Source organism: Taudactylus pleione, unplaced genomic scaffold, assembly GCF_031769625.1.
Source record: "Taudactylus pleione unplaced genomic scaffold, aTauple2 ptg000154l, whole genome shotgun sequence".
Taxonomy (NCBI): Eukaryota; Metazoa; Chordata; class Amphibia; order Anura; family Myobatrachidae; genus Taudactylus; species Taudactylus pleione.
Genome location: NW_028284556.1, coordinates 549,998 through 622,086, shown reverse-complemented (window position 1 = coordinate 622,086; position 72,089 = coordinate 549,998). Strand labels below are relative to the sequence as shown.

The 72,089-nt window shown below is 40.0% G+C and overlaps 7 pseudogenes; 6 read left to right on the top strand and 1 right to left on the bottom strand.

The window, feature by feature from the left end:
- Nucleotides 1–19,558: 19,558 nt before the first annotated feature.
- LOC148521840 (5S ribosomal RNA) lies at nt 19,559–19,677 on the bottom strand (annotated as a pseudogene).
- A 5,211-nt stretch (nt 19,678–24,888) lies between these two features.
- On the top strand, nt 24,889–25,007 carry LOC148521839 (5S ribosomal RNA; annotated as a pseudogene).
- A 5,345-nt stretch (nt 25,008–30,352) lies between these two features.
- LOC148521838 (5S ribosomal RNA) lies at nt 30,353–30,471 on the top strand (annotated as a pseudogene).
- Nucleotides 30,472–35,812: 5,341 nt separating this feature from the next.
- On the top strand, nt 35,813–35,931 carry LOC148521837 (5S ribosomal RNA; annotated as a pseudogene).
- Nucleotides 35,932–41,274: 5,343 nt separating this feature from the next.
- Nucleotides 41,275–41,393, top strand: LOC148521836 (5S ribosomal RNA; annotated as a pseudogene).
- Nucleotides 41,394–46,736: 5,343 nt separating this feature from the next.
- On the top strand, nt 46,737–46,855 carry LOC148521835 (5S ribosomal RNA; annotated as a pseudogene).
- A 5,350-nt stretch (nt 46,856–52,205) lies between these two features.
- On the top strand, nt 52,206–52,324 carry LOC148521834 (5S ribosomal RNA; annotated as a pseudogene).
- Nucleotides 52,325–72,089: the final 19,765 nt, after the last annotated feature.

Below are 72,089 nucleotides of genomic sequence, written 5' to 3'. Positions count from 1 at the left end.
GCACTGTATAAGTGGCACTACTGTGGGCACTGCATAAGCTGAACTGTATAAGGGTGCATTACTGGGGGCACTGTATAAGGGGCACTATTGGGAGCACTGTATAGAGGCACTACTATAGGGGGCACTGCTACTGGGGACATTGTATATGGGGCACTATTACAGTGGTCTTTGCAAGAGGGGCACTACTACTTGGGGCATTAAGGTGCATATGGAATGGAATGTTCCCAGAGTGATGTGAAATGGTGGTGTGTCAGGTTGCCACGCCCCCATTTTCCAATGACCATTCCCCTTGTGGCATGTGGCCATGCCCACTTTTTGGTGCACACCTTTGTCACGCTCACCTACTTGTGGGGGGGCTCTGTTTTTTAACTTGCCCTGGGCTCCAAATACCCTACTTATGCCACTGGTGCTCACATACAACTTTATGTCTGTTGCTGTTGCCAACCCCTCTTCTTTTGCGACCTGTCACTTTCATTCTGTCTCAGATGCTGTCCCCCCTTTTTATGTACAATTTACTTCTATTCCTATCTCTACTATGCCATCTAGTGCCCTTTCAACTTTTTCCCCTTCTGTTTTTTCAACATGACCTGCATCTTATCCACTGCAATCTTTGATTCTCAGAATACTAGATAGGTAGAAAAGGAGTGCTATCTAAAACTTCCTTTGTTTCTTTTGTTTCAATCTATTTCAGGTTATCTATTTCATCTGTATAATTCTATCTTTCTTCTGCTTTGGGTGCCTCTTTATTTCCATTATCATTAGCAATCACAGTTGAGTTTCCCTTCATCATATCCCTTTGTCTATTCTTCTGTCACTTCACATCCTGTCCTTTCCCCCCGTTTTGTTTATTGGGACTCTATATGTTTAAATACGGGTATGGAGTGAGGCTTCACTCTTCCCCTCCCCCCTCCAACCTCCTTGTCAATTGTTACATTGCTTTCTGTCACATCAGTTTTTCTGAGGGTTCTCTCAATTCCTGCTGCGAAGGCTGTGGCTCCACCCACTATATCAGATTCTTCTCAACCCTCTACTGTTTCTAAATGACTATTATCTTCACCTGTGCTTCCTGTCATTTCCACATCTTTGCTGGCTATTTTGTCTTCCTCTGTCTTGTCTTCTGTTGCAGGTTTGGTATCTCCTTGGATTGATCCTGGCTGTACCCATTCAACGGCTGCTCGGGATACAACGACTGGTCAATCATCAATGGCACTCTGGTTACAGGTCTGTCCACTGCTGTCATGGAGTCCAATCCCCCTGGATCTGGTGAGAATCCTACTCCTTTTTCCTCTTTATCTTTTTCCTCTTACCCTATTGTTTCTAGTGGCTGTTCTGATGATGACATGGACCGATAAAAATTAATGCACTTGCTTTCTAGGAGGCTTAAGGGTAAGGGTAAGAGGTAGCTCCTGCTGTTTCTGCAGGTTCTGAATCTGCAGAAATAGTGTGAATACAGCAATATTTAGAAGGGTGAGGAGGCAGATGCAGGAGCGCATTCATAAAGGCAGTTTTGTAGACATATTTGACATACAATGAAGATGGTAGGAGAGGTTTAGAGGCTGCTAGGAAGTCAGGAGATATTGGCAAAGATGCCTTTCTGTCAGACACTAACTGGCTTTCAGGCATGCAGGTATTTGCAGCGTGCTACCTGAAGTCCAGGCAGAGGAACCTATGAATGTGGTTAAATACATTCACTTAATTTATAGTACATATGTGATTCTCAAGAGAGATATTATGATAAAAGTGTCAAGTCTCTGGCTTCGTGAGTCGTACTGACCCCAGGGCTGGTGCTAAGTAAGGCATCTTACCTGCAATTATATGCATTAGAATGCTGGTTGAGCGTTATCCACTCAGGTAGGAAGTGTCATTTTTACTGAATTGATTTAAGTTTGCTTTTCAATTGCCAGTTTGAGGACCCGTTACCATGAATTAAAAAAAGGAATATTACATTGGCATGTGATTTCACTGATATACTGTAGCCAAAGTAGTTCGGATTTGCTTGACCCATCCCAGTGCAGGGTTGAGTATAAGTCATTTGGTGAGGCTTTGAATTTACTGCATAGTTTTGTTTAAGGGGCACTGATGGCCAAGGTCGACATCGAGTCAGCTTTTCGCCTTCTCCTTCTTCAGCCAGAATCGTTTAGGTTTATGGCTGTTTGTATTCAGAGTAATTATTATGTGGACACATGTTTGCCGATCAGCTGTGCCATTTCTTTTGCATGGTCTGAGCTTTTTAGCTCATTCTTGCATTGGTGAATTTTGGTAGGTACTTGGTATCAGGGGATGGCACACTACATTGCTGACTTTACTATTATTGTTGCTCCCAGAGGTGGCTCACTGGGTGCTGGTGTCCTGTTTTCAGTCCAGGCATTATATTTTAGTTTGGGTGTAACGGTGACTAATGGCCTGCTTGTTTAATTTAGGCACTGAAAGTGATACTATTTCAGGATGCTGCTGTTTGCCATTAGATAAGGTTCAAAAACTTTCCCAGATCATCTCTGATGGTTTAGAGGTTAAAGAGGCTTGGTTGAATACTATCCATTCAATAATGTTTTTTTTTTAATTTTTCATGTCAAGTAGTTCCCATGGGTATTGTCTTTTGCCGTAAGCTTGAGAGTGATGGCTGGAGTATTTACAGTAAGCTTCATCATATAGTCAGATTGTCTGCAGAAATAAAAGACATGTGTGTGTGGTATATGGTTCTTGGAGTTCGCATTTCATCAATCCCAACAATTCCTAGCACCATTCTGCAACTTTTTACAGATGCGGCGGTGTCAGTAGGTTTTGGGTCTCACTTGGGCACAGGTGATGTCCTGCATCCTGTCCTCAGGCCTGGCATGTGAAGGGTCTTACAGCTAATCTGCTACTATTGGAATTGTTTCCAATTATTGTAGCAGTTGAACTTTGGGAACCTTTGTTGGAAGATCATAATATTCAGTTCTGGTGTGACAACTTGGCACTTGTTCAGGCAGTTAATAATCAAAGGGTGGTCTGTTCCTTTTTGTTACGGCTCTTGCGTCAGTTAGTTTTCCTTTGTTTGCAATTTAATATTTCATTCCAAACTAGACATGTCCTGGTTGTTGACAATGGTGTGGCAGATGCTTTGTCACACTGTGACTAAGCTTGTTTTCATGCGCTTGCTCCTTATGAGGCATTGCAAGGTTCACCCTGTCCTTATGTCTGACAGATTATGAGACTGACATGGTGGGACTTGCTAGGAAAGCCATTGCCCCATCGACCACAAGGACCTTAAGAGGAGTGCCAACTCTTCCTGAATAGTAATGAATCAGCTGGTGAGGACCTGCATCAGCTAGTTTCAAAGTTTATTTGGGGTCATTTCATTACCAGGCGGATCGTTATAAATCATCGATGTCGTCAGCTCTTTCTGGAATAGCCTATTTTTTAAAACTTCATGAGGTGCTTAATCCGACTAAGTTATTTTTGTTATCCAAACCTTTACAGGGATGGGCTAGGGAGTCTCCGCATTATGCTGATCCACGACGGCCTATAGGAGTTGCTTCACTCACTTGTTGACATAGTGGCTTTGGTTGCATTGGACGAGTTTGGGGTGTCTTTTTATGTAGGTTGGCTTATACGTACAATGGCATTTTCTGGGGCCGTTCGCATAAGTGAACTTGTTGCTTCAAATAAGGGGTCATTGTCCTTGGGGTTGCTTTCTTGGAATGTTTTGTTTAAAAATTCTTGGCTGATTTGTAAGATATATCTTTCAAAGATGGACCAGCTGAGACACGGGCGGCTTTGAAAACCTTGACATCTTAATTAATTTGCCCAGTCCAATTGTATTCTAGGGATCTGGTTGTTCGTCTAGTTTTTGGTGCATGCTGACGCGCGACTCCTCACAAAGTTTCAGTTTTGTGCACTTTTTAAGCATTGTTTAATCGCATTCAGCCTGTCACCTGCGGATTACGGGACTAATTCATTTAGAATATGTACAGCGAGTTGCGCAGCAGCTGTCAGTTGTTCTGCAGATTCCATTTGTTCTTTAGAGCGATGTAAGTGTAGTGTTCCCTCTAGCTCCGGCGGGAGGCAGGGCGCCGGAGCTAGAGAGGGCATGCCCGTGCGCGCGCCGAAGGTGCGCGCGCGACCGAGAAGGGGGCGTGGTCATCGGAAAAGGGGGCGTGTCTATAAGACGCGTCCCCTTTTTGTCACTCTTGGGGGCGTGCCCGGCACTCACGGACACGCCGGGCAGCCCCCAAGCCCTGCAGACAGGGAGAATAGATGCCGGGCGCATGCGCCCGGCGTCTATTCTCCGGCGGTGACCGGGTCACCGCATGTTTCTCCACCCGCGGGACACTGCGCCCCGTGGGTGAGAACGGCTCCCGCAGGCTGTGAGGGCAGGGCGCTTTTTGCCCTCCTCCTGGAGGGCAGGGTGCTTTTTGCCCTCCAGAAGAAGGAGGGCAGGGCGCCGCGCCCCGCTAAAACAGCCTAGCGGGAATGCTAGAAGTTATTTCATATGAGTCTTACATTTGTGTCTTACTTCCTTAGATTTTACCCAACCCTGCTTAGTAGGTTGCTAAGTTTTATCCTGTTTTTTCTTTAAAAAAAAAAAAAAAGAAAAAAGACAAATAAAAGAGGTTTTTAGGCAATCTCATTATTTCTTTGTAAGGTTTTCTCTCTTCTGTGTTACTTTGTGTGTTCCTCTTAAAGAAGTCTGATTGTTCATGTATGCAGTTTTTTATTTCCTTTACAGATGGGAATCTGCATCACAAGTGGATGGAGCGTCATGCTTTTGTAAAAGGTTTATTCCATGTCATATTCAGGTAGACAAGTGGACAGGTGTGTGTGGATTTTTGCCCTCTACTCCTCCAGAGTAGAGGGCAAAAAGAGAGGCTATGAAACACAAAGCCCAGAGAGAGAGGGAAGAAGCCTGTAAATTCCCTTGCAAGAGTGGACCCTTATCACTACATCCATGGGCAGGGGAAGCTAAATTTGAAGCCAAGAATTGTAGAGGTTATTATAAATGATCTAAGCACCAGAGCAGATAATCTCAAATTAATAGGCGTGCCAACAGAATTGGAATATCTCTCTCTCTCTCTGTCTGTCTCTCTCTCTCTCTCATAAAGCAGCGCCATTCTGAGGTTTCGTAAATCAATCAAACTTATTTTATGCATTTGCAGTGACTAACGCCACTTCACTGACACTGGGAGGTGAGTCTGTGTCAGTGAAGTGGCGTTATTCACTGCAAATTCTGCTTGTGCCCCTTGGCTGCAGTGGATCCTGGATAGCAATCTGCACCAGGCATCTGTTCATCTGGATTGCAGCTTCACTAGCATTCCCACCAGGAGGAGCTCGCATACGCTGAAACATCCATACACAATGAGGGATTCCAAAAGGGTGCAAGGCATTTCCAGGAGGAGGACACATTACATGCTATTGAGTTAGCGTTATCTGGTATGCAGCCTCTATATATAATTATTGCGCTATTTATAAGAACATAGTACACTATATATACCTTTTCTCTCATGAGCTTGCATAAGCTCTTTATAAGGTGTTCCAGTTGATGACATCCCCTTCAAACCTATCCACTTTGAATCACCCATCCCTGGAGTTCAGATAAGCCTAAAAGATTATATCTTTGGTACGCACACTTATTTCTATGAGCACTCGTTACCACTGGATTTTAAATACAACACTATTAGGCGCATGTCTTCTTAAACCTCTGTTTCATATATTATATATATATATATATATATATATATATATATAGTCGCTGAATGACCCGGCACTCACATAAACAGAAATACCTTTGCTTGGTGCCCCCACAAGGCAAAGCAACTAACTATAAATCCAGGGCTAGATCCAAAATAATGAATCAGAACACACCTAGTCCTGAGTGCAGCACCTTTTGAGATATATATATATATATATATATAACCTATATGACGACATGGAGCATTAGGTGTTGTGTCACCAGTTCCTTCTATGTAGCTGAACAAGCCCTGAGAATGCCACAGTAACTCTGTTGGATATTACTTATATTCTAGAGACACCCATGCACTATACAAATATACAAATAGAGTGCTGGCCAACCACCGTGCTGTGTGATTTACATCATCACGATGGGACCAATCAAGTCCGATCGTCTACGTGTCCCCCATCACCATAACAACACTATAAACAAGAATCATATTATAACAACTATAAATATGAATGCACTTTATTATATATTAACATAATAGGTATTGAACTATAAATTATCACTTAAGCTAGTAAACAACAATATACATTAAATGGAAATAGTAACATACTATGTCAAGCAATAAAGCATGGTTACAACACTGCAGTATATAGTTGTCAAGGGACCTTGGCTAACCTAAATCACAGAAATTATGGTAGTAATAAGAAGAAGAATACTAATGATATAAAGATAGGGCTGAGTACATTAGGGGCTAATGTCCCCAATCTATGTGTCCACTTGGTTTCACCCTGCATCAATTTTAATGGTCGATTGCCACCTCGAATAGAGCTGGGTGTATGGTCTATCATGCGATATAGCAATGAAGCTAGGGGGATGTGAATTTTTGCAAAAATCCTTAGCTACCGGCTGGTCACTGGAGCCACTGCCGGACTGATGCCCATCTCCTTGAAGGCACGCTTGGTTTTATCGTTATATGATAAACCACGTGGACATATAATTTGGTAGACTACATATTTAGTATTTCATGTGAGGTGATGGCTAATTTTGTAAGCTTTGCCTGTAAGGGGATGATAGAATGTATCTCCTGATAGTAAATATCTACAGGTCGTGCGTGTGCACTTAATGCATCCCTTTTTCATGCTTAAAAAGTTAGTATTACTATTGCCTCTTTTACTAATATCGTTTTTCGCCAATTTATCCCTTCGGTTACGATTGCGTGTATATATATATATAATGGGAGGTGCTACCTGATGAGACTACTTGCAGGCACAGAAACAGACAAATCTCAGGTGCACAACTCCAAATTATTGATAATATATAAATGCAATAACATTTTGCAATCAATAGAGGTTTTTTGCACTTTCACTGTATCTTACTTACTTGCCAAAAAAATACCAAGAGGGCTACATGTAAAAAACGGCCCTACCATCGGTAAAAATGATCCATCTTTTTGCAAAAAATGGGCCGCAATATTAAATAAGTGTTCCATGGACTTTATGCTCTTGATAATTGAGCAATCAACTAAGGAAATGAACAATATAAAAGATAAAATCACAGCATTAGAGGTAACATATAAACCCATGCTAGAGTCCAACCCTAGTACTAAGTGGTGTGAGAAATTGTCGAACCAATTACAAATCTATAAGCGCGATCTAATAAGATTAAAAAAAGATAAGCGCATTAAGGTCGATTTGGATTATGATGAAAATAACACTGTGTACCAATGGACAATCTGGCTCACAAAAGACCATTTTTCCAAAGGGGATGCAGAAGACAATACAATGACAATCTAATGAGTTTATATCATCAGCGAGTGATTCCAAAAGAGATATAAGTAAACACCCCAAGAATAAAATGCTCCCTTTAGGAGTGACCACTTGGGCAAAAGATCCAACAGGAGAATTATACATTACAACAGATGTAGCAAACAGTGGCAGAGGAAGGGGACGTGGCGCAAAGCCCCACCGACAATGCAAGATCTAGTTATAAACCTGTCATCATACGAACTATCTCCTGTTAAGGTGTTATCAAAAGGGCTATCGTTTGTGCCCTCTAGCCCACTTAAACCATTAAACTGGCAAATCGAACAACATCGTCTATCTCGCCAATTAAAATTGAAGGAGTATTTTTCTAAGAACATCCCAACAACACATCTTCTAACATACCCCACAATTAATGGAAATTCAACCAAAATCGCCGTTTGAATCACAATCTTCGAATCCTCGATACGGATATTTACACGCATGCTTGACCAGGATATTCATAATGCTCTGAAAAAGCTTCAGATTCAGAGACACAATCTGAATGTAGAAGAGAGACAAGCATTGACAAACTTATCTAAGAATGACAACTTAATATTTTATCCGGCGGACAAGGGAGGAGCCCTCATGATTCAGGATCTGACTAATTATAAACAGGAAATTACACAACAGTTATTTGATAATTTGACATCGTTTATGAGATAAAGACCTTACTCTAATATATAAAAAAGAATTGCAGAATGTACTCTTAACAGCTGTACAAGAGAGTAGAATTTCAAAAAAATTAGTGGAAGCACTTGTCCCTGAATACTCAGTAGTATCTGTGTTATATACCACCCCTTAAGTGCACAAATCACTAATTAGCCCCCAGGGCACCCCATTATAGCCGCCGTCAAATCTTTATTCCAGCCTATTGCTATTTACCAAGATACTTTGTTTTAGCCTTGTATCCAGGCACATCCAACAATTTTATTGATTACTAAAAAAATTGTTTACCTAATTTGGAAGGTGATATATGTTTGTGCAGCATTGATGTAAACAGTCTTTACACTATCATCCCCCATGATATGGGCATGACAGCGGCAAGACGTTTTACTTACGGGTCATCGATTGTATATGAGTTCAGATTTGGATCTTTGTATGGAATTGCTACATATGATATTAACCAAAAATTATTTTATATATGGTGGGAGGTTTTTTTTACAATGTGTTGGCTGTGTGATGGGGTACAGTATGGCCCCATTGTACACCAACATGTTTATGTTTGAGGTGGAGCATGATGTATTTTGTATGACAGTAATATTGCTGAGAAGATCATCCTATATTACCGCTGCATACGTAGATGATCTTTTAGTATTGTGGAAAGGAAGTAAAGAGTCCATTATGTCAGTTATTGATAAACATAATTCTTGGACACATCCTGTTAAATTTACATATAATATTGACAAAGAATCAATTATGTTCTTGGACGTTAAGATCAGCCTGATATATGGTAAATAGAAACCTCGGTCTTTATCAAACCAACAGACTGTAACAATCTATTACATATAACTAGCTTCCACCGTACACCACTTAAAAGGGGTTTACCTTACTCCAAAATGCTTTGCATAAAACGCATTACATATGACACCATTATAGCTGAACTGAAAATTGATGACCTTATTGATAAATTCCTGATAAGAGGCTATAAGTTGAGTTTATTACCTTAGGCAAAAGCTAAAGTTATGAGTTTAGATAGAGATTCTCTTTTTGGTAGGAAGATACAGACACACAAGAAACCAATGATCCCATGGGTAACTGAGTACAGCCGGGCAAGTAGCAAAATTAATAAAACAGCCACAAAATGATGGCCGATCATACAGACTGATAAGGAGTTAAACCTTCAGGATTCAAGATTGATGCCATGCTATACACACAATCGTAACCTAAGGGATATATTGGTGAAAAACGATATTAGTAAAAGAGGCAATAGTAATACTCATTTATTAAGCATGAAAAAGGGATGCATTAAGTGCACATGCACGACCTGTAGATATCTACTATCAGGAGATACAGTCTATCACCCCCTTACAAGCAAAGCTTACAAAATTAGACATCGCCTCACATGCAATACTAAATATGTAGTCTACCAAATTATATGCTCATGTGGCTTATCATATATCAGTAAAACCAAGCGTGCCTTCAAGGAGAGGATGGCTGCACATCGGCCCGCAATAAGAACGGCCATTAGCAGTGGCCCTAGTGACCAGCCGGTAGCTAGACATTTTTGCCAAAATTCACATCCCCTAGCTTCATTGCGCTATCGCATGATAGACCATATACTCATCTCTATTTGAGGTGGCAATCAACCATTAAAATTGATGCAACATGAAACCGAGTGGATACATAGATTGGGGACATTAGCCCCTAGGGGACTTAACGAACACCTGGGTCTTAATAGTTTTTTGTAAATATAGTCAGCCCTATCTTTATATCATTAGTATTTTTCATCTTATTACTACCATCATTTCTGTGATTTAGGTTAGCCAAAGTCCCTTGACAACCATATACTGCAGTGTTGTAACCGAGCTTTAGTGCTTGACATAGTATGTGACTATATTGTTATTTACTTGCTTAAGTGATAATTTCTAGTTAAATTCCAATTATGTTAATATATAACAAATTGCATTCATATTTATAGATATTATAATAATATGATTCTTGTTTATAGTGTTTTTATGGTGATGGGGGCACGTAGATGACGCTCTTATCGGACTGGATGACGTCAATCACACAGCACCGCCAACCAGATGGGAGGTCCCGTGTCTGGTATACGGTGTCCACATGGTTCTTATATAAGGTAAGATATTGTTGTACTTATTAGAACTGATAAAAGTGCCATATCAATAAAAAGGGCACTGAAACATTGTCACCTACGCTGATGACTCTGTGATTGTTTTGAGCCAGGAGTGCCGCATCAACCGGTGAAGTATATATATCAGAGAAAATCCTGCACTCTCATTATCCAATGACATCTACGGGTGCTTCCAAGGACCTATGTGGCCCCTAAATAGTCCAAGACATCTGCTCAGGGAAGGATGCACTCTCCACTTAAAATCATCAAACGAATTTATTCATAATGAAACATCATCATTGCAAAGGTGGATTAATGGTCATGGTCGACATTTCGGTTCCAAACTGAACCTTTCTCAAGACCTCTTTCACTTGTAGTTATAACAAACATTAGTAGCAAAATGTCATAACATGATCTGTGAAACAAAAGACAAAATGACATGTCTAACAGGCTCCTAAATAACATCTGATGTGAAGCCAAACAATCAACTCTAATAACCCATCGGAAAAACCACCCAGCACCAGACAAGGGACGTAGGCACCTCGTGTCACAAATGTACTACTTCTGATACTCTGTAAACCACAATATGTGCAAGAATCACACTAAACTGAATACCTCAATATCAATCATGTAGGCTTGGAATACCCTAGTGAGTATAGGGCTGCCAATAACGCACAACACTGCAGACAAAAATGACAGCTATTAAATTAATGGTGGCATTAAAATGCAACAGCATATTGGGTGAACATAGCTGGTAATAAATACCTCAATGCCACTAGTTTCAAGGCTCCACTGACCTAATGGGGAACAAGCAGCAGAGACAGGGCACCACAGAGCCTAAGAAAAAATATCATGGTTAATGCGGTTAACTCTGCCGCGTTGCACCGCAGTGCTCACAAGAGCCTGCTTACCTCAAGATGTCCTGTGTCTGGCACTGAAGGTGAAGGCTGGTAGCGAGACTGGGTGTAGTCTCGTGTAGCCGCTGGTACACACTGCATGCATGCTGTCCGGCTCAGCTCTGCTAAAAAGCCGCCGAGCCTGAAGCACACATCCTAGAGGTGGCCACTTCCGCGTGTCAGCTTGACACGCAAGCTACGGGATGTTACTAGGGGATAATAGAGGTATGATTCAGCCTGATGTGTACATACTCTAAGGTGGCCGTGGGTATTGGGAATAGGAGCTAAATGCGGACATAGACAGCCGCTGGATGAACTGCATCCATGCTACAGCTTGACAAGCAGGCTGGATGGAACTTTAAAAAAACTAGTTAATGTATAACCATCAAGTTATATAGGAGCCTGCTGAGACTAACAAAACCACAACCTTTTTAAATCAATTTTACAATGTATCAAATTTCCTTAAGACATAACAATGTAAACATAAGGCTAATAGGTATATAAGAAGGTATGCACCATTTAGTACACACCAATAGACATGTAGTAAAATTCTCCTTACACAGACAACAGTCAGGTCCCTGGTTGATGTACAGAGTATAAATGAAAATGTTAATAAGCTCATATGGCAATTTGAGAATTTGGAGTGCTAAGGGGTAATCTTTACATAACAAAAAAATGGCACAAAAGTATAGGACCATTAGAGAAAAATGCCAGGTGGATTATATTCATTTAGGCCTCTTGGGGTCACCATATCAAGTTCATGTATCCAAAAACATTCTTGTTTTTTAGTAATAAGAGCCTGTCATTACCCTGTTTGGGGGGAATCCAGTCAATTAGTTTGCACCTGAGCGATGCCATTTGATGGGATTTTTCTAAGAAGTGCTTAGCTACCAGTTTATCACTCTTGCCAGTCTGGATAGCTGCCCTAATAGAGGCTCTATGGCTAGCCATCCTATCCCAAAATCTTCGGGCTGTGAGGCCAACATAATAGAGGCCGCACGGGCAGATGAGAATGTATATCAGATGATCAATTGCACAGTGTAGTCGGTACTTGATTTTAATCTTGTGGCCAGAGTGCGGGTGTGGAAACATAGGACCAACTACCATAGAGGTGCAAGTTATACAACCACCACAGGAGTAACTTCCTGGTCTCTTCAACATTATTTCTGATATGTCACTTGCTTTGCCCGGATAAAGGGTAGGCCTCATCAACATATGCCTCAGATTGGGTCCTCTCCTGTATGCCATCATGGGTGGTGCCATATTCTGAAATGGCAATGTCTTATCACTTTTTAAGATTGGCAAAACATTTTTGAGAGATTTTTGTGTTGTGTTGGCTTTGGCATCAAACGTGGGGGTGTATATCAGGCAAGGATCTTTCTGGGTATTTGCTATCCCACCTATGGGCTCAGCCAAGTAAAGATCTTTAGCTTTCGGCAGACACCTAGACAGGGTTGATTGTTGATAGCCCCAGTCCAGAAATCTTGTTTGCATTTCGCTCAACTGGGATTCCCTCTTTTCTACTATAGAATTAATGTGCATAACTCATAAGAAATGTGACAGTGGCAAATTTTCTTTAATTGCTGTGGGATGGTGACTAGTGGGCAACAACGCCAAGTTCCTGTCAGTGGATTTCCTATATAGGGAAGTCGATAATTTCCGGTTAGCAAAACTGATGGAAACATCCAAGAAATTAATCATACTTTCATTCATTTCAAACGTGAAATTAATTGGTAGATCTAATGCAATTAAGTGGGCTTCCATCTGCTCAAAGGCTTCCGCTGTGTCTTGCCAGATGAGGAAGATGTCATCAATAAAACAGCGATAGAACTTGATCTTATCGCCATATTTATAAATGATGTGTTCTTTTTCGTACTTTGCCATGAACAGGTTGGGATATGATGGGGCTAGATTCGAGCCCATAGCTGTTCTGGAAATTTGCAAATAGTATCTGTACTTATAATGAAAATTATTTTTACACAATACCAGTTTGGCAAGCTCCACTAGAAATTCTGTGGTAATGCATTTTGTTGACCTTGTCATTAACGCTTCCCTCAATTACTCTATTCCTTCCTGATAGTTGCTAATATGATGTTGTCCAAAACTCCAATATCTCTTATACACTGTAGTAAATGTCCAGTGTCTCTGAGTTAAGTGGGATTGTTACACACTAATGGTTGTAGTTTGCTATCTACAAAGATGGCCAACGGTTGTAGAACAGATCCTTGAGCAGAAATAATTGGTCTGCCTGGTGGTTTCACGAGTGTTTTGTGAATCTTTGGCAGTTTGTATAAGATGGGACATTGTGGTTTGTCAACAGCAAGGAACTGCAGTTCATCATCTATCCACCTCGGTGCATGGGCATGACTAAGGACCTTGTCGATTTGAGACTTAATATCATCAACTGACCTAGAGGCCAAACTCATGTATACATTACTGTTATCTAACTGTGATATCATTTCTGCATCATAATATACCCAATCCTGCACTTCTACTGCTCCTCCCTTGTCTGCAGTTCAAAATACAAGATTAGGATTTTCTATCAAAGATTGCAGGGCATTTCTCTCAATTGAGGTTAGATTGTTATATACCCGAGGGGAAATGTTAGAAGCCACTTCATTATTAATCAACCTCAGATAGGTCTTCAGACTGGCATTGCTGGAGGGAGGGTAAAATGTTGATGGTATTTTAAATCTTTTGATGCTTGATGTGGTCCCCTTGTTCGAAAAAAATTATTTTAATCTCAATGTTCTTCCAAATTTTTACATATCAATCATGCTCTTGTAGCTGCTGTGTCTATATGTGGTCACAAAGGATAAACCTTTCGCTAACACCATCAATTTAGGCTCATCAAGGGGTATACTGGACAAATTGAATACCACATCTACATCCGTCTTCCTCTGCGTCTCCTCCTTGTGACCACCCCACCTCGGATGTGGTCTCCGGTTCTTTCTTCATTGGCATCTGGGGGATTGTACTCTTGGTTTGGTCCTGAGTCTAAAAAATGACTGCCAGATTCTTGCATATCATGATGGGCATCAGTATTAGATGTAGACAATGAAGAACCTAATTCAGTATGAAATTGGGGACTCCGTCTGCACCTAAATAATCTAGCCTGTAGTTTAGACCTTGACTGGAGGTTGTCACCTAACAACCATCGATAGAATGTGTGATGTTGATAATCAGATGTGACTATACTTAGCTTCTTTCTTTTCAAGGAAGTTAAATCCCTTCTATAGGCGTCCACCTGTGTCTGCAATCTTTCCAGCCAATTTGTGCCCTTATCTTCCCTTAGTGAGAGTAATGTAACGATATTTTCTTGCTCTATTTCAAATGTAACTTTCTGCAATTCACTTCCCACTTCCTCGATTACAAGGACCATTAAATCGAGAGAACATTTGTTTAAGATTGCACACCACCGGCTGCAGATCACAATGTTGTTCTCCCTAATGTTGGAACATTATGTATCCTGAAGCCTCGTGGGATCTGTTTGTGGAGGTGATATTCAGATAAAAATTGCCCATGAAATAGGAGATCAATTTCTCTCCTCTGTAATCTTAACAATCTATAAAACAGATCTGCAGAGGTTTCAGCTGGTAATGTGTTGAAATCAAGTTTCTCAAACAACACTTTACTAATGTCATCATCGGTAAATGAAATCGCACCACTTTCAGCTTGGGACAGAAGTCCTTCAACAAATAGGGCTGTGCCACCATAGGCCATTCTAAAGAGTTTTACCAAATGCTTGTGATACCAATTTTAATGGGAACACAGTCTATCACTGGTTCAATAACTGTACCTATATACCTTGAAAACATATACATTCACGGAAAAAACATATAAGTCACCCAGAGTCAGGGCGTTAGGTTACACAAAACAGGTAGTGAGTGATTAGTTTTACAAGCAAAATGAATTCATTGTTTACACAGAAAATAACATAAAAAAAAATATTAATATAAATATGGGTGTCAGGGAAAGTATGTATCCATGAACAATCAATACAACTCAAAATATCAGAGAAAATTCTGCACTCTCATTATCCAACGATATCTACAGTGCTTCAAAGAACCTATGTGGCCCCTAAATAGTCATAGACATCCGCTCAGGGAAGGATGCACTCTCCACTTAAAATCATCAAACGAATTTATTTATAATAAACAATCATCATTGCAAAGGTGGAATAATGGTCATGGTCGATGTTTCAGTTCCAAACTGAACCTTTCTCAAGACCTCTTTCACTTGTAGTTATAACAAACATTAGTAGCAAAATGTCATAACATGATCTGTGAAACAAAACAAGACAAAATGACATGTCTAACAGGCCCTTAAATAACATATGATGTGAAGCCATATAATCAACTCTAATAACCCATCGGAAAAACCACCCAGCACCAGACAAGGGACGTAGGCACCTCGTGTCACAAATGTACTACTTCTGATACTCTATAAACCACAATATGTGCAAGAATCACACCAAACTGAATACCTCAATATCAATCATGTAGGCTTGGAATACCCTAGTGAGTATAGGGCTGCCAATAACGCACAACACTGCAGACAAAAATGACAGCTATTAAATTAATGGTGGCATTAAAATGCAACAGCATATTAGGTGAACATAGCTGGTAATAAATACCTCAATGCCACTAGTTTCAAGGCTCCACTGGCCTAATGGGGAACAAGCAGCGGAGACAGGGCACTACAGAGCCTAAGAAAAAATATAATGGTTAATGCAGTTAACTCTGCCGCGTTGCACTGCAGTGCTCACAAGAGCGTACTTACCTCAAGATGTCCTGTGTCTGGCGCTGAAGGTGAAGGGTGGTAGCGAGACTGCATGTAGTCTCGTGTAGCCGCCGGTACATGCTGCATGCATGCTGTCCGGCTCAGCTCTGCTAAAAAGTCGCCGGAAGCGCACATCTCAGAGGTGACCATTTCCACATGTCAACTTGACACGCAAGCTACGGGAGATTACTAGGGGATAATAGAGGTATGATTCAGTCTGACGTGTACATACTCTAAGGTGGCCGTGGGCATTGGGAATAGGAGTTAAATGCGGACATAGACAGCCGCTGGATGAACTGCATCCATGCTACAGCTTGACAAGCAGGCTGGATGGAACTTTAAAAAAACTAGTTAATGTATAACCATCAAGTTATATAGGAGCCTGCTGAGACTAACAAAACCACAACCTGTTTAAATCAAGTTTACAATGTATCAAATATCCTTAAGACATAACAATGTAAACATAAGGCTAATAGGTATATATAAAGGTATGTACCATTTAGTACACACCAATAGACATGTACTAAATTTTTCCTTACACAGACAACAATTAGGTCCCTGGTTGATGTACAGAGCATATATGAAAATGTTTACATAACAAAAAAATGGCACAAAAGTATAGTACCATTAGAGAAAAATGCCAGGTGTATTATATTTGTTTAGGCCTCTTGGGGTCACCGTATCAAGTTCATGTATCCAAAAATGCTCTTGTTTTTTTAGTAATAAGAGCCTATCATTACCCTGTTTGGGAGGAATCCATTCAATTAGTTTGCACTTGAGCAATGTCATTTGATGGGATTTTTCGAAGAAGTGGGATTGTTACACACTAACGGTTGTAGTTCACTATCTACAAAGATCACCTTTTTTTCCCTTTTCGTGTGATGCCCTGGGGATGGTCCTTGGCTGGAATTTTTTTGGGTACCTTGCTTCTCGGACGTGAACCCTTTAATGTTAGGGACGCCAGTATAGAGGAGCCTTGACGATGCCTGGCGCTTATTCATATATCTGCAAATATATGTAACTAATACCTCTGAATCTCTATTATCATGCAGGATTTAAGTATTTTTTGGTGATTTTGCTACAGTTTGCTGGAGGGCAATTCCCTTTTTTTCTGGGTTCAGTGTAAACACCGCCCTTTACAAGCACTTGTGCTATGTCATTAAGCTGATATGAGCAACCACCATACTTTTTGTCATGTTCACCTAATATGCTGTTGCATTTTAATGCCACCATTAATTTAATAGCTGTCATTTTTGTCTGCAGTGTTGTGCGTTATTGGCAGCCCTATACTAGGGTATTTCAAGCCTACATGATTGATATTGAGGTATTCAGTTTGATTACATTTTTGCACATATTGTGGTGTATAGAGTATCAGAAGTAGTATATTTGTGACACGAGGTGCCTACATCCCTTGTCTGGTGCTGGGTGGTTTCCCGATGGGTTATTATTAGAGTTGATTATTTGACTTCACATCAGATGTTATTTAGGAGCCTGTTAGAAATGTAATTTTGTCTTCTTTTGTTTCACAGATCATTATTATGACATTTTGCTACTAATGTTTGTTATAACTACAAGTGAAAGAGGTCTTGAGAACGTCGACCATGACCATCATTCCACCTTTGCAATGATGATGTTTTATTATGAATAAATTCGTCTGATGATTTTAAATGGAGAGTGCATCCTTCCCTGAGCAGATGTCTTGGACTATATATATATATATATATAAATCAATAGAAGAAAACAGCGCCAAATTTGTCCACTCTGTTTAACGTGAAATACCTTTCACAAGTGTGTGTTTTTTGTTTTTTTATATTGGTAAATCTAATAGAAATATAATAGAAATATTATACATATATATATATATATATATATATATACTATTTGTATATGTAGCACTCCCTTGATAAGTATAAGGTGTCTGCTTGGTCAACAAAAAATGGTGGCCATGGCTAGGCAACCTTGGTACAGGAAACAATATGACAATATAGCTGACCACAAGCGCCTCCTAGTGCATATACAGTGAACCAATTAAACCTGTGCAAATCTCGCAACCTGTGCAAAAACAATTTTTTGTGTTTATATCCTTGTCCTTATCCAGGACCGTGACATACAAGTGACTTTGTGCAATAAATACAACCGTGTAATATATATGAATAAATATATTTAAAACTGCATAAATAATGTGCATAAATTTTTTTTAATTAAATAAAACAATTCATAGACAACACACAATGACATAAATACACAGAAATAATGGATAAAAAGCTAGTACTAAAAGATAATAAATAGCGATTTTTAGTGAAAAATAAATATATATTTTCTAAAATAAATCGGATTTATAGCTTATCTTTTCCAGCAGTATTTTGGGAAGAGTTCATAAAGTGCAAGGTCAGGGTCCCAACGCGTTTCGTCCTCTGGACTTCATCAAGGGGAAGTGTATGCATAGAGACAGAGCAGGGTTTATATACCGTAAGTACAGGAAGCACATGTCCTCATTTCGTGACATCATTTCCTGTTACCTATTTCAGGTCAAAAAGCCATATAATGTCCAGATTTTAACAATAAAATTTGTATTATGGCACTCATTATAAACAATATAAAACATAGAAAGCAAATAAATTATGTGAGTCAATGTTTTTCTGCTTCATGATTATAGTTCTGTCCAAGTGGAACGCATGTGAGGCACACCCCATCATTTCCGGTCATGTGGTCCGCGGGCTGGTATTGGTTTAACATAATGCCAGTCTAGGTGGAACGCAGGGAGAACACAGGATGAGCGCACCGCGTCACTTCCTGTTCCATGTAGTATTGGTTAAGTGACTACCAGTCCCCATATTACATCACCACTAAATAGCTATTAAGATGTTATTTTTCCATCTCCAGGTCCCCACCGGAGGATGTGTCGCTCGCTTGTAATTGTATTAGTAGACCATGAGGTCGTTTTAGATGAAGGCGGCAGCCATTTTTGTAGTTTTTTTACATTAAAGCGGCGGCCATTTTTGTAGTTCTTTTACATGAAGCCGGCGGCCATTTTTGTAGTTCTTTTACCACTTGTAGCAGTCGTCTTTATGGTTTTGAGTGCTATGTCAAACACTAATCGGGGTCAATCGGAAAACAGAGGTTTGCCATTCTTAACATAAGATGTTCAATGTTTTTCCTTGACTGTTTGTATTCCATCACTGTTCTTCCAATATTTATGGATCGTTATAATACTTCGGATAGGGACGGCGGCCATCTTGGTAGTTCTTTCATAACCTGTGGCAGCCATCTTTGTAGTTCCTAGATGCTATGACCAGTGCCATTCAATAAAGAACTGGGAGGAATTAGCATTCTTATTCTGGGATGCTAAACGTCTTTATTGACCATTAACACGTATCCTGAAAAAGAGGAGAAAATTAAGGCAGACACAAATATGATGAGCTATTTAATCAGAGACTCCATTCCCTGATTGTCAATGCAGAAAGTGAACTATACAAAAAGACAATAGTCTATGGATACCAACTAAATAATAGGTTTATATTCATAAAAATTACATGTTAGATGGAAAGGTGACTGATGCAGGTGCAAAATTGTAAAACAAGACTCGGAGCCATATCATATTCTATATGCCATTTTATTCCCATTCACAATTTTACTACAACACCTGGTCTTCCTAGGAGGTCCCCCATCCAAGTACTGACCAGGCCCAATCATGCTTCGCTTCCAAGATCAGACGAGATTGGGCATTGACATGTTGGTATGGTTGTAGGTATGTGTTCACTTATGCATAGATTTATGGACTTTGCTCCACGAGGACCTGTAATCAATCGCATTTCAGCTTCATCACCCTCCATATCATAAATAAGAACATGTTTTAATAATAATACTGTAGTCCAAACTTTTGCTTCCTTTTTTTTATCTATAAAGTTGTCTTTAATCGCCTTGGTACATGATAACGTATATTATACCGCTATCATTGTGTCTTAAGTCATATAAAAGGAGCTATTTCATAGTTATCGTTAAACCCCATGGGAAATAAAGTGTTTAATTCGAAGATCCAGAACATTTCACGTTGAGCAAGTTTCTTGCCCAGATCTCCCCCTCTCTCTCCCATGGTTACATGTTCTATTGCTTTAAAGGACAATTCTTCTGGGTTGGATCCATGGTGTGTATTAAAATGTCTTGAGACCATGTTATTTTCCACTTTATTCTTGATATTCCTCACATGTTCCTGTATCCTTAACTTGAGGGGCCTCTTTGTTTTTCCCACATATTTAGTACCACATGAACACTCTAACAGGTAGATCACTGATGTAGAATTACAATTCATGAATTCCTTTATTTTATATTCCTTCGAATTATCATGATTCTTAAAGATCTTCCTTTGTGGATTCAAATATTTACAGATATTACATCGACCACATTTGTAACATCCAACACATTTTGGTAATGTTCTAATGGGTTCTGTTGTGTCACTTCTCAGGAGACTTGGTGCTAACGAGTCTTTAAGGCTTTTGGCTTTCCTGAACACAGTGGGTGGCTTTGGTGGAATCACATCCTTTAAAATAGGGTCCAACAGCAAGATGTTCCAATGTTTTGAAAGTGTCGCCCTTATCTTTTTTTCCTGTCCACTATAGGTGGTGATGAAGGGGATTATTTTATTTTCTTCTTTCACCTTCTGTTTATATATTAGTAATTCGGACCTCACCAGATTTGTAGTTTTTTGAATTGCTCTCCCAATTATTTCTTCCGGGTATTCTTTATTTTGAAATCTTTCTTGGTAGATTTGGATCTGTTGATCACACATAGTTGGATTACTACAATTACGTTTGATCCTGTGGATCTCTTATAAAAAATTATATTATTTTTAAAAGGATTGTTATTATATACATACTCCTCTTCCCAACATCCCATGAATAAATTTGCAAAGTTGGGTGCAAAACGTCGTCCCCATTGCTGTTCCACATATTTGTCTGTAAAATTGGTCCAAAAATCTAAAATAATTATGTTCCAAGATAAAAGCCATTAAATCACATAAAAATTCTCTATGTGTTGGGTTCATTGAAGGGTCTTGATTAAGAAAGTATCTACAAGCGTTAATTCCTTTGTGGTGTTCAATACAAGTGTACAATGATTGAACATCTATGGTAACCCAGGAGTAGCTTTCTTTCCATGCTAGGTTTTCCACTGCTTGTAAAACATGTGTCGTGTCTTTTAAGTACGACTCTAAGTTTTGTACATACTTCTTTAGGAAGATATCAACATACTCAGAAATGTGTGAAGTGAGTGATTCAATTCCAGCAATTATTGGTCTTCCTGGAGGCTCTACCATTGATTTATGTGCTTTAGGTAGAAAATAAAAAGTGGGGGTTATGGGACTAGTATTCATAAGGTATTGGAATTCGTTTTTAACTAAAATCTCATTGTGTAATCCAAATACCAATAGTGTTCTTAGTTCATCAATATATTCATTAAGGGGATCTTGTTCAAGTAAGATATATGAGTCCTTGTCCCCCAAAAGTCAGTTTGCTTCTTTCAAATAATAAGATCGATCCATAAGTACTAGTCCCCCCCCTTGTCAGTAGGTTTCAAAACAATATTTGTGTTCTTTTTCAGATTTCTTAGTGCCTCTTTTTCACTGTTCTTAAGATTCTGCTTCTTTGTTGGCACAAATTCTTCATCGCAAAGTTCCTTTTTCACCATTTCATAAAATATGTTGATGTGACTTCCTTTGGACTCAATCGGATAGTATTTTGACTTCCCCTTCAGGCCAGATTTAGATTTTTGCATCTCAAAGTTATTTACAATTGCATTTTCCTTCTTTAAGTAATGTCTTTTTAGTGTGAGGTTCCTAATAAATTTATTTAAATCAATAAAGGTTTCAAATTTATTCATATTGCTTGTTGGAGCAAAGTTAAGTCCTTTGCTGAGCAGAGAAATTTCAGGTGGTGTAAGCTGATGTTGGGATAAGTTGAAAATTCCATGTGCTGTTGGATCTAATGGTGTAGTTTTCTTCTTTTGTATGTTCTTCCGTTTGCCCCCTCGTGTTCCTCTTCTTCTCCGATTCTTCTTTTCATTGGTGATGCCAATTTGGTTGTTTCTCTGAAAAAGGGCCTTCTCGTGTGTTGCGGAGTGGGATGAGTTCCTGGGGATAAAAAATCAGTGTCGCTAATGGAATCCAGCCTTTGTAATGTGTTGAATCTGTTGTTTGTCTGTATTCCTCTGTTGTATGGTGATTCATCCTCATCTTTATGTGCCGATGGTTTCTTTTTCTGATATGTACTACGTAGCCATCTATTCTCCTCCTTATTGTATGTTTTTGGTTTCGGTCTTTGTTTAGGAAATCTACTCCAGTGTTTGATATTGTTCAATTCGTAGTCCTGTTTGTCTCGGATAAATTTCCTTTCCTTGCCTTTTATTACTTCTTCTTCCACTCATTCAAGCTTCCGATTTAATACTGTGTTGTTAATTTTGAAATCTTCTTTATCCTTTAAATCTTCCATTTGGGATTCCTTGCTTTTAATATCCCTTTCTATTGTAGAAAGATTTGATTTTTTCTCCTTAATAATTAATGTCATTAATTCCATGGAGCATGTGTGTAGAATCCTGTCCCAATCTTTCATGAACTCAGAATTATCAAGTCCAAAGGTGGGATTCTTTAATAGTCTGAGACCTCTGGGTACTCTGTTTACTGAGATATAGTGTTCCAGTCCCTTGATATCCCACCAAGTCTTGATTTCTTTAGTAAATAGCTTTTCTAATTCCCAGAACATTAAATCTATGTTCTCAGTGGGCACATTTTCATATTGCAAGTTATTTTCATTAAAGATTTTTTGGCAAAGTTCACCCCTTTTATTAACCCTATCATTTCTCATAGACATTCTTGTGTATACAGGTGGCAGTTTATAAGGCAGCTTAATTCAAGAAAAGCCAATTTTTAACATAAATCAATAGAAGAAAACAGCGCCAAATTTGTCCACTCTGTTTAACGTGAAATACCTTTCACAAGTGTGTGTTTTTTGTTTTTTTATATTGGTAAATCTAATAGAAATATAATAGAAATATTATACATATATATATATATATATATACATATACTATTTGTATATGTAGCACTCCCTTGATAAGTATAAGGTGTCTGCTTGGTCAACAAAAAATGGTGGCCATGGCTAGGCCACCTTGGTACAGGAAACAATATGACAATATAGCTGACCACAAGCGCCTCCTAGTGCATATACAGTGAACCAATTAAACCTGTGCAAATCTCGCAACCTGTGCAAAAACAATTTTTTGTGTTTATATCCTTGTCCTTATCCAGGACCGTGACATACAAGTGACTTTGTGCAATAAATACAACCATGTAATATATATGAATAAATATATTTAAAACTGCATAAATAATGTGCATAAAATTTTTTTAATTAATTAAAACAATTCATAGACAACACACAATGAAATAAATACACAGAAATAATGGATAAAAAGCTAGTACTAAAAGATAATAAATAGCGATTTTTAGTGAAAAATAAATATATATTTTCTAAAATAAATCGGATTTATAGCTTATCTTTTCCAGCAGTATTTTGGGAAGAGTTCATAAAGTGCAAGGTCAGGGTCCCAATGCGTTTCATTTTTTATAAGAGATATATTGATGATATTTTAATGATTTGGGAAGGTTCAGAAGAGAATTTTAAATCGTTTTTATCACATATATCCGACAACAATATGAATTTGAAATTTACTTCCAATTTTAATAGAACTTCCATAGAATTTCTGGACTTGGTATTGACAGGGGATAATGAGATGATCTGCACAAGTAACTACATTAAAAAAGTTGATACAAACAGTTACTTACATTATAAAAGTAATCATCTGAAGAGTTGGAAGGACAATATTCCGTATTCACAATTCCACAGGATCAAACGTAATTGTAGTAATCCAACTATGTGTGATCAACAGATCCAAATCTACCAAGAAAGATTTCAAAATAAAGAATACCCGGAAGAAATAATTGGGAGAGCAATTCAAAAAACTACAAATCTGGTGAGGTCCGAATTACTAATATATATAAACAGAAGGTGAAAGAAGAAAATAAAATAATCCCCTTCATCACCACCTATAGTGGACAGGAAAAAAAGATAAGGGCGACACTTTCAAAACATTGGAACATCTTGCTGTTGGACCCTATTTTAAAGGATGTGATTCCACCAAAGCCACCCACTGTGTTCAGGAAAGCCAAAAGCCTTAAAGACTCGTTAGCACCAAGTCTCCTGAGAAGTGACACAACAGAACCCATTAGAACATTACCAAAATGTGTTGGATGTTACAAATGTGGTCGATGTAATATCTGTAAATATTTGAATCCACAAAGGAAGATCTTTAAGAATCATGATAATTCGAAGGAATATAAAATAAAGGAATTCATGAATTGTAATTCTACATCAGTGATCTACCTGTTAGAGTGTTCATGTGGTACTAAATATGTGGGAAAAACAAAGAGGCCCCTCAAGTTAAGGATACAGGAACATGTGAGGAATATCAAGAATAAAGTAGAAAATCACATGGTCTCAAGACATTTTAATACACACCATGGATCCAACCCAGAAGAATTGTCCTTTAAAGCAATAGAACATGTAACCATGGGAGAGAGAGGGGGAGATCTGGGCAAGAAACTTGCTCAACGTGAAATGTTCTGGATCTTCGAATTAAACACTTTATTTCCCATGGGGTTTAACGATAACTATGAAATAGCTCCTTTTATATGACTTAAGACACAATGATAGCGGTATAATATACGTTATCATGTACCAAGGCGATTAAAGACAACTTTATAGATAAAAAAAAGGAAGCAAAAGTTTGGACTACAGTATTATTATTAAAACATGTTCTTATTTATGATATGGAGGGTGATGAAGCTGAAATGCGATTGATTACAGGTCCTCGTGGAGCAAAGTCCATAAATCTATGCATAAGTGAACACATACCTACAACCATACCAACATGTTAATGCCCAATCTCGTCTGATCTTGGAAGCGAAGCATGATTGGGCCTGGTCAGTACTTGGATGGGGGACCTCCTAGGAAGACCAGGTGTTGTAGTAAAATTGTGAATGGGAATAAAATGGCATATAGAATATGATATGGCTCCGAGTCTTGTTTTACAATTTTGCACCTGCATCAGTCACCTTTCCATCTAACATGTAATTTTTATGAATATAAACCTATTATTTAGTTGGTATCCATAGACTATTGTCTTTTTGTATAGTTCACTTTCTGCATTGACAATCAGGGAATGGAGTCTCTGATTAAATAGCTCATCATATTTGTGTCTGCCTTAATTTTCTCCTCTTTTTCAGGATATGTGTTAATGGTCAATAAAGACGTTTAGCATCCCAGAATAAGAATGCTAATTCCTCCCAGTTCTTTATTAAATGGCACTGGTCATAGCATCTAGGAACTACAAAGATGGCTGCCACAGGTTATGAAAGAACTACAAAGAAGGCCGCCGTCCCTATCCGAAGTATTATAATGATCCATAAATATTGGAAGAACAGTGATGGAATACAAACAGTCAAGGAAAAACATTGAACATCTTATGTTAAGAATGGCAAACCTCTGTTTTCCGATTGACCCCGATTAGTGTTTGACATAGCACTCAAAACCATAAAGACGACTGCTACAAGTGGTAAAAGAACTACAAAAATGGCCGCCGGCTTCATGTAAAAGAACTACAAAAATGGCCGCCGCTTTAATGTAAAAAAACTACAAAAATGGCTGCCGCCTTCATCTAAAACAACCTCATGGTCTACTAATACAATTACAAGCGAGCGACACATCCTCCGGTGGGGACCTGGAGATGGAAAAATAACATCTTAATAGCTATTTAGTGGTGATGTAATATGGGGACTGGTAGTCACTTAACCAATACTACATTGAACAGGAAGTGACGCGGTGCGCTCATCCTGTGTTCTCCCTGCATTCCACCTAGACTGGCATTATGTTAAACCAATACCAGCCCGCGGACCACATGACCGGAAATGATGGGGTGCGCCTCACATGCGTTCCACTTGGACAGAACTATAATCATGAAGCTGAAAAACATTGACTCACATAATTTATTTGCTTTCTATGTTTTATATTGTTTATAATGAGTGCCATAATACAAATTTTATTGTTAAAATCTGGACATTATATGGCTTTTTGACCTGAAATAGGTAACAGGAAATGATGTCACGAAATGAGGACATGTGCTTCCTGTACTTAAGGTATATAAACCCTGCTCTGTCTCTATGCATACACTTCCCCTTGATGAAGTCCAGAGGACGAAACACGTTGGGACCCTGACCTTGCACTTTATGAACTCTTCACAAAATACTGCTGGAAAAGATAAGCTATAAATCCGATTTATTTTAGAAAATATATATTTATTTTTCACTAAAAATCGCTATTTATTATCTTTTAGTACTAGCTTTTTATCCATTATTTCTGTGTATTTATGTCATTGTGTGTTGTCTATGAATTGTTTTATTTAATAAAAAAAAATGTATGCACATTATTTATGCAGTTTTAAATATATTTATTCATATATATTACACGGTTGTATTTATTGCACAAAGTCACTTGTATGTCACGGTCCTGGATAAGGACAAGGATATAAACACAAAAAATTGTTTTTGCACAGGTTGCGAGATTTGCACAGGTTTAATTGGTTCACTGTATATGCACTAGGAGGCGCTTGTGGTCAGCTATATTGTCATATTGTTTCCTGTACCAAGGTGGCCTAGCCATGGCCACCATTTTTTGTTGACCAAGCAGACACCTTATACTTATCAAGGGAGTGCTACATATACAAATAGTATATGTATATATATATATATATATATGTATAATATTTCTATTATATTTCTATTAGATTTACCAATATAAAAAAACAAAAAACACACACTTGTGAAAGGTATTTCACGTTAAACAGAGTGGACAAATTTGGCGCTGTTTTCTTCTATTGATTTATGTTAAAAATTGGCTTTTCTTGAATTAAGCTGCCTTATAAACTGCCACCTGTATACACAAGAATGTCTATGAGAAATGATAGGGTTAATAAAAGGGGTGACCTTTGCCAAAAAATCTTTAATGAAAATAACTTGCAATATGAAAATGTGCCCACTGAGAACATAGATTTAATGTTCTGGGAATTAGAAAAGCTATTTACTAAAGAAATCAAGACTTGGTGGGATATCAAGGGACTGGAACACTATATCTCAGTAAACAGAGTACCCAGAGGTCTCAGACTATTAAAGAATCCCACCTTTGGTCTTGATAATTCTGAGTTCATGAAAGATTGGGACAGGATTCTACACACATGCTCCATGGAATTAATGACATTAATTATTAAGGAGAAAAAATCAAATCTTTCTACAATAGAAAGGGATATTAAAAGCAAGGAATCCCAAATGGAAGATTTAAAGGATAAAGAAGATTTCAAAATTAACAACACAGTATTAAATCGGAAGCTTGAATGAGTGGAAGAAGAAGTAATAAAAGGCAAGGAAAGGAAATTTATCCGAGACAAACAGGACTACGAATTGAACAATATCAAACACTGGAGTAGATTTCCTAAACAAAGACCGAAACCAAAAACATACAATAAGGAGGAGAATAGATGGCTACGTAGTACATATCAGAAAAAGAAACCATCGGCACATAAAGATGAGGATGAATCACCATACAACAGAGGAATACAGACAAACAACAGATTCAACACATTACAAAGGCTGGATTCCATTAGCGACACTGATTTTTTATCCCCAGGAACTCATCCCACTCCGCAACACACGAGAAGGCCCTTTTTCAGAGAAACAACCAAATTGGCATCACCAATGAAAAGAAGAATCGGAGAAGAAGAGGAACACGAGGGGGCAAACGGAAGAACATACAAAAGAAGAAACCTACACCATTAGATCCAACAGCACATGGAATTTTCAACTTATCCCAACATCAGCTTACACCACCTGAAATTTCTCTGCTCAGCAAAGGACTTAACTTTGCTCCAACAAGCAATATGAATACATTCGAAACCTTTATTGATTTAAATAAATTTATTAGGAACCTCACACTAAAAAGACATTACTTAAAGAAGGAAAATGCAATTGTAAATAACTTTGAGATGCAAAAATCTAAATCTGGCCTGAAGGGGAAGTCAAAATACTATCCGATTGAGTCCAAAGGAAGTCACATCAACATATTTTATGAAATGGTGAAAAAGGAACTTTGCGATGAAGAATTTGTGCCAACAAAGAAGCAGAATCTTAAGAACAGTGAAAAAGAGGCACTAAGAAATCTGAAAAAGAACACAAATATTGTTTTGAAACCAGCTGACAAGGGGGGGGGACTAGTACTTATGGATCGATCTTATTATTTGAAAGAAGCAAACCGACTTTTGGGGGACAAGGACTCATATATCTTACTTGAACAAGATCCCCTTAATGAATATATTGATGAACTAAGAACACTATTGGTATTTGAATTACACAATGAGATTTTAGATAAAAACGAATTCCAATACCTTATGAATACTAGTCCCATAACCCCCACTTTTTATTTCCTACCTAAAGTACATAAATCAATGGTAGAGCCTCCAGGAAGACCAATAATTGCTGGAATTGAATCACTCACTTCACACATTTCTGAGTATGTTGATATCTTCCTAAAGAAGTATGTACAAAACTTAGAGTCGTACTTAAAAGACACGACATGTTTTACAAGCAGTGGAAAACCTAGCATGGAAAGAAAGCTACTCCTGGGTTACCATAGATGTTCAATCATTGTACACTTGTATTGAACACCACAAAGGAATTAACGCTTGTAGATACTTTCTTAATCAAGACCCTTCAATGAACCCAACACATAGAGAATTTTTATGTGATTTAATGGCTTTTATCTTGGAACATAATTATTTTAGATTTTTGGACCAATTTTACAGACAAATATGTGGAACAGCAATGGGGACGACGTTTGCACCCAACTTTGCGAATTTATTCATGGGATGTTGGGAAGAGGAGTATGTATATAATAACAATCCTTTTAAAAATAATATCATTTTTTATAAGAGATATATTGATGATATTTTAATGATTTGGGAAGGTTCAGAAGAGAATTTTAAATCGTTTTTATCACATATATCCGACAACAATATGAATTTGAAATTTACTTCCAATTTTAATAGAACTTCCATAGAATTTCTGGACTTGGTATTGACAGGGGATAATGAGATGATCTGCACAAGTAACTACATTAAAAAAGTTGATACAAACAGTTACTTACATTATAAAAGTAATCATCTGAAGAGTTGGAAGGACAATATTCCGTATTCACAATTCCACAGGATCAAACGTAATTGTAGTAATCCAACTATGTGTGATCAACAGATCCAAATCTACCAAGAAAGATTTCAAAATAAAGAATACCCGGAAGAAATAATTGGGAGAGCAATTCAAAAAACTACAAATCTGGTGAGGTCCGAATTACTAATATATATAAACAGAAGGTGAAAGAAGAAAATAAAATAATCCCCTTCATCACCACCTATAGTGGACAGGAAAAAAAGATAAGGGCGACACTTTCAAAACATTGGAACATCTTGCTGTTGGACCCTATTTTAAAGGATGTGATTCCACCAAAGCCACCCACTGTGTTCAGGAAAGCCAAAAGCCTTAAAGACTCGTTAGCACCAAGTCTCCTGAGAAGTGACACAACAGAACCCATTAGAACATTACCAAAATGTGTTGGATGTTACAAATGTGGTCGATGTAATATCTGTAAATATTTGAATCCACAAAGGAAGATCTTTAAGAATCATGATAATTCGAAGGAATATAAAATAAAGGAATTCATGAATTGTAATTCTACATCAGTGATCTACCTGTTAGAGTGTTCATGTGGTACTAAATATGTGGGAAAAACAAAGAGGCCCCTCAAGTTAAGGATACAGGAACATGTGAGGAATATCAAGAATAAAGTAGAAAATCACATGGTCTCAAGACATTTTAATACACACCATGGATCCAACCCAGAAGAATTGTCCTTTAAAGCAATAGAACATGTAACCATGGGAGAGAGAGGGGGAGATCTGGGCAAGAAACTTGCTCAACGTGAAATGTTCTGGATCTTCGAATTAAACACTTTATTTCCCATGGGGTTTAACGATAACTATGAAATAGCTCCTTTTATATGACTTAAGACACAATGATAGCGGTATAATATACGTTATCATGTACCAAGGCGATTAAAGACAACTTTATAGATAAAAAAAAGGAAGCAAAAGTTTGGACTACAGTATTATTATTAAAACATGTTCTTATTTATGATATGGAGGGTGATGAAGCTGAAATGCGATTGATTACAGGTCCTCGTGGAGCAAAGTCCATAAATCTATGCATAAGTGAACACATACCTACAACCATACCAACATGTTAATGCCCAATCTCATCTGATCTTGGAAGCGAAGCATGATTGGGCCTGGTCAGTACTTGGATGGGGGACCTCCTAGGAAGACCAGGTGTTGTAGTAAAATTGTGAATGGGAATAAAATGGCATATAGAATATGATATGGCTCCGAGTCTTGTTTTACAATTTTGCACCTGCATCAGTCACCTTTCCATCTAACATGTAATTTTTATGAATATAAACCTATTATTTAGTTGGTATCCATAGACTATTGTCTTTTTGTATAGTTCACTTTCTGCATTGACAATCAGGGAATGGAGTCTCTGATTAAATAGCTCATCATATTTGTGTCTGCCTTAATTTTCTCCTCTTTTTCAGGATATGTGTTAATGGTCAATAAAGACGTTTAGCATCCCAGAATAAGAATGCTAATTCCTCCCAGTTCTTTATTAAATGGCACTGGTCATAGCATCTAGGAACTACAAAGATGGCTGCCACAGGTTATGAAAGAACTACAAAGAAGGCCGCCGTCCCTATCCGAAGTATTATAACGATCCATAAATATTGGAAGAACAGTGATGGAATACAAACAGTCAAGGAAAAACATTGAACATCTTATGTTAAGAATGGCAAACCTCTGTTTTCCGATTGACCCCGATTAGTGTTTGACATAGCACTCAAAACCATAAAGACGACTGCTACAAGTGGTAAAAGAACTACAAAAATGGCCGCCGGCTTCATGTAAAAGAACTACAAAAATGGCCGCCGCTTTAATGTAAAAAAACTACAAAAATGGCTGCCGCCTTCATCTAAAACAACCTCATGGTCTACTAATACAATTACAAGCGAGCGACACATCCTCCGGTGGGGACCTGGAGATGGAAAAATAACATCTTAATAGCTATTTAGTGGTGATGTAATATGGGGACTGGTAGTCACTTAACCAATACTACATTGAACAGGAAGTGACGCGGTGCGCTCATCCTGTGTTCTCCCTGCATTCCACCTAGACTGGCATTATGTTAAACCAATACCAGCCCGCGGACCACATGACCGGAAATGATGGGGTGCGCCTCACATGCGTTCCACTTGGACAGAACTATAATCATGAAGCTGAAAAACATTGACTCACATAATTTATTTGCTTTCTATGTTTTATATTGTTTATAATGAGTGCCATAATACAAATTTTATTGTTAAAATCTGGACATTATATGGCTTTTTGACCTGAAATAGGTAACAGGAAATGATGTCACGAAATGAGGACATGTGCTTCCTGTACTTAAGGTATATAAACCCTGCTCTGTCTCTATGCATACACTTCCCCTTGATGAAGTCCAGAGGACGAAACGCGTTGGGACCCTGACCTTGCACTTTATGAACTCTTCACAAAATACTGCTGGAAAAGATAAGCTATAAATCCGATTTATTTTAGAAAATATATATTTATTTTTCACTAAAAATCGCTATTTATTATCTTTTAGTACTAGCTTTTTATCCATTATTTCTGTGTATTTATGTCATTGTGTGTTGTCTATGAATTGTTTTATTTAATTAAAAAAAATTTATGCACATTATTTATGCAGTTTTAAATATATTTATTCATATATATTACACGGTTGTATTTATTGCACAAAGTCACTTGTATGTCACGGTCCTGGATAAGGACAAGGATATAAACACAAAAAATTGTTTTTGCACAGGTTGCGAGATTTGCACAGGTTTAATTGGTTCACTGTATATGCACTAGGAGGCGCTTGTGGTCAGCTATATTGTCATATTGTTTCCTGTACCAAGGTGGCCTAGCCATGGCCACCATTTTTTGTTGACCAAGCAGACACCTTATACTTATCAAGGGAGTGCTACATATACAAATAGTATATGTATATATATATATATATGTATAATATTTCTATTATATTTCTATTAGATTTACCAATATAAAAAAACAAAAAACACACACTTGTGAAAGGTATTTCACGTTAAACAGAGTGGACAAATTTGGCGCTGTTTTCTTCTATTGATTTATGTTAAAAATTGGCTTTTCTTGAATTAAGCTGCCTTATAAACTGCCACCTGTATACACAAGAATGTCTATGAGAAATGATAGGGTTAATAAAAGGGGTGACCTTTGCCAAAAAATCTTTAATGAAAATAACTTGCAATATGAAAATGTGCCCACTGAGAACATAGATTTAATGTTCTGGGAATTAGAAAAGCTATTTACTAAAGAAATCAAGACTTGGTGGGATATCAAGGGACTGGAACACTATATCTCAGTAAACAGAGTACCCAGAGGTCTCAGACTATTAAAGAATCCCACCTTTGGTCTTGATAATTCTGAGTTCATGAAAGATTGGGACAGGATTCTACACACATGCTCCATGGAATTAATGACATTAATTATTAAGGAGAAAAAATCAAATCTTTCTACAATAGAAAGGGATATTAAAAGCAAGGAATCCCAAATGGAAGATTTAAAGGATAAAGAAGATTTCAAAATTAACAACACAGTATTAAATCGGAAGCTTGAATGAGTGGAAGAAGAAGTAATAAAAGGCAAGGAAAGGAAATTTATCCGAGACAAACAGGACTACGAATTGAACAATATCAAACACTGGAGTAGATTTCCTAAACAAAGACCGAAACCAAAAACATACAATAAGGAGGAGAATAGATGGCTACGTAGTACATATCAGAAAAAGAAACCATCGGCACATAAAGATGAGGATGAATCACCATACAACAGAGGAATACAGACAAACAACAGATTCAACACATTACAAAGGCTGGATTCCATTAGCGACACTGATTTTTTATCCCCAGGAACTCATCCCACTCCGCAACACACGAGAAGGCCCTTTTTCAGAGAAACAACCAAATTGGCATCACCAATGAAAAGAAGAATCGGAGAAGAAGAGGAACACGAGGGGGCAAACGGAAGAACATACAAAAGAAGAAACCTACACCATTAGATCCAACAGCACATGGAATTTTCAACTTATCCCAACATCAGCTTACACCACCTGAAATTTCTCTGCTCAGCAAAGGACTTAACTTTGCTCCAACAAGCAATATGAATACATTCGAAACCTTTATTGATTTAAATAAATTTATTAGGAACCTCACACTAAAAAGACATTACTTAAAGAAGGAAAATGCAATTGTAAATAACTTTGAGATGCAAAAGTCTAAATCTGGCCTGAAGGGGAAGTCAAAATACTATCCGATTGAGTCCAAAGGAAGTCACATCAACATATTTTATGAAATGGTGAAAAAGGAACTTTGCGATGAAGAATTTGTGCCAACAAAGAAGCAGAATCTTAAGAACAGTGAAAAAGAGGCACTAAGAAATCTGAAAAAGAACACAAATATTGTTTTGAAACCAGCTGACAAGGGGGGGGGACTAGTACTTATGGATCGATCTTATTATTTGAAAGAAGCAAACCGACTTTTGGGGGACAAGGACTCATATATCTTACTTGAACAAGATCCCCTTAATGAATATATTGATGAACTAAGAACACTATTGGTATTTGAATTACACAATGAGATTTTAGATAAAAACGAATTCCAATACCTTATGAATACTAGTCCCATAACCCCCACTTTTTATTTCCTACCTAAAGTACATAAATCAATGGTAGAGCCTCCAGGAAGACCAATAATTGCTGGAATTGAATCACTCACTTCACACATTTCTGAGTATGTTGATATCTTCCTAAAGAAGTATGTACAAAACTTAGAGTCGTACTTAAAAGACACGACATGTTTTACAAGCAGTGGAAAACCTAGCATGGAAAGAAAGCTACTCCTGGGTTACCATAGATGTTCAATCATTGTACACTTGTATTGAACACCACAAAGGAATTAACGCTTGTAGATACTTTCTTAATCAAGACCCTTCAATGAACCCAACACATAGAGAATTTTTATGTGATTTAATGGCTTTTATCTTGGAACATAATTATTTTAGATTTTTGGACCAATTTTACAGACAAATATGTGGAACAGCAATGGGGACGACGTTTGCACCCAACTTTGCGAATTTATTCATGGGATGTTGGGAAGAGGAGTATGTATATAATAACAATCCTTTTAAAAATAATATCATTTTTTATAAGAGATATATTGATGATATTTTAATGATTTGGGAAGGTTCAGAAGAGAATTTTAAATCGTTTTTATCACATATATCCGACAACAATATGAATTTGAAATTTACTTCCAATTTTAATAGAACTTCCATAGAATTTCTGGACTTGGTATTGACAGGGGATAATGAGATGATCTGCACAAGTAACTACATTAAAAAAGTTGATACAAACAGTTACTTACATTATAAAAGTAATCATCTGAAGAGTTGGAAGGACAATATTCCGTATTCACAATTCCACAGGATCAAACGTAATTGTAGTAATCCAACTATGTGTGATCAACAGATCCAAATCTACCAAGAAAGATTTCAAAATAAAGAATACCCGGAAGAAATAATTGGGAGAGCAATTCAAAAAACTACAAATCTGGTGAGGTCCGAATTACTAATATATATAAACAGAAGGTGAAAGAAGAAAATAAAATAATCCCCTTCATCACCACCTATAGTGGACAGGAAAAAAAGATAAGGGCGACACTTTCAAAACATTGGAACATCTTGCTGTTGGACCCTATTTTAAAGGATGTGATTCCACCAAAGCCACCCACTGTGTTCAGGAAAGCCAAAAGCCTTAAAGACTCGTTAGCACCAAGTCTCCTGAGAAGTGACACAACAGAACCCATTAGAACATTACCAAAATGTGTTGGATGTTACAAATGTGGTCGATGTAATATCTGTAAATATTTGAATCCACAAAGGAAGATCTTTAAGAATCATGATAATTCGAAGGAATATAAAATAAAGGAATTCATGAATTGTAATTCTACATCAGTGATCTACCTGTTAGAGTGTTCATGTGGTACTAAATATGTGGGAAAAACAAAGAGGCCCCTCAAGTTAAGGATACAGGAACATGTGAGGAATATCAAGAATAAAGTAGAAAATCACATGGTCTCAAGACATTTTAATACACACCATGGATCCAACCCAGAAGAATTGTCCTTTAAAGCAATAGAACATGTAACCATGGGAGAGAGAGGGGGAGATCTGGGCAAGAAACTTGCTCAACGTGAAATGTTCTGGATCTTCGAATTAAACACTTTATTTCCCATGGGGTTTAACGATAACTATGAAATAGCTCCTTTTATATGACTTAAGACACAATGATAGCGGTATAATATACATTATCATGTACCAAGGCGATTAAAGACAACTTTATAGATAAAAAAAAGGAAGCAAAAGTTTGGACTACAGTATTATTATTAAAACATGTTCTTATTTATGATATGGAGGGTGATGAAGCTGAAATGCGATTGATTACAGGTCCTCGTGGAGCAAAGTCCATAAATCTATGCATAAGTGAACACATACCTACAACCATACCAACATGTCAATGCCCAATCTCGTCTGATCTTGGAAGCGAAGCATGATTGGGCCTGGTCAGTACTTGGATGGGGGACCTCCTAGGAAGACCAGGTGTTGTAGTAAAATTGTGAATGGGAATAAAATGGCATATAGAATATGATATGGCTCCGAGTCTTGTTTTACAATTTTGCACCTGCATCAGTCACCTTTCCATCTAACATGTAATTTTTATGAATATAAACCTATTATTTAGTTGGTATCCATAGACTATTGTCTTTTTGTATAGTTCACTTTCTGCATTGACAATCAGGGAATGGAGTCTCTGATTAAATAGCTCATCATATTTGTGTCTGCCTTAATTTTCTCCTCTTTTTCAGGATATGTGTTAATGGTCAATAAAGACGTTTAGCATCCCAGAATAAGAATGCTAATTCCTCCCAGTTCTTTATTAAATGGCACTGGTCATAGCATCTAGGAACTACAAAGATGGCTGCCACAGGTTATGAAAGAACTACAAAGAAGGCCGCCGTCCCTATCCGAAGTATTATAACGATCCATAAATATTGGAAGAACAGTGATGGAATACAAACAGTCAAGGAAAAACATTGAACATCTTATGTTAAGAATGGCAAACCTCTGTTTTCCGATTGACCCCGATTAGTGTTTGACATAGCACTCAAAACCATAAAGACGACTGCTACAAGTGGTAAAAGAACTACAAAAATGGCCGCCGGCTTCATGTAAAAGAACTACAAAAATGGCCGCCGCTTTAATGTAAAAAAACTACAAAAATGGCTGCCGCCTTCATCTAAAACAACCTCATGGTCTACTAATACAATTACAAGCGAGCGACACATCCTCCGGTGGGGACCTGGAGATGGAAAAATAACATCTTAATAGCTATTTAGTGGTGATGTAATATGGGGACTGGTAGTCACTTAACCAATACTACATTGAACAGGAAGTGACGCGGTGCGCTCATCCTGTGTTCTCCCTGCATTCCACCTAGACTGGCATTATGTTAAACCAATACCAGCCCGCGGACCACATGACCGGAAATGATGGGGTGCGCCTCACATGCATTCCACTTGGACAGAACTATAATCATGAAGCTGAAAAACATTGACTCACATAATTTATTTGCTTTCTATGTTTTATATTGTTTATAATGAGTGCCATAATACAAATTTTATTGTTAAAATCTGGACATTATATGGCTTTTTGACCTGAAATAGGTAACAGGAAATGATGTCACGAAATGAGGACATGTGCTTCCTGTACTTAAGGTATATAAACCCTGCTCTGTCTCTATGCATACACTTCCCCTTGATGAAGTCCAGAGGACGAAACGCGTTGGGACCCTGACCTTGCACTTTATGAACTCTTCACAAAATACTGCTGGAAAAGATAAGCTATAAATCCGATTTATTTTAGAAAATATATATTTATTTTTCACTAAAAATCGCTATTTATTATCTTTTAGTACTAGCTTTTTATCCATTATTTCTGTGTATTTATGTCATTGTGTGTTGTCTATGAATTGTTTTATTTAATTAAAAAAAATTTATGCACATTATTTATGCAGTTTTAAATATATTTATTCATATATATTACACGGTTGTATTTATTGCACAAAGTCACTTGTATGTCACGGTCCTGGATAAGGACAAGGATATAAACACAAAAAATTGTTTTTGCACAGGTTGCGAGATTTGCACAGGTTTAATTGGTTCACTGTATATGCACTAGGAGGCGCTTGTGGTCAGCTATATTGTCATATTGTTTCCTGTACCAAGGTGGCCTAGCCATGGCCACCATTTTTTGTTGACCAAGCAGACACCTTATACTTATCAAGGGAGTGCTACATATACAAATAGTATATGTATATATATATATATATATGTATAATATTTCTATTATATTTCTATTAGATTTACCAATATAAAAAAACAAAAAACACACACTTGTGAAAGGTATTTCACGTTAAACAGAGTGGACAAATTTGGCGCTGTTTTCTTCTATTGATTTATGTTAAAAATTGGCTTTTCTTGAATTAAGCTGCCTTATAAACTGCCACCTGTATACACAAGAATGTCTATGAGAAATGATAGGGTTAATAAAAGGGGTGACCTTTGCCAAAAAATCTTTAATGAAAATAACTTGCAATATGAAAATGTGCCCACTGAGAACATAGATTTAATGTTCTGGGAATTAGAAAAGCTATTTACTAAAGAAATCAAGACTTGGTGGGATATCAAGGGACTGGAACACTATATCTCAGTAAACAGAGTACCCAGAGGTCTCAGACTATTAAAGAATCCCACCTTTGGTCTTGATAATTCTGAGTTCATGAAAGATTGGGACAGGATTCTACACACATGCTCCATGGAATTAATGACATTAATTATTAAGGAGAAAAAATCAAATCTTTCTACAATAGAAAGGGATATTAAAAGCAAGGAATCCCAAATGGAAGATTTAAAGGATAAAGAAGATTTCAAAATTAACAACACAGTATTAAATCGGAAGCTTGAATGAGTGGAAGAAGAAGTAATAAAAGGCAAGGAAAGGAAATTTATCCGAGACAAACAGGACTACGAATTGAACAATATCAAACACTGGAGTAGATTTCCTAAACAAAGACCGAAACCAAAAACATACAATAAGGAGGAGAATAGATGGCTACGTAGTACATATCAGAAAAAGAAACCATCGGCACATAAAGATGAGGATGAATCACCATACAACAGAGGAATACAGACAAACAACAGATTCAACACATTACAAAGGCTGGATTCCATTAGCGACACTGATTTTTTATCCCCAGGAACTCATCCCACTCCGCAACACACGAGAAGGCCCTTTTTCAGAGAAACAACCAAATTGGCATCACCAATGAAAAGAAGAATCGGAGAAGAAGAGGAACACGAGGGGGCAAACGGAAGAACATACAAAAGAAGAAACCTACACCATTAGATCCAACAGCACATGGAATTTTCAACTTATCCCAACATCAGCTTACACCACCTGAAATTTCTCTGCTCAGCAAAGGACTTAACTTTGCTCCAACAAGCAATATGAATACATTCGAAACCTTTATTGATTTAAATAAATTTATTAGGAACCTCACACTAAAAAGACATTACTTAAAGAAGGAAAATGCAATTGTAAATAACTTTGAGATGCAAAAATCTAAATCTGGCCTGAAGGGGAAGTCAAAATACTATCCGATTGAGTCCAAAGGAAGTCACATCAACATATTTTATGAAATGGTGAAAAAGGAACTTTGCGATGAAGAATTTGTGCCAACAAAGAAGCAGAATCTTAAGAACAGTGAAAAAGAGGCACTAAGAAATCTGAAAAAGAACACAAATATTGTTTTGAAACCAGCTGACAAGGGGGGGGGACTAGTACTTATGGATCGATCTTATTATTTGAAAGAAGCAAACCGACTTTTGGGGGACAAGGACTCATATATCTTACTTGAACAAGATCCCCTTAATGAATATATTGATGAACTAAGAACACTATTGGTATTTGAATTACACAATGAGATTTTAGATAAAAACGAATTCCAATACCTTATGAATACTAGTCCCATAACCCCCACTTTTTATTTCCTACCTAAAGTACATAAATCAATGGTAGAGCCTCCAGGAAGACCAATAATTGCTGGAATTGAATCACTCACTTCACACATTTCTGAGTATGTTGATATCTTCCTAAAGAAGTATGTACAAAACTTAGAGTCATACTTAAAAGACACGACATGTTTTACAAGCAGTGGAAAACCTAGCATGGAAAGAAAGCTACTCCTGGGTTACCATAGATGTTCAATCATTGTACACTTGTATTGAACACCACAAAGGAATTAACGCTTGTAGATACTTTCTTAATCAAGACCCTTCAATGAACCCAACACATAGAGAATTTTTATGTGATTTAATGGCTTTTATCTTGGAACATAATTATTTTAGATTTTTGGACCAATTTTACAGACAAATATGTGGAACAGCAATGGGGACGACGTTTGCACCCAACTTTGCGAATTTATTCATGGGATGTTGGGAAGAGGAGTATGTATATAATAACAATCCTTTTAAAAATAATATCATTTTTTATAAGAGATATATTGATGATATTTTAATGATTTGGGAAGGTTCAGAAGAGAATTTTAAATCGTTTTTATCACATATATCCGACAACAATATGAATTTGAAATTTACTTCCAATTTTAATAGAACTTCCATAGAATTTCTGGACTTGGTATTGACAGGGGATAATGAGATGATCTGCACAAGTAACTACATTAAAAAAGTTGATACAAACAGTTACTTACATTATAAAAGTAATCATCTGAAGAGTTGGAAGGACAATATTCCGTATTCACAATTCCACAGGATCAAACGTAATTGTAGTAATCCAACTATGTGTGATCAACAGATCCAAATCTACCAAGAAAGATTTCAAAATAAAGAATACCCGGAAGAAATAATTGGGAGAGCAATTCAAAAAACTACAAATCTGGTGAGGTCCGAATTACTAATATATATAAACAGAAGGTGAAAGAAGAAAATAAAATAATCCCCTTCATCACCACCTATAGTGGACAGGAAAAAAAGATAAGGGCGACACTTTCAAAACATTGGAACATCTTGCTGTTGGACCCTATTTTAAAGGATGTGATTCCACCAAAGCCACCCACTGTGTTCAGGAAAGCCAAAAGCCTTAAAGACTCGTTAGCACCAAGTCTCCTGAGAAGTGACACAACAGAACCCATTAGAACATTACCAAAATGTGTTGGATGTTACAAATGTGGTCGATGTAATATCTGTAAATATTTGAATCCACAAAGGAAGATCTTTAAGAATCATGATAATTCGAAGGAATATAAAATAAAGGAATTCATGAATTGTAATTCTACATCAGTGATCTACCTGTTAGAGTGTTCATGTGGTACTAAATATGTGGGAAAAACAAAGAGGCCCCTCAAGTTAAGGATACAGGAACATGTGAGGAATATCAAGAATAAAGTAGAAAATCACATGGTCTCAAGACATTTTAATACACACCATGGATCCAACCCAGAAGAATTGTCCTTTAAAGCAATAGAACATGTAACCATGGGAGAGAGAGGGGGAGATCTGGGCAAGAAACTTGCTCAACGTGAAATGTTCTGGATCTTCGAATTAAACACTTTATTTCCCATGGGGTTTAACGATAACTATGAAATAGCTCCTTTTATATGACTTAAGACACAATGATAGCGGTATAATATACATTATCATGTACCAAGGCGATTAAAGACAACTTTATAGATAAAAAAAAGGAAGCAAAAGTTTGGACTACAGTATTATTATTAAAACATGTTCTTATTTATGATATGGAGGGTGATGAAGCTGAAATGCGATTGATTACAGGTCCTCGTGGAGCAAAGTCCATAAATCTATGCATAAGTGAACACATACCTACAACCATACCAACATGTCAATGCCCAATCTCGTCTGATCTTGGAAGCGAAGCATGATTGGGCCTGGTCAGTACTTGGATGGGGGACCTCCTAGGAAGACCAGGTGTTGTAGTAAAATTGTGAATGGGAATAAAATGGCATATAGAATATGATATGGCTCCGAGTCTTGTTTTACAATTTTGCACCTGCATCAGTCACCTTTCCATCTAACATGTAATTTTTATGAATATAAACCTATTATTTAGTTGGTATCCATAGACTATTGTCTTTTTGTATAGTTCACTTTCTGCATTGACAATCAGGGAATGGAGTCTCTGATTAAATAGCTCATCATATTTGTGTCTGCCTTAATTTTCTCCTCTTTTTCAGGATATGTGTTAATGGTCAATAAAGACGTTTAGCATCCCAGAATAAGAATGCTAATTCCTCCGAGTTCTTTATTAAATGGCACTGGTCATAGCATCTAGGAACTACAAAGATGGCTGCCACAGGTTATGAAAGAACTACAAAGAAGGCCGCCGTCCCTATCCGAAGTATTATAACGATCCATAAATATTGGAAGAACAGTGATGGAATACAAACAGTCAAGGAAAAACATTGAACATCTTATGTTAAGAATGGCAAACCTCTGTTTTCCGATTGACCCCGATTAGTGTTTGACATAGCACTCAAAACCATAAAGACGACTGCTACAAGTGGTAAAAAAACTACAAAAATGGCCGCCGGCTTCATGTAAAAGAACTACAAAAATGGCCGCCGCTTTAATGTAAAAAAACTACAAAAATGGCTGCCGCCTTCATCTAAAACAACCTCATGGTCTACTAATACAATTACAAGCGAGCGACACATCCTCCGGTGGGGACCTGGAGATGGAAAAATAACATCTTAATAGCTATTTAGTGGTGATGTAATATGGGGACTGGTAGTCACTTAACCAATACTACATTGAACAGGAAGTGACGCGGTGCGCTCATCCTGTGTTCTCCCTGCATTCCACCTAGACTGGCATTATGTTAAACCAATACCAGCCCGCGGACCACATGACCGGAAATGATGGGGTGCGCCTCACATGCATTCCACTTGGACAGAACTATAATCATGAAGCTGAAAAACATTGACTCACATAATTTATTTGCTTTCTATGTTTTATATTGTTTATAATGAGTGCCATAATACAAATTTTATTGTTAAAATCTGGACATTATATGGCTTTTTGACCTGAAATAGGTAACAGGAAATGATGTCACGAAATGAGGACATGTGCTTCCTGTACTTAAGGTATATAAACCCTGCTCTGTCTCTATGCATACACTTCCCCTTGATGAAGTCCAGAGGACGAAACGCGTTGGGACCCTGACCTTGCACTTTATGAACTCTTCACAAAATACTGCTGGAAAAGATAAGCTATAAATCCGATTTATTTTAGAAAATATATATTTATTTTTCACTAAAAATCGCTATTTATTATCTTTTAGTACTAGCTTTTTATCCATTATTTCTGTGTATTTATGTCATTGTGTGTTGTCTATGAATTGTTTTATTTAATTAAAAAAAATTTATGCACATTATTTATGCAGTTTTAAATATATTTATTCATATATATTACACGGTTGTATTTATTGCACAAAGTCACTTGTATGTCACGGTCCTGGATAAGGACAAGGATATAAACACAAAAAATTGTTTTTGCACAGGTTGCGAGATTTGCACAGGTTTAATTGGTTCACTGTATATGCACTAGGAGGCGCTTGTGGTCAGCTATATTGTCATATTGTTTCCTGTACCAAGGTGGCCTAGCCATGGCCACCATTTTTTGTTGACCAAGCAGACACCTTATACTTATCAAGGGAGTGCTACATATACAAATAGTATATGTATATATATATATATATATGTATAATATTTCTATTATATTTCTATTAGATTTACCAATATAAAAAAACAAAAAACACACACTTGTGAAAGGTATTTCACGTTAAACAGAGTGGACAAATTTGGCGCTGTTTTCTTCTATTGATTTATGTTAAAAATTGGCTTTTCTTGAATTAAGCTGCCTTATAAACTGCCACCTGTATACACAAGAATGTCTATGAGAAATGATAGGGTTAATAAAAGGGGTGACCTTTGCCAAAAAATCTTTAATGAAAATAACTTGCAATATGAAAATGTGCCCACTGAGAACATAGATTTAATGTTCTGGGAATTAGAAAAGCTATTTACTAAAGAAATCAAGACTTGGTGGGATATCAAGGGACTGGAACACTATATCTCAGTAAACAGAGTACCCAGAGGTCTCAGACTATTAAAGAATCCCACCTTTGGTCTTGATAATTCTGAGTTCATGAAAGATTGGGACAGGATTCTACACACATGCTCCATGGAATTAATGACATTAATTATTAAGGAGAAAAAATCAAATCTTTCTACAATAGAAAGGGATATTAAAAGCAAGGAATCCCAAATGGAAGATTTAAAGGATAAAGAAGATTTCAAAATTAACAACACAGTATTAAATCGGAAGCTTGAATGAGTGGAAGAAGAAGTAATAAAAGGCAAGGAAAGGAAATTTATCCGAGACAAACAGGACTACGAATTGAACAATATCAAACACTGGAGTAGATTTCCTAAACAAAGACCGAAACCAAAAACATACAATAAGGAGGAGAATAGATGGCTACGTAGTACATATCAGAAAAAGAAACCATCGGCACATAAAGATGAGGATGAATCACCATACAACAGAGGAATACAGACAAACAACAGATTCAACACATTACAAAGGCTGGATTCCATTAGCGACACTGATTTTTTATCCCCAGGAACTCATCCCACTCCGCAACACACGAGAAGGCCCTTTTTCAGAGAAACAACCAAATTGGCATCACCAATGAAAAGAAGAATCGGAGAAGAAGAGGAACACGAGGGGGCAAACGGAAGAACATACAAAAGAAGAAACCTACACCATTAGATCCAACAGCACATGGAATTTTCAACTTATCCCAACATCAGCTTACACCACCTGAAATTTCTCTGCTCAGCAAAGGACTTAACTTTGCTCCAACAAGCAATATGAATACATTCGAAACCTTTATTGATTTAAATAAATTTATTAGGAACCTCACACTAAAAAGACATTACTTAAAGAAGGAAAATGCAATTGTAAATAACTTTGAGATGCAAAAATCTAAATCTGGCCTGAAGGGGAAGTCAAAATACTATCCGATTGAGTCCAAAGGAAGTCACATCAACATATTTTATGAAATGGTGAAAAAGGAACTTTGCGATGAAGAATTTGTGCCAACAAAGAAGCAGAATCTTAAGAACAGTGAAAAAGAGGCACTAAGAAATCTGAAAAAGAACACAAATATTGTTTTGAAACCAGCTGACAAGGGGGGGGGACTAGTACTTATGGATCGATCTTATTATTTGAAAGAAGCAAACCGACTTTTGGGGGACAAGGACTCATATATCTTACTTGAACAAGATCCCCTTAATGAATATATTGATGAACTAAGAACACTATTGGTATTTGAATTACACAATGAGATTTTAGATAAAAACGAATTCCAATACCTTATGAATACTAGTCCCATAACCCCCACTTTTTATTTCCTACCTAAAGTACATAAATCAATGGTAGAGCCTCCAGGAAGACCAATAATTGCTGGAATTGAATCACTCACTTCACACATTTCTGAGTATGTTGATATCTTCCTAAAGAAGTATGTACAAAACTTAGAGTCATACTTAAAAGACACGACATGTTTTACAAGCAGTGGAAAACCTAGCATGGAAAGAAAGCTACTCCTGGGTTACCATAGATGTTCAATCATTGTACACTTGTATTGAACACCACAAAGGAATTAACGCTTGTAGATACTTTCTTAATCAAGACCCTTCAATGAACCCAACACATAGAGAATTTTTATGTGATTTAATGGCTTTTATCTTGGAACATAATTATTTTAGATTTTTGGACCAATTTTACAGACAAATATGTGGAACAGCAATGGGGACGACGTTTGCACCCAACTTTGCGAATTTATTCATGGGATGTTGGGAAGAGGAGTATGTATATAATAACAATCCTTTTAAAAATAATATCATTTTTTATAAGAGATATATTGATGATATTTTAATGATTTGGGAAGGTTCAGAAGAGAATTTTAAATCGTTTTTATCACATATATCCGACAACAATATGAATTTGAAATTTACTTCCAATTTTAATAGAACTTCCATAGAATTTCTGGACTTGGTATTGACAGGGGATAATGAGATGATCTGCACAAGTAACTACATTAAAAAAGTTGATACAAACAGTTACTTACATTATAAAAGTAATCATCTGAAGAGTTGGAAGGACAATATTCCGTATTCACAATTCCACAGGATCAAACGTAATTGTAGTAATCCAACTATGTGTGATCAACAGATCCAAATCTACCAAGAAAGATTTCAAAATAAAGAATACCCGGAAGAAATAATTGGGAGAGCAATTCAAAAAACTACAAATCTGGTGAGGTCCGAATTACTAATATATATAAACAGAAGGTGAAAGAAGAAAATAAAATAATCCCCTTCATCACCACCTATAGTGGACAGGAAAAAAAGATAAGGGCGACACTTTCAAAACATTGGAACATCTTGCTGTTGGACCCTATTTTAAAGGATGTGATTCCACCAAAGCCACCCACTGTGTTCAGGAAAGCCAAAAGCCTTAAAGACTCGTTAGCACCAAGTCTCCTGAGAAGTGACACAACAGAACCCATTAGAACATTACCAAAATGTGTTGGATGTTACAAATGTGGTCGATGTAATATCTGTAAATATTTGAATCCACAAAGGAAGATCTTTAAGAATCATGATAATTCGAAGGAATATAAAATAAAGGAATTCATGAATTGTAATTCTACATCAGTGATCTACCTGTTAGAGTGTTCATGTGGTACTAAATATGTGGGAAAAACAAAGAGGCCCCTCAAGTTAAGGATACAGGAACATGTGAGGAATATCAAGAATAAAGTAGAAAATCACATGGTCTCAAGACATTTTAATACACACCATGGATCCAACCCAGAAGAATTGTCCTTTAAAGCAATAGAACATGTAACCATGGGAGAGAGAGGGGGAGATCTGGGCAAGAAACTTGCTCAACGTGAAATGTTCTGGATCTTCGAATTAAACACTTTATTTCCCATGGGGTTTAACGATAACTATGAAATAGCTCCTTTTATATGACTTAAGACACAATGATAGCGGTATAATATACATTATCATGTACCAAGGCGATTAAAGACAACTTTATAGATAAAAAAAAGGAAGCAAAAGTTTGGACTACAGTATTATTATTAAAACATGTTCTTATTTATGATATGGAGGGTGATGAAGCTGAAATGCGATTGATTACAGGTCCTCGTGGAGCAAAGTCCATAAATCTATGCATAAGTGAACACATACCTACAACCATACCAACATGTCAATGCCCAATCTCGTCTGATCTTGGAAGCGAAGCATGATTGGGCCTGGTCAGTACTTGGATGGGGGACCTCCTAGGAAGACCAGGTGTTGTAGTAAAATTGTGAATGGGAATAAAATGGCATATAGAATATGATATGGCTCCGAGTCTTGTTTTACAATTTTGCACCTGCATCAGTCACCTTTCCATCTAACATGTAATTTTTATGAATATAAACCTATTATTTAGTTGGTATCCATAGACTATTGTCTTTTTGTATAGTTCACTTTCTGCATTGACAATCAGGGAATGGAGTCTCTGATTAAATAGCTCATCATATTTGTGTCTGCCTTAATTTTCTCCTCTTTTTCAGGATATGTGTTAATGGTCAATAAAGACGTTTAGCATCCCAGAATAAGAATGCTAATTCCTCCCAGTTCTTTATTAAATGGCACTGGTCATAGCATCTAGGAACTACAAAGATGGCTGCCACAGGTTATGAAAGAACTACAAAGAAGGCCGCCGTCCCTATCCGAAGTATTATAACGATCCATAAATATTGGAAGAACAGTGATGGAATACAAACAGTCAAGGAAAAACATTGAACATCTTATGTTAAGAATGGCAAACCTCTGTTTTCCGATTGACCCCGATTAGTGTTTGACATAGCACTCAAAACCATAAAGACGACTGCTACAAGTGGTAAAAAAACTACAAAAATGGCCGCCGGCTTCATGTAAAAGAACTACAAAAATGGCCGCCGCTTTAATGTAAAAAAACTACAAAAATGGCTGCCGCCTTCATCTAAAACAACCTCATGGTCTACTAATACAATTACAAGCGAGCGACACATCCTCCGGTGGGGACCTGGAGATGGAAAAATAACATCTTAATAGCTATTTAGTGGTGATGTAATATGGGGACTGGTAGTCACTTAACCAATACTACATTGAACAGGAAGTGACGCGGTGGGCACATCCTGTGTTCTCCCTGCATTCCACCTAGACTGGCATTATGTTAAACCAATACCAGCCCGCGGACCACATGACCGGAAATGATGGGGTGCGCCTCACATGCGTTCCACTTGGACAGAACTATAATCATGAAGCTGAAAAACATTGACTCACATAATTTATTTGCTTTCTATGTTTTATATTGTTTATAATGAGTGCCATAATACAAATTTTATTGTTAAAATCTGGACATTATATGGCTTTTTGACCTGAAATAGGTAACAGGAAATGATGTCACGAAATGAGGACATGTGCTTCCTGTACTTAAGGTATATAAACCCTGCTCTGTCTCTATGCATACACTTCCCCTTGATGAAGTCCAGAGGACGAAACGCGTTGGGACCCTGACCTTGCACTTTATGAACTCTTCACAAAATACTGCTGGAAAAGATAAGCTATAAATCCGATTTATTTTAGAAAATATATATTTATTTTTCACTAAAAATCGCTATTTATTATCTTTTAGTACTAGCTTTTTATCCATTATTTCTGTGTATTTATGTCATTGTGTGTTGTCTATGAATTGTTTTATTTAATTAAAAAAAATTTATGCACATTATTTATGCAGTTTTAAATATATTTATTCATATATATTACACGGTTGTATTTATTGCACAAAGTCACTTGTATGTCACGGTCCTGGATAAGGACAAGGATATAAACACAAAAAATTGTTTTTGCACAGGTTGCGAGATTTGCACAGGTTTAATTGGTTCACTGTATATGCACTAGGAGGTGCTTGTGGTCAGCTATATTGTCATATTGTTTCCTGTACCAAGGTGGCCTAGCCATGGCCACCATTTTTTGTTGACCAAGCAGACACCTTATACTTATCAAGGGAGTGCTACATATACAAATAGTATATGTATATATATATATATATATATATATGTATAATATTTCTATTATATTTCTATTAGATTTACCAATATAAAAAAACAAAAAACACACACTTGTGAAAGGTATTTCACGTTAAACAGAGTGGACAAATTTGGCGCTGTTTTCTTCTATTGATTTATGTTAAAAATTGGCTTTTCTTGAATTAAGCTGCCTTATAAACTGCCACCTGTATACACAAGAATGTCTATGAGAAATGATAGGGTTAATAAAAGGGGTGACCTTTGCCAAAAAATCTTTAATGAAAATAACTTGCAATATGAAAATGTGCCCACTGAGAACATAGATTTAATGTTCTGGGAATTAGAAAAGCTATTTACTAAAGAAATCAAGACTTGGTGGGATATCAAGGGACTGGAACACTATATCTCAGTAAACAGAGTACCCAGAGGTCTCAGACTATTAAAGAATCCCACCTTTGGTCTTGATAATTCTGAGTTCATGAAAGATTGGGACAGGATTCTACACACATGCTCCATGGAATTAATGACATTAATTATTAAGGAGAAAAAATCAAATCTTTCTACAATAGAAAGGGATATTAAAAGCAAGGAATCCCAAATGGAAGATTTAAAGGATAAAGAAGATTTCAAAATTAACAACACAGTATTAAATCGGAAGCTTGAATGAGTGGAAGAAGAAGTAATAAAAGGCAAGGAAAGGAAATTTATCCGAGACAAACAGGACTACGAATTGAACAATATCAAACACTGGAGTAGATTTCCTAAACAAAGACCGAAACCAAAAACATACAATAAGGAGGAGAATAGATGGCTACGTAGTACATATCAGAAAAAGAAACCATCGGCACATAAAGATGAGGATGAATCACCATACAACAGAGGAATACAGACAAACAACAGATTCAACACATTACAAAGGCTGGATTCCATTAGCGACACTGATTTTTTATCCCCAGGAACTCATCCCACTCCGCAACACACGAGAAGGCCCTTTTTCAGAGAAACAACCAAATTGGCATCACCAATGAAAAGAAGAATCGGAGAAGAAGAGGAACACGAGGGGGCAAACGGAAGAACATACAAAAGAAGAAACCTACACCATTAGATCCAACAGCACATGGAATTTTCAACTTATCCCAACATCAGCTTACACCACCTGAAATTTCTCTGCTCAGCAAAGGACTTAACTTTGCTCCAACAAGCAATATGAATACATTCGAAACCTTTATTGATTTAAATAAATTTATTAGGAACCTCACACTAAAAAGACATTACTTAAAGAAGGAAAATGCAATTGTAAATAACTTTGAGATGCAAAAATCTAAATCTGGCCTGAAGGGGAAGTCAAAATACTATCCGATTGAGTCCAAAGGAAGTCACATCAACATATTTTATGAAATGGTGAAAAAGGAACTTTGCGATGAAGAATTTGTGCCAACAAAGAAGCAGAATCTTAAGAACAGTGAAAAAGAGGCACTAAGAAATCTGAAAAAGAACACAAATATTGTTTTGAAACCAGCTGACAAGGGGGGGGGACTAGTACTTATGGATCGATCTTATTATTTGAAAGAAGCAAACCGACTTTTGGGGGACAAGGACTCATATATCTTACTTGAACAAGATCCCCTTAATGAATATATTGATGAACTAAGAACACTATTGGTATTTGAATTACACAATGAGATTTTAGATAAAAACGAATTCCAATACCTTATGAATACTAGTCCCATAACCCCCACTTTTTATTTCCTACCTAAAGTACATAAATCAATGGTAGAGCCTCCAGGAAGACCAATAATTGCTGGAATTGAATCACTCACTTCACACATTTCTGAGTATGTTGATATCTTCCTAAAGAAGTATGTACAAAACTTAGAGTCGTACTTAAAAGACACGACATGTTTTACAAGCAGTGGAAAACCTAGCATGGAAAGAAAGCTACTCCTGGGTTACCATAGATGTTCAATCATTGTACACTTGTATTGAACACCACAAAGGAATTAACGCTTGTAGATACTTTCTTAATCAAGACCCTTCAATGAACCCAACACATAGAGAATTTTTATGTGATTTAATGGCTTTTATCTTGGAACATAATTATTTTAGATTTTTGGACCAATTTTACAGACAAATATGTGGAACAGCAATGGGGACGACGTTTGCACCCAACTTTGCGAATTTATTCATGGGATGTTGGGAAGAGGAGTATGTATATAATAACAATCCTTTTAAAAATAATATCATTTTTTATAAGAGATATATTGATGATATTTTAATGATTTGGGAAGGTTCAGAAGAGAATTTTAAATCGTTTTTATCACATATATCCGACAACAATATGAATTTGAAATTTACTTCCAATTTTAATAGAACTTCCATAGAATTTCTGGACTTGGTATTGACAGGGGATAATGAGATGATCTGCACAAGTAACTACATTAAAAAAGTTGATACAAACAGTTACTTACATTATAAAAGTAATCATCTGAAGAGTTGGAAGGACAATATTCCGTATTCACAATTCCACAGGATCAAACGTAATTGTAGTAATCCAACTATGTGTGATCAACAGATCCAAATCTACCAAGAAAGATTTCAAAATAAAGAATACCCGGAAGAAATAATTGGGAGAGCAATTCAAAAAACTACAAATCTGGTGAGGTCCGAATTACTAATATATATAAACAGAAGGTGAAAGAAGAAAATAAAATAATCCCCTTCATCACCACCTATAGTGGACAGGAAAAAAAGATAAGGGCGACACTTTCAAAACATTGGAACATCTTGCTGTTGGACCCTATTTTAAAGGATGTGATTCCACCAAAGCCACCCACTGTGTTCAGGAAAGCCAAAAGCCTTAAAGACTCGTTAGCACCAAGTCTCCTGAGAAGTGACACAACAGAACCCATTAGAACATTACCAAAATGTGTTGGATGTTACAAATGTGGTCGATGTAATATCTGTAAATATTTGAATCCACAAAGGAAGATCTTTAAGAATCATGATAATTCGAAGGAATATAAAATAAAGGAATTCATGAATTGTAATTCTACATCAGTGATCTACCTGTTAGAGTGTTCATGTGGTACTAAATATGTGGGAAAAACAAAGAGGCCCCTCAAGTTAAGGATGCAGGAACATGTGAGGAATATCAAGAATAAAGTAGAAAATCACATGATCTCAAGACATTTTAATACACACCATGGATCCAACCCAGAAGAATTGTCCTTTAAAGCAATAGAACATGTAACCATGGGAGAGAGAGGGGGAGATCTGGGCAAGAAACTTGCTCAACGTGAAATGTTCTGGATCTTCGAATTAAACACTTTATTTCCCATGGAGTTTAACGATAACTATGAAATAGCTCCTTTTATATGACTTAAGACACAATGATAGCGGTATAATATATACGTTATCATGTACCAAGGCGATTAAAGACAACTTTATAGATAAAAAAAGGAAGCAAAAGTTTGGACTACAGTATTATTATTAAAACATGTTCTTATTTATGATATGGAGGGTGATGAAGCTGAAATGCGATTGATTACAGGTCCTCGTGGAGCAAAGTCCATAAATCTATGCATAAGTGAACACATACCTACAACCATACCAACATGTCAATGCCCAATCTCGTCTGATCTTGGAAGCGAAGCATGATTGGGCCTGGTCAGTACTTGGATGGGGGACCTCCTAGGAAGACCAGGTGTTGTAGTAAAATTGTGAATGGGAATAAAATGGCATATAGAATATGATATGGCTCCGAGTCTTGTTTTACAATTTTGCACCTGCATCAGTCACCTTTCCATCTAACATGTAATTTTTATGAATATAAACCTATTATTTAGTTGGTATCCATAGACTATTGTTTTTTGTATAGTTCACTTTCTGCATTGACAATCAGGGAATGGAGTCTCTGATTAAATAGCTCATCATATTTGTGTCTGCCTTAATTTTCTCCTCTTTTTCAGGATACGTGTTAATGGTCAATAAAGACGTTTAGCATCCCAGAATAAGAATGCTAATTCCTCCCAGTTCTTTATTGAATGGCACTGGTCATAGCATCTAGGAACTACAAAGATGGCTGCCACAGGTTATGAAAGAACTACCAAGATGGCCGCCGTCCCTATCCGAAGTATTATAACGATCCATAAATATTGGAAGAACAGTGATGGAATACAAACAGTCAAGGAAAAACATTGAACATCTTATGTTAAGAATGGCAAACCTCTGTTTTCCGATTGACCCCGATTAGTGTTTGACATAGCACTCAAAACCATAAAGACGACTGCTACAAGTGGTAAAAGAACTACAAAAATGGCCGCCGGCTTCATGTAATAGAACTACAAAAATGGCCGCCGCTTTAATGTAAAAAAACTACAAAAATGGCTGCCGCCTTCATCTAAAACGACCTCATGGTCTACTAATACAATTACAAGCGAGCGACACATCCTCCGGTGGGGACCTGGAGATGGAAAAATAACATCTTAATAGCTATTTAGTGGTGATGTAATATGGGGACTGGTAGTCACTTAACCAATACTACATGGAACAGGAAGTGACGCGGTGCGCTCATCCTGTGTTCTCCCTGCGTTCCACCTAGACTGGCATTATGTTAAACCAATACCAGCCCGCGGACCACATGACCAGAAATGACAGGGTGCGCCTCACATGCGTTCCACTTGGACAGAACTATAATCATGAAGCAGAAAAACATTGACTCACATAATTTATTTGCTTTCTATGTTTTATATTGTTTATAATGAGTGCCATAATACAAATTTTATTGTTAAAATCTGGACATTATATGGCTTTTTGACCTGAAATAGGTAACAGGAAATGATGTCACGAAATGAGGACATGTGCTTCCTGTACTTAAGGTATATAAACCCTGCTCTGTCTCTATGCATACACTTCCCCTTGATGAAGTCCAGAGGACGAAACGCGTTGGGACCCTGACCTTGCACTTTATGAACTCTTCCCAAAATACTGCTGGAAAAGATAAGCTATAAATCCGATTTATTTTAGAAAATATATATTTATTTTTCACTAAAAATCGCTATTTATTATCTTTTAGTACTAGCTTTTTATCCATTATTTCTGTGTATTTATGTCATTGTGTGTTGTCTATGAATTGTTTTATTTAATTAAAAAAATTTTATGCACATTATTTATGCAGTTTTAAATATATTTATTCATATATATTACACGGTTGTATTTATTGCACAAAGTCACTTGTATGTCACGGTCCTGGATAAGGACAAGGATATAAACACAAAAAATTGTTTTTGCACAGGTTGCGAGATTTGCACAGGTTTAATTGGTTCACTGTATATGCACTAGGAGGCGCTTGTGGTCAGCTATATTGTCATATATATATATATATATATATATAAATAAATATATTTAAAAATACTAAACTTCAAGACATACAGTTACTAATTTCTCGATCAACTACTAAAGAAGACACTGGATTGGAATGTCACCTAACTGCGCTAGTTATTTGTTTATATAGAGGGATCGCAAATGTTACCTCAAATGTGTCACATTGCTCACAGCTTGCCACTGACTTCTTCATTCTCAGTCGCCTTTAGCCACAAGATACTTTGCAGCATTTCACGCATAGCACTATGTCTGCTTGGCTCAATATTCCGTGCTGAGGAGAGCTGCTATCACTGTGTCAAATCTACAGAGGTAATGAGCATCAGTCGGGACTGGGGGAGGGCTTCCTCTGGGTCCTAACTCCCTGTGCTGTTCGGAGTAAGTTCCTGACAGCTTACATGCATGTTCCATGCCTGTGGTGCAGCGGGCTCATGTGTATGGGGTCCCTCGGAAACTCTGGGCCTAGTATATGAGTACCCCCCTGTCGCCGGGCCTGAGCATAAGCGGGTCATTTGTCTTGCTGAAACTTACACTTTGGGTCTGATTCCTAATGTAACAAGCTCTGAGCTAAACTGTTATGGATTCATGGACCAAACAAAATACATTACTTCTCCAAATTAATGGTATTCCTTAGGACCAGTACAACTGTGAAGTAAACACTTTAGTAAGCCATACATAAAAACATATACGTTTTACAATCCCATTAAATAAGCAGCCAGAAGGATTTGCATTCTCCAGTGATGTGGGCCACACACATAGCGATATTTTACCCGATCTGGCCGATTCTGACACATTGGAACGACAGATCGTGTATAATATGGCCAAATCCTGAGTAAATCATGAGTCTCCACTCACGATGCAATGCGCGTCCCAGCTGGTCGCATATCGCATCTTCAGATCTGCCGTGCAGTAGGGCACATCTGACAATCTAGGACATGATGCACTGTGAAAGTCTGGATGCAGGAGAGATCGTTTGAAGATTGGACACCAAATTGTGTGCAGATCGTGTGGAGATCGTGTGCAGAGCTGCCGGGGAGAGTTTCAAGGGAAATCGTACACAAATCGTACACATCGGCTGATCGTGTGCAGATCGCCATGTGTATGGCCACCTTGACTTTCATTCTGTCATAGCAAGCAGAAAAAAGCAAAATGCGTATTTTAAATAATTTATCCGAAAGATTACTAAATGACTTACTGCACATGCAAATTTCCTCCAATGTAAACATTTTCTACAAGAATCACTAAACTTAGGAGTTTATTTACTAAGCAGTGTTAGGAGACAGAGTGAAAAGTGATAAGAAAGTGATAAGGTGCCAGCCAATCAGCTCCCAACTGTCATTTTTCAAACACAGCCTGTGAGATGACAGTTGGGGGCTGATTGGCTGTCACCTTATCACTCTCTTCTGCATCACGGGATCGCAGAAATCCAACATGTTGGATTTTCGCGATTTGACGATCGCGATCAAAAAATAATCGCGATCGTCAAATCGCCGACATTTAAAATGGAAAATGTCTGCGATCCGGCGACGGATCGCAGAACATCGATCGTGGGAGGTCGGCGTTTCCACCCGGAAACGCCAGCACTTCCCATCGCATCGCCGGATCTCAAAATCCGGGGTCTGATGTATGGCCAACTTAACACTGCTTAGTAAACAGACCCCTAATTTATTAATCAACCACTTCCCAACAATACAACAGCAACAAATATTTTTTTCCCTGGAGGACACATAAATAAAGTTAACAATACACTTTGCTAAAGGGTTTTCATGGAGCATAACTCAAATATTCAATACTGCAGTTTGACTTATTTATTGTTACATCCAAATGTGTAGTGCATAAGGATTTTCAAACAGGTGCTTTGAATGAAAATTTTGTCTCTGTTCCAAGTTGATTTATAATCTGGAAGTGAAATCATCTGAAGCAAATAAAAAATTCCAGGTGGATCTAGGCGATGAATTGCCGCGATCCCGCAATGCTGCAACCCGGCATCGCAGGATTGTAGAAATACAACATGTTGGATTTTCACGATTTGACGATCACGATCAAAAAATCATGATTGTTTAATCGTGGACATTTAACATGTCAAAATTCAGCGATCCTGTTATGGATCACTGAACATCGATGTTGGGCGGTTGGTGTTTCCACCCGGAAATGCCGGCATTTCCCATCGCATCGCCGGATTGCGACAATCAGTCGCTGATGTATGGGCAGCTTATGATGCACAAGCTGCAGGTGGTCTAACCTATTGTGCCATCAGCATGCGTATGATAAAAATAAATTATGGAATGTAAAAAAATAAACCTTCCCTCTCCTTCTTTCACTGGTATGTGCTACTGCGCCTTGGTTCCTGCCTCTAGGGATGCTGTTTAATAAAAAAGAGTGTTGCCATATAGGAGAAATATCTATAGTGCATTTGTTAATTATAGAAACATTATTATTACTCCATAATTCATTGTTAATATTTGCAATATGACCATTTCCTTGTATAGACTTTAATTTGATTTGTTTAATAAACATACATGTAATATTTTTTTACCACAAGAGACTTGAATACCTACAGAGAGTGTATAACATGTAATTTTCTTTTATTGTTACCATTTGAATTACTCTCTCTCTCTCTCAATGAATGAACGGTCAGTGGCACTGACTGTTCCGACAGCTGCAGCTATCGATATCGACAGCTGCAGCTGTCGTTGCCCTATTACCACAGCAGGGACAGTACTGTACCTGCTTGGCCTAGTAATTTATAGCGGAGGTCACCAAGATAGCCAGTTATTGATTGACTACAATATATGATTTGCTTAAATTATCAAACCCCCAAATCTATGCAATCTGGCGCATTATCTATGCAGTTAGATTGTCCATCTGCTCTTTGCTTATCGGGCTTATTGAAAGGACTGGAGAAATATGTGGCCACCATTTGAGTTCTAGTGAACACAGACGAACTTTACCAGGGCCGGATTTACCACAATGCAACAGAGGCGGACGCCTAGGGCCCGATGGGTCCTAGGGGGCCCGCCTCTCCCGACCAGCAAGATACTGTATGTAAAAAAAAAAGTGTTTATTATTAAACCAATATTATTACCCCCTCCTCCTGCCGGTGGGGCCACCGTATGGCAGCTGCGTGAGCAAGTGTGTGGGGATCACTGGCTGTCCACTGAAGCAGGCTGCCATTAAGCCTCCAGGGGGTGTGGTGTGGATGGAGCTGCCAGTGATTGTGTGGAGTTGGGGGCGGGTGCTGGCACAGTAATGTATGGGTGAGTGGTTGTGCGTGAATCACTGGCTGGCCGCTGAAGCAGGCAACCATTAGCCTCCAGGGGGCATGGTGCTGGCGGAGCCACCAACAATGATGCGGAGTTGGGGGCGGGTGCCGGCACAGTAATGTATTGTGTGTGCCACTGCCCACCACCTTTAGCCCTGACCACAGGACAGAGGAACAACAGAAGATGATGGGGTTCCACTATTCAAGACCCACGGATGGCCACACTCTACAGTAAGTGTGATGCCATCTGACCTGTGCTCCTCCTCCTCTCTGTATTTCCTGTCAGAGCACCTCTGCCCTGTTCTCTTTAGTTTACTATGTGTGCCTGTCAACTCAGTCATATATGAGTATATATCCATGTCCCCCTCAGATATCAGTGTGGATGTCCCCCTCAGGCCCCCAATATATATGTCTCCATGCCACCCTCCAAGTTACCAATGGTTATGTCTCCACACCCTCTCCCCCACCTCCAGTGAGTATCATACACACTGGAGGTGGGGGGAGGGGACATGGAGACACACAATGTATGTCTACATGTCCCGCTTCCTCCACCCCCAGTGTGTATGTCTCCATGTCCCCATCATGCCATAGTGTGTGTGTGTCCATGTTCCTCCCTTCCCCCAGACACCAGTGTGTACTGTATGTGTACTCACTCCCCCACCAATCACAACTGTGTATCTCTACATGTCACCCCCATAGTCACCAGTGTGAATGTCTCCATGTCTCCCCCCTCAGTCACAGGTGTGTATGTCTCCATGTCCCCCCCTCAGTCACACGTGTGTATGTCTCCATGTCTCCCCCCCAGTCACAAGTGGGTATGTCTCCATGTTTCCCCCCTTAGTCATAGGTGTGTATGTCTCCATGCCTCCCCTCCAGTCTAAGGTGTGTATGTCTCCATGCCTCCCCTCCAGTCTAAGGTGTGTATGTCTCCATGCCTCCCCTCCAGTCTAAGGTGTGTATGTCTCAATGTCCCCCTCAGTCACAGGTGTGTATGTCTCCATGTTTCCCCCCCAGTCACTGGTGTGTATGTCTCCATGCCACCCCCCCAGTGAAAGGTGTGTATGTCTCCATGCCTCCTCCCCCCAGTCACAGGTACGTATGACTCCATACCTCCCCCCCAGTCAGTTGTGTGGATGACTCCATACCTCCCCCCCAGTCAGTTGTGTGTATGTCTCCATGCCTCCCCCCAGTCACAGGTGTGTATGTCAACATGTTTCCCTCTCAGTCACAGGTGTGCATGTCTCCATTTTTCCCCCTCAGTCATAGGTGTGTATGTCTCCATGTTTCCCCCTTAGTCACAGGTGTGTATGTCTCCATTTTTCCCCCTTTGTCACAGGGGTGTATGTCTCCATGTCCCCCCCAGTCACAGGTGTGTATGTCTCCATGTTTGCCCCTCAGTCACTGGCGTGTATGTCTCCATGTTTCCTCCGCAGTCACAATTGTGTATGTCTCCATGTTTCCCCGTCAGTCACAGGTGTGTATGTGTCCATGTTTCTCCCCAGTCACTGGTGTGTATGTCTCCATGCTGCTCCCCCCAGTGAAAGGTGTGTATGTATCCATGCCTCCCCACAAGTCATAGGTGTGTATGTCTCCATGCCTCCCCCCAGTCATAGGTGTGTATGTCAACATGTTTCCCTCAAAGTCACAGGTGTGTATGTCTTCATGTTTCCCCCTCAGTCACAGATGTGTATGTATCCATGTCCCCCCAGTTATAGGTGTGTATGTCTCCATGCCTCACCCCCAGTCACAGGTGTGTATGTGTCCATGCCTCCTCCCCCCAGTCACGGGTGTGTATGTCTCCATGATTCCCCCTTAGTCACAGGTGTGTATGTCTTCATGTTTCACCTTAGTCACAGGTGTGTATGTATCCATGTTTTCCACTCAGTCATAGGTGTGTATGTCTCCATGTTTCTCCCCAGTCACAGGTGTGTATGTATCCATGTTTTCCACTCAGTCATAGGTGTGTATGTCTCCATATTTCCCCCCACAGTCATAGGTGTGTATGTCTCCATGTCCCCCCCAGTCACAGGTGTTTATGTCTCCATGTTTTCCACTCAGTCATAGGTGTGTATGGCTCCATGTTTTCCACTCAGTCATAGGTGTGTATGTCTCCATGTTTCCCCTCCAGTCATAGGTCTGTATGTCTCCATGCCTCCCCCCAGTCACAGGTGTGTATGTCTCCATGTTTCCCCCTTAGTCACAGGTGTGTATGTCTCCATTTTTTCCCCCTTTGTCATACGTGTGTATGTCTCAATGCCCCCCCCCCCAGCCACAGGTGTGTATGTCTCCATGTTTCCCTGTCAGTCACAGGTGTGTATGTCTCATGTTTCCCCCAGTCACTGGTGTGTATGTCTCCATGCTGCTCCCCCCAGTGAAAGGTGTGTATGTATCCATGCCTCCCACCCCCCAGTTATAGGTGTGTATGTCTCCATGCCTCCCCCCAAGTCATAGGTGTGTATGTCTCCATGCCTCCCCCCAGTCATAGGTGTGTATGTCAACATGTTTCCCTCAAAGTCACAGGCGTGTATGTCTCCATGTTTCCCCCTCAGTCACAGATGTCAATGTATCCATGTCCCCCAAAGTTATAGGTGTGTATGTCTCCATGCCTCCTCCCCCCAGTCACAGGTGTGTATGTCTCCATGTTTCCCCCTTAGTCACAGGTGTGTATGTCTCCATGTCCCCCCCAGTCACAGGAGTGTATGTCTCCATGTTTCCCCCCCAGTCACAGGTGTGTATGTCTCCATGCCCCACCCCCCAGTCACAGGTGTGTATGTCTCCATGCCCCACCCCCCAGTCACAGGTGTGTATGTCTCCATACACCACCCAGGCATAGGTTTGTATGTCTCCATGCCTCCCACCCTCCAGTCACAGGTGTGTGTATCCATGCCTCCCCCCCAGTCACAGGTGTGTATGTCTCCATGCCTCTCCCCCAGTCACAGATGTGTATGTCTCCATGCCTTCCCCACAGTCATAGGTTTCTATGACTCCATGTTTCCCACTTAGTCATAGGTATACCTGTCTCCATGTTTCCCCCTCAGTCTTAGGTGTGTATGTATCCATGTTTCCCCCTTAATCACAGGTATGTATATCTCCATGCCCCCCCAGTCACAGGTGTGTATAGCTCCATGTTTCCCCCCAGTCATAGGTGTGTATGTCTCCATGCCCCCCCCCCAGTGACAGGTGTGTATGTTTCCATTCCCCCCCTCCAGTCATAGGTGTGTATGTTTCCATGTTTCCCCCCTAGTCATAGGTGTGTATGTCTCCATGTCCACCCCCAGTCACAGGTGTGTATGTCTCCATGCCCCACCCCAGTCATAGGCATGTATGTCTCCATGTCCACCCCCAGTCACAGGTGTGTATGTCTCCATGCCCCACCCCTGTCATAGGTATGTATGTCTCCATGTCCCCCCAGGCCTCAGTATGTCTCTGTATCATCTTTGTGTGTATTTGGCCTATGTATTTCCTTTTTCCTTTGCTCGTGTATTAAATTACCTCTCCTATTATATCTGTCCACCCACCTAATTCTATCATTTATTCCCCACAATCACAATCATACCCCAACCATCCACCTTTGCCCTGTGCCCTTCACAAACCACTTTTCCTCTTGCCATGCTGCTCCTCCAGCCACCCTTTCCTCTTCCACTTGTCCCTTCTTCACCGCTCACCTTCCTTCTCTTCTGTTGAAGGTAATGGAATCCTGCTGGCTGATGATTGAAAGTGGCATGGAGAAACCTGAACATGGCAGGTAAGTACAATCTTCTGTTTAAATTATTTTTTCCTATAACACTATTGTCGCTGGTGAAAACCCTGACGGCAGTAAAATTTGCCAGTTTTCATCAGCGAAGCTTTCCCATATGAACTGCACAAGTATGATGGCAGTACTTGTATTACCATAATACCTGTTCTTCTAGCAGATTAAAGTCACTTAAAAATGCTTTATTCCTTGAAGAAAGCATTTTTAATGTATAAAGTAAATAAATTGTTTTGTCTACAATATGACAATGAAAGCCTTCCTTGGTAAGGTGGTAAATTAACCTTTACCATTTTTTTGTGCGGGGACGGGTGAGGGGGCCCAGACCAGTAACTTGCCTAGGGCCCCATGAAGTGTAAATCTGGCTCTGAACTTTACAATCTGCTTTAATCCCATTGATATATCCACATGTATCATATCAGTAGGTGTCCTGGCACTAAAGATAATACAAAGTTTATGATGCAATTATCAAAGAGGATGAAAAGGTAGATACTATGCAAATAACAGAGTAAGAAAACTCACTACATGTATGTTGGATTTGTTACAGATATGTAACACACTGAATAAGTTTATCTATAAGAGCTATGAAAAACACCTAAAAAAAAAAGAACAGTAGGCTTCCAATCCCAAAAAATTATTTGTGGGAGAAATTAGCTTTTTATGCTGGTATTCAGAAGCATTACATTCAACTACCTGACTATGGGCCTGATTCAGAGCCGGACGCAAGTGGCTGCTCGTTCGCTTCGAGCGATGTTAGCCCAACTGCGCATGCGTACGGATCATTATATGCATGCGCGAACCAGTCAGTGCGGCCGAAATTCATGTGCTCGCAAAATAGCGAATGCCTGATAATTTGAGTGACAGGATGAGGCATATGTGGGTGGTAACAGGGGAAGGTGCTTGAAAACGGGGAGTGGAGATCCGATCGCAGGCGTACTTAAAGGTCAAAACGGGCGTTTTATGGGTGTGCATAATTAAAACAGCAGCGTCATTGACCACATCACTGGGGTTTTTTTTAGCCAGAACTGCTCGCAAAATTGTGGTAGCAAAAACCAACCACAAGAATAGCGAGCAGCTCATACCCTGTTCGATGTACTCGATTAATCTAATAAATAGCGGACATGACGTAGAATGCGAGCGGCCAGGGGGTGTAGTTTCCCAAAAAATGACCTCAAGTTTTGTTCGCTCGTTCAGACCTAGAGGCGTGAACAGACCGCAAACAGCAAACGGTTCATTAGAACAGCCACCCCTATTTTCTGGACAGGCGAGCGCAAATAGCGACCGGCTCTGAATCAGGTCCCATATTTATTATCCACACACACACACACAAATCCTACACCCACAGGTCATTACCTTGTTCTAGAGATAATGGGAGCAGTCATGACCACAGAAAGGAGGGTAGAGAAATTCAAAGAGAACATTGGTCACTCACAAGATGGGCACAGGGAGGGGAGGAGTGGGACAGAGAAAGGAGAGTGGGAGCCAGGAGAGGAGGAGCCAGTCTGTAATGGAGCACAGCTCGTTGGTAGAGATGAGCGGTTCGGATTCTGTGGAATCCGAACCGCTCCGAACAATGGGGATCCGAGTCCACCCGAACCCTGTTCGGGTGTTCACCGCCTGACTCGGATCCCCGTTCGGGGCCGAACGGCGGCCGCCTGATGTCGGATTCTCACTAGAGAATCCGACATCAGGTCTCCTATTGTGTAGGGCAGAGCGCTGTGATAGCGGTCTGCCCTACACAGACACAGACACACAGCCGCCAGCGGCAGCTGTGTGTTTGTTACAGCAGCCAATGAGAGTCACACAGACTCTCATTGGCTGCTGCACGGAGGGAGCCGGCTGGAGCTCACACATGAGCTCCGTCTTCCGGCTCCCTCCTCAGCGTGTGACAGAGCGGACGGCGCGGGAGCGGGGATACAGGTAAGTTTTTATTTTTTTATTTGTGCAAGGGCCGGGGGCACTACTGGGGGGGTCTGCACTACTGGGGGGGGTCTGCTACTGGGGGGGGGCTATACTACTGGGGGGGCCATACTACAGAGGGGCCTGCTACTGGGCCGGGGGCTATACTACTGGGGGGGGGTCTGCACTACTGGGGGGGGTCTGCTACTGGGGGGGCTATACTACTGGGGGGCCATACTACAGAGGGGCCTGCTACTGGGGGGGGCTATACTACTGGGGGGGGTCTGCTACTGGGGGGGCATACTACTGGGGGGGATCTGCACTACTGGGGGGGGTCTGCTACTGGGGGGGGGCTATACTACTGGGGGGGCCATACTACAGAGGGGCCTGCTACTGGGGGGGGCTATACTACTGGGGGGGTCTGCACTACTGGGGGGTGTTCTGCTACTGGGGGGGCCATACTACAGAGGGGCCTGCTGCTGGGGGGGGCTATACTACTGGGGGGGGTCTGCTACTGGGGGGGCATACTACTGAGGGGCCTGCTACTGGGGGGGCCATACTACTGGGGGGGCTTACTACTACTGGGGGGGGGCTGCTACTGGGGCAGCCTACTACAGGGGGGGCCATACTACAGGGGGGCCCATACTACAGGGGGGGCTACTACTGGGGCAGCCTACTACTGGGGGAGGCCTGCTACTGGGGCAGCCTACTACTGGGGGGGCCATACTACTAGGGGGGCCATACTACTGGGGGGGCATACTACTGGGTGGCATGCTAATGGGGGGCATACTACTGGGGGGCCTGCTAATGGGAGGCATACTACTGGGTGGCATGCTAATGGGGGGCATACTACTGGGGGGGCCTGCTAATGGGGGGCATACTACTGGGGGGCATTCTACTGGGGGCACTGCATAGTGGACCCTACTACTAAGGGGACTGCATAGGGGGCACCACTGCTGGGGGACATTGTGTAAGGGACACCGCTACTGTGGGCATTGTGTAAAAGGGTCACTACTGTGGGCATTGTGTAAAAGGGGCACTACTGTGTGTCGTAACATAAATAAGAGACACTACTTTATGGTGTAATGTGAATCAGGCCCTATGTGCGGTGTAATGCTAATAAGATTGTGCACTGTGACTCCTAGGGCCGTAGCACACTTTGTAAACAAGTACTGTGACTCTGCTGGCCGTACCCCACTGGGTGGGTGCACTACTTTTCATTTCTGCCACTGCTGTGTGGCAGTGTGTCATAGATGTGCTTTATACTGTGGTGTCTGTGTCGTTGTGCCGCTGCTTTGTCGCTTAGTAACCAGTCAGCTCACTGCAACCTTTGGCCAATAATGTTGAAAACAATATTATAAGCTGTGATATGGTCTAAATTGACTGGAAATTAATGTTATTGAGGTTAATAATACTCTAGGAAGAAAAAAAAGACCAATTTATGTGATTTTAGCTTTTTTTGTCAATTTTTGTAAAAAAATCCAAATCCAAATCCAAATCCAAATCCAAAGCCAGTCACCGCAGTTTGGCAAATCCAAATCCAAATCCAAAGCCGGACGACGAATTAGAACCAAATCCAAATCCGGCAAAAATGGTCCGGCGCACATCTCTACTCGTTGGTGGCTGGTCTCAGGGTCAGCACTCTTCTGTAAAGAAGAGTGCTGGCTAATAAGGGTTTAAACCCGGAGCTTTGTATGAAAATCAGTAACCTCCTGCTGTCTTACCCGGACTGCTCCACCCACCAAAACTTCGCATCTGTGGCCCCACTCAGCATGAGTGTGTGAGTCTCAATGACATACACCATGCACACCAGCCAAGTCCTCCCCTGCCACTACTTGTCATATAATTTGACAAGCGCAGCGGCGGCAGCCGGCAGTAACAAGATAAGCGTGGGGAGAGCGCCTCTCCTGCCTGGTGCCTCCCTGCTTTGCATACTCTGCTGAGTGGGTTGCACCGGCCCTGCTTGCAAGCCTATTGTGGATGCCGCTGGTCACAGTCCGGTGGTGCAGAAAGACTTTCTCTGCTCCTACCGGTGAGTGGTTGCTGTGGCGCCCTACACATTGCTGGCTGCAATCAGTGTGTCACAGGTGTAGTTTGGCTGCTTACCACTGTCCTGTGGTGCAGAGAGAAAATCTCCGCCCCTACCGATGAGTGGTTTGCCGCTGCGTACGTACTGTATTGTGTAGCCGCTGCAGGATCCTATGCGGGTGCCTGTGAACACCTCCACACGGAGGGGAGAGCTGACTGATGCTGCTAAGATTGTAGTGATGGGCGCAATCTTTCCTGAGGAGGCAGCGGCTGCCATTGTCCCCCTCAGCACCCAGAGCCCCCAACAAGTACCTGCTCCAACCCCCTCTTTGTACCAGTGGTCATAGGTTGCCATCCCCTGCTCTAGAATTTTTCTCCCAGGCAGCCTCGGCGGACCATTTCTCAGGTCCCGCCACCCTTAGACAGCTGCCTAATAGAAGCACTGACCCTGCTCACCTCCCACCTCCAATGCCACATGTTATAAACTAAAAAAGCATATAAGATGCACAGTACTGCCATCTATGGGTTACATCTTACTTGTACCCTGATCCTGGCGAATAGTAGATTTGTACCGTCTGTGGCTGCATTCTGAAGCCCAGAGGACATGGAAGATCACTTGTTTAGTTCAGAAGATATTTCCATCTGTGTGTTTAGAATGAAAATTAATTTTATGTCTGTTTTCTTCATATCTAGAAAAGATAACAAAAAAAATTTAAATCTGTGCTATAATATTATACTGAAGAGTCCTCAGTGATAAGATTTACATAGCTACACCAGGTGTAACATGTAAATTACATTTACTAACAATCAATAACAGATAATATTACACAAAAAACATATGCTATATATATATATATATATATATATATATATTATAGCATTATATTTCGGATAGACATCTGTGATATATAAGTACTAGTCTCAGCCTTCCCCTTGTGAGTGACAAACATTGGAAGCCCTGAGATGCCCACTCTCAGTTTCTGTGGACTGTGCAAATCCACCAGTGGACTCAAACACTCCACCATCGGAGCATCATCAACACTTAAGATGCCATATAGCTGTCACACTGTGTCCTTCAGAACTGTGGGCCTGATTCAGAGCCGCTTGTAAACGGCCGCTCGTTCGCTCCGAGCGATGTTTGCCCAACTGCGCATGCGTATGGATCGTTATACGCATGCGCGAACCAGCCACTACGGTCGAAATTCATGTGCTCGCAAAATAGCGAATGCCTGATAATTTGAGTGACAGAAAGAGGCATATGTGGGTGGTAATGGGAGAAGCTTCTTGAAAACGGGGAGTGGAGATCCGAACACAGGCGTGCTTAAAGGTCAAAACGGGCGTTTTTTATGGGTGTGCATAATTAAAACAGCAGCGTCATTTACCACGTCACTGGGTTATTTTATAGTCAGAACTGCTCGCAAAATTGTGGTAGGAAAAACCAACCCCAAGAATAGCGAGCAGTTAATACCCTGGTCGATGTACTCGATTAATCTAATAAATAGCGGACATGACGTAGGATGCGAGCGGCCAGGGGGCGTATTTTTACAAAAAACGACCACAAGTTTGGTTCGCTCGTTCAGACCTAGAGGCGTGAACAGACTGCAAGAGCGAACGGTTGATTTGAATAGCCACCCCTATTTTCTAGACGAGCGAGCGCTAATTGCGTCCGGCTCTGAATCAGGCCCTATATCTTTACATGGCTTCTGTGGCTCTGCATTTGGGAATCCAGTCAAATTCACTGACACACCCATGACACTCCCATAACATGCCTATAAAACACCAATAACATGCTCATGACACTCCCATAACACGCCCATGACACTCCCATAACATGCCCATGAAATTCCCATAACACACCCATGACACTCCCATTGCACTCCTATAACATTCCCATGGCACTCCCATAACACGCCTGTGACACTCCCATAACAAGACCGTGACACTCCCATAAAACGCCCATGACACTCCCATAACATGTCCATGGCACTCTCATAACACACCCATGGCACTCCCATGACACTTCCATAACACGCCCATAGGACTCCCATACCAAGCACATGGCACTCCCTTAACATGCCAATAGCACTCCCATAACATGCCCATGACACTCCCATAGCATGCGCATGACACTCCCATAACACTCCCATGACACTCCCATAACATGCCCATGACACTCCCATAACATGCCCATGACACTCCCATAACATGCCCATAGCACTCCCATAACATGCCCATGACACTCCCATAACACGCCCATGACACTCCCATAACACGCTCATGACACTCCCATAACACACCTATGACACTCCCGTAACACACCCATGACGCTCCAATAACACGCCCATGACACTCCCGTAACACGCCCATGACACACCCATAACACACCTATGACACTCCCATAACATGCCCATGACACTCCAATAACACGCACATGACACTCCAATAACACGCCCATGACACTCCCGTAACACACCCATGACATTCCCGTAACACGCCCATGACACTCCCGTAACATGCCCATGACACTCCCTTAACATGCCCATGACACTCCCATAACATGCCCATGACACTCCCTTAACACGCCCATGACACTCCCATAACACGCCCATGACACTCCCATAAAACACCCATGACACTCCCATAACATGCCCATGACACTCCCATAACATGCCCATGACACTCCCATAACATGCCAATAGCACTCCCATAACATGCCCATGACACTCCCATAACACGCCAATGACACTCCCATAACACGCTCATGACACTCCCATAACATGCCTATGACACTCTTGTAACATGCCCATGGTACTCCCATAACACACCCATGACACTCCCATTGCACTCCCATAACATTCCCATGGCACTCCCATAACACGCCAGTGACACTCCCATAACAAGACCATGGCACTCCCATAAAACGCCCATGACACTCGCATAACATGTCCATAGCACTCCCATAACACTCCCATGACACTCCCATTGCACTCCCATAACATGCCCATGGCACTCCCATAACACGCCCGTGACACTCCCATAACAAGACCATGACACTCCCATAAAACGCCCATGACACTCACATAACATATCCATGGCACTCCCATAACACACCCATGACACTCCCATTGCACTCCCATAACATGCCCATCGCACTCCCATAACACGCCCGTGACGCTCCCATAACAAGACCATGACACTCCCATAAAACACCCATGACACTCCCATAACATGTCCATGGCACTCTCATAACACACCCATGGCACTCCCATGACACTTCCATAACACGCCCATGGGACTCCCATAACAAGCGCATGGACTCCCTTAACATGCCCATAGCACTCCCATAACATGCCCATGACACTCCCATAGCATGCGCATGACACTCCCATAACATGCCCATGACACTCCCATTGCACTCCCATAACATGCCCATCGCACTCCCATAACACGCCCGTGACGCTCCCATAACAAGACCATGACACTCCCATAAAACGCCCATGACACTCCCATAACACGCCCATAGCACTCCCATAACACGCCCATGACACTCCCATAACATGCCCATGACACTCCCATAACACGCCCATAGCACTCCCATAACACGCCCATGACACTCCCATAACACGCATATGACACTCCCATAACACGCTCATGACACTCCCATAACATGCCTATGACACTCCCGTAACATACCCATGACACTCCAATAACATGCCCATGACACTCCCATAACTTGCCCATGACACTCCCATAACACGTCCTTGGGACTCCCATAACACACCCATGACACTCCCATTGCACTCCCATAACATGCCCATGGCACTCCCATACCACGCCCATGACACTCCCATAACAAGACCATGACACTCCCATAAAACGCCCATGACACTCCCATAACACGTCCATGGCACTCTCATAACACACCCATGGCACTCCCATGACACTCCCATAACATGACTATGACACTCCCGTAACATACCCATGACACTCCCATAACATGCCCATGACACTCCCATAACACGCCCATGACACTCCCATAACACGCCCGTGACGCTCCCATAACAAGACCATGACACTCCCATAAAACGCCCATGACACTCCCATAACATGTCCATGGCACTCTCATAACACACCCATGGCACTCCCATGACACTTCCATAACACGCCCATGGGACTCCCATAACAAGCGCATGGCACTCCCTTAACATGCCCATAGCACTCCCATAACATGCCCATGACACTCCCATAGCATGCGCATGAAACTCCCATAACATGCCTATGACACTCCCATAACATGCCCATGACACTCCCATAACACGCCCATAGCACTCCCATAACACGCCCATGACACTCCCATAACATGCCCATGACACTCCCATAACACGCTCATGACACTCCCATAACATGCCTATGACAATCGCGTAACATACCCATGACACTCCCATAACATGCCCTTGACACTCCCATAACTTGCCCATGACACTCCCATAACACGTCCATGGGACTCCCATAACACACCCATGACACTCCCATTGCACTCCCATAACATGCCCATGGCACTCCCATAACACGCCCATGACACTCCCATAACAAGACCATGACACTCCCATAAAACGCCCATGACACTTCCATAACACGTCCATGGCACTCTCATAACACACCCATGGCACTCCCATGACACTTCCATAACACGCCCTTGGGACTCCCATAACAAGCGCTTGGCACTCCCATAACATGCCCATAGCACTCCCATAACATGCCCATGACACTCCCATAGCATGCGCATGACACTCCCATAACATGCCCATGACACAGCCATAATATGCCCATGACACTGCCATAACACGCCCATGGCACTCCCATAACACGCCCTTGACACTCCCATAAAACGCCCCTGACACTCCCATAACATGTCCATGGCACTCTCATAACACACCCATGGCACTCCCATGACACTTCCATAACACGCCCATGACACTCCCATAAAATGCGCATGGCACTCCCATAACATGCCCATGACACTCCCATAACATGCCCATGACTCTCCCATAACATGCCAATAGCACTCCCATAACATGCCCATGACACTCCCATAACACGCCCATGACACTCCCATAACACGCTCATGACACTCCCATAACATGCCTATGACTCTCTTGTAACATGCCCATGGTACTCCCATAACACACCCATGACACTCCCATTGCACTCCCATAACATTCCCATGGCACTCCCATAACACGCCAGTGACACTCGCATAACAAGACCATGGCACTCCCATAAAACGCCCATGACACTCGCATAACATGTCCATAGCACTCCCATATCACTCCCATGACACTCCCATTGCACTCCCATAACATGCCCATGGCACTCCCATAACACGCCCATGACACTCCCATAACAAGACCATGACACTCCCATAAAACGCCCATGACACTCGCATAACATATCCATGGCACTCCCATAACACACCCATGACACTCCCATTGCACTCCCATAACATGCCCATCGCACTCCCATAACACGCCCGTGACGCTCCCATAACAAGACCATGACACTCCCATAAAACGCCCATGACACTCCCATAACATGTCCATGGCACTCTCATAACACACCCATGGCACTCCCATGACACTTCCATAACACGCCCATGGGACTCCCATAACAAGCACATGGCACTCCCATAACATGCCCATAGCACTCCCATAACATGCCCATGACACTCCCATAGCATGCGCATGACACTCCCATAACATGCCCATGACACTCCCATAACATGCCCATGACACTCCCATAACATGCCCATGACACTCCCATAACATGCCCATAGCAGTCCCTTAACATGCCCATAACACTCCCTTAACATGCCCATGACACTCCCATAACACGCTCATGACACTCCCATAACATGCCTATGACACTCCCGTAACATATCCATGACACTCCCATAACATGCCCATGACACTCCCATAACATGCCCATGACACTCCCGTAACATGCCCATGACACTCCCATAACACGCCCATGACACTCCCATAACACACCTATGACACTCCCATAACACGCCTATGACACTCCAATAACACGCCCATGACACTCCCGTAACACGCCCATGACACTCCCATAACACGCCCATGACACTCCCATAACATGCCCATGACACTCCCATAACACACCCATGACACTCCCATAACACACCCATGACACTCCCATAAAACGCCCATGACACTCCCATAACACACCCATGACACTCCCATAACACGCCTATGACACTCCAATACCACGCCCATGACACTCCCGTAACATGCCCATGACACTCCCATAACACGCCCATGACACTCCCATAACATGCCCATGACACTCCCATAACACACCCATGACACTCCCATAACACGCCCATGACACTCCCATAACACACCCATGACACTCCCATAACATGCCCATGGTACTCCCATAACATGCCCATGGTACTCCCATAAAATGCCCATAGCAGTCCCTTAACATGCCCATAACACTCCCTTAACATGCCCATGACACTCCCATAACACGCTCATGACACTCCCATAACATGCCTATGACACTCCCGTAACATACCCATGACACTCCCATAACATGCCCATGACACTCCCATAACATGCCCATGACACTCCCATAACACGCCCGTGACGCTCCCATAACAAGACCATGACACTCCCATAAAACGCCCATGACACTCCCATAACATGTCCATGGCACTCTCATAACACACCCATGGCACTCCCATGACACTTCCATAACACGCCCATGGTACTCCCATAACAAGTGCATGGCACTCCCTTAACATGCCCATAGCACTCCCATAACATGCCCATGACACTCCCATAGCATGCGCATGACACTCCCATAACATGCCCATGACACTCCCATTGCACTCCCATAACATGCCCATCGCACTCCCATAACACGCCCGTGACTCTCCCATAACAAGACCATGACACTCCCATAAAACGCCCATGACACTCCCATAACACGCCCATAGCACTCCCATAACACTCCCATGACACTCCCATAACAAGCCCATGACACTCCCATAACATTCCCATAGCACTCCCATAACACGCCCATGACACTCCCATAACACGCATATGACACTCCCATAACACGCTCATGACACTCCCA